Below are 72,089 nucleotides of genomic sequence, written 5' to 3' on the forward strand. Positions count from 1 at the left end.
CATAAAAAGAGGAGGTAGGTTAGGCCAGGCATTACCGTGGATGGCTGATCAGAAGCAAAGACAGCTCTGCAAACACTCTTCTGTTATCAATGCCTCTCCCCCATACACACACACACACACACACACACACACACAACACACACACACACACACACACACACACACACACACACACACACACACACACACACACACACACACACTATGCTTTTCTTCTTCCCAGAACCGCCCTCTTCCCTTCCTGCCATTCCTGGATTCAGAGCTTAGAATTCTACCACTGTAGAGTTCAAATGATCCAAGAGGAGCCTGCAGCCTGGTGTTTCATGTTTCTTCCAGCTGCCAATTGGAAATCCAACTCCTGCTCACTCCCTACCCACCTGGTCAGCGCTGGACAAACAGACAAGCATGAGGAACCTTCTCAATGAGCTAAGTGAGGAAGCCACTTCATGCTGAATGATCCCATTGCTAGCTATAGTGACAACTCTGCCCTCCCCACCCTCCCCTCCCACCCTCTATTCCGAACTGGTTTGGCTGTGTGAAGCTGGAATGTCTCAAATTTGAACCTGGCTTCAGGTTTTCCAGGGGGAGGGGCAACTACATCAGCAATTCTGTACTTAATTCACCAAGGGCAAGTGACTTTCTCTAGGGCATCTTTTGCCTCTAGCAAATTACAGCTGTGCAGAGAGAAAGTAGGATAAGGAGGGGAATTCACATGCTGAGGAGTACAGGAAAAAAGGAAAGGATGAAGGCCATACTGTGGCCTCTTCTCTCACGTATCAGTCTCCTCCACCGCAGGACTTTTGCACCTGCTGTCCTTTCCCACTTGATACATGGTGTACGTCCTCCATATGGCTAACTGGTGCTGGTGGTTCACACCTATCATCATCCTAGCAACTCAGGAGGTTGAGATCTGAGGATTACAGTTGAAAGCTGGCCCCATTAGGAAAGTTCATGAGACACTTACCTCTAATGAACTACCAGAAAACCGGAAGTGGTGTTGTGGCTCAAGTGGTAGAGGCACTTGATTTGAGCAAAAGAGCTCAGAGACAGTGCCCAGGCCCTGAGTTGAAGCCCCACAACCAACCAAAAAAGTTAACTCATGGATCGCCACTTCCAGGAAGCCATCTGAACCTGAGTAAGGGCTTTTTAATTTATACCCATCATAGCATTATTGGCACTAATGTTTGAATGAGCTTTTTACTCCTCCGCTTCTCACTAATAAATCACCTATGGGGTGTTGAATGAATTTCCATCTCTGTCTCGACATAGCTATGTCACTTGTAAGAACCACAATTCCCCAAGGGAGTGTTCTCATTTTACAAGTGGTGAAATTGGCTTGTTTGAGGTTCAAGGGCTTGCCCAAGATCACTCAGGACATAGATGCAGCAAGCAGCAAATGAGAGGGTGTGTTTAGAATTTAGATTCCTATTACCACTTTTGCCACATTCACTGTACAGGCTCTGCTCTTCAGGTCAGACATGTAGTATAACCATGCGCTGGTGTCTCTGTACTGGGTGACCAGACAGTAAGTACTGATCAGCATCTAAGGTCTGTTTGAAAAAACTTCTGAGTCGATGTAGAAAAAGAAGGAAAAGTATTACTATATTTTTAGAAAGACAAATGTGCAGAGGGCCAGTTCCCAACCTCCCTGCCTCCTTCCCTCCCTCCCTGCCTCCCTCCCTCCCTCCCTTCCTTCCTTCCTTCCTTCCTTCCTTCCTTCCTTCCTTCCTTCCTTCCTCCTTCCTTTCCTCCTTCCCTCAACCTCCTCCCTCATTACCTCCCTCTCTTCCCCTCTCTCTCTCTCTTTCTCTCTCTCTCTCTCTCATTCTTTCTTGTCCTGGGCCTAGAACTCAAAGCCTGGGCACTGTCGCTGACCTTTTATATGCTAGCATACTACCACTTGAGCCACAGCTCCACTTCTGGTTTTTCTGGTGTTTCCTTGTAGATAAAAATCTCAAAGTCATTCCTACACAGGCTGACTTCAAACCACAATCCTCAGACTTCAGCCTCCTGGGTAGCTAGGATGACATGTGTGATCATTGGTGCCCAGCCACAACTTTTCTTCTTCTTCTTCTTCTTCTTCTTCTTCTTCTTCTTCTTCTTCTTCTTCTTCTTCTTCTTCTTCTTCTTCTTCTTCTTCTTCTTCTTCTTCTTCTTCTTCTTCTTCTTCTTCTATTATTATTATTATCTTGAAGTAGTTGCACAAGGAAGTTTCATTCAGCTTGTCAATATATGAGCCCTTCCATCCTTCTCCCCCATTTCTTCCCACCCCAATTCTCCCCTCAACTTACCTGGTCAAGTATGGATAATTGAATTTAAAAAAATTCCACTGAATCCAAGGGATCTAAACTGTTGCGATTCAGCACCAGAGAATAATTAAGTCTTACAATAGCTGCATTGGAAGGAAGATCAGAGAAGGGTGGAATAACTTGCTAGAATCACACAGAAAATGGACAGAACAGCATCTTGTACTAGCCTTCACCAGGTTGTGGTTCAGGCTGGAGGAGGGCAGGATGGAAACTGAATGCATTATCCTGAGAGGGAGGGTAAGATCTCCAACAGGGATTTGTAGTGGAGGTGCTTGAGTGTCTGTGGAGGAAGTGGGGGGAATCTTTCTTTCTTGCCCTCTTGTCTGGGAGATGAGAATAGAGAAACCAGATCTGAAGAGATTAGAAAGCCCATGAATTCATGCCTGGCTTGCAGCTTTTCCCACAAAGAAGTACAGTAACAAAGAATGAATTCCCCTATCCAGAGAGAGAGGGGGATACAGAGAGAGAGATACAGAAGAGAGTGGGAGGTAGAGATTGATAGGTAGCTAGAGACAGAGAGATGTAGAGTGAGAGACAGAAAGAGATAGTGAATGAGAGAATGAGAGATTGATAGAAAGATATAGTGAGAGACAGAGAGAAAAAGCCTGGTTCTGGTGGCCCATACCTGTCTTTCTAGCTACCCATGAGGCTGAGATCTGAAGATTGAAGTTCAAACCAGCCCAAGGAGGAAAGTCCATGAGACTCTTCTCTCCAATTAACCACTCAGAAACCCAGAAGTCATGCTGTGGCTCAGGTGGTAGAACACTAGCCTTGAGCTAAAAAGCTCAAGTACAGGGTCCAGGACCATAGTTCAAGCCCCATAACCAACAACAACAAAAAAGAGATATAGAGAGTGAGGCAGAGAAAGACAGAGTAAGAGATAGAGTGAGAGATAGACCAATAGTGATACAGTGAGAGACGTGAGAGACAGAGAGACAGAAAGAGGAAAGAAAGCAAGAAAGCAAGAAAGTAGACCTTAGTTCAGGCTTTGCAATTCCCAGCAGTTAAAGGAAGATAAACTAAACACTGGAAGGCGCATGGAACAATGCATAGCTGGGAGGAAAGGAGGAGAAGGAGGATGATACCATCGTCCCAATGGCTTCCCCAAAGTTGGACCTGTTAGAGGGAGAATTGGAATCATGATGGCAGATTGATATGAGTAGAGAATCAATATGGCACATGGGACTAGAGCAGGTAACCTCATTGGTGCTCAGGAATTTGGGGCACACCAGAAGGTCCACCCCAGAGAAGATCTGCACAGCTGGGGAATGGGGAGATGTTGACTAGGGGGTACTCAATTCTATTCCCCAACTGGTCAAGGTTATTGAGCATAGAACCTGACGTTTAGTTTCTCAGCTTGTGGTTTTGAGCATGGCACCTTATCATTGAACACACCAGCCTCCTGTCCCATTTTTAAAATTAAGCAGAGGTCAGAAAGCAATGACCTTCTCCCAGATGGTGTTAGAATGAAATAAACCAGTGTTCTATGCAGAATTTAGTAGCTGTGTTGGGCGAAATACTCTAGAGACATGTATTAAGCACCCATAGCGGAAACACAACCTTGAACTATGAATGGATGATCACACAGAAGGCAGGTCCCCAAGTCATAAGAATTAATAAATATAATTAGAGTAATTATAGTTAGAATAATAAGAATTAATAAATATAAACTGGGCACTGGTGGCTCACACCTGTCATCCTTGCGACTCAGGAGGCTGAGATCTGAGGATCGCAGTTCAAAGCCAGCCTGGGCAGGAAAATCCATGAGATTCTATCTCCAATTAACTACCAAAAAGCCAAAAGAAATGGCACTACTGCTCAAGGGGTAGTGTACTAGTCTTGACCAAAAGAGACCAGAAATTGCACCCAGGCCCTGAGTTCAAGCCCAACGACAACAGCAACAAAGGTGAATGGCAGGTATAGGGAGATGCTCTCTCTATTGCCTGTGCAGTGCCTTGCAGGAGTATCAATACCTCTATGTAAATGAGTCATCCAAGTAAATAAATTATCCAAATAAAGAGGAAGCTCATCACCGTCCTGGTGATTAGAGGCCATAAGGAACAGTAACATCAGCCACCCCTATCCAGCTCCCTTTGCAGGTACTGGAAGTAAGATAAAGAATCATTTTCTCAGGCTGGGCATGTGGCTTAGTGGTAGAGTGCTTGTGTAGCATGCATGAAGCCCTGGGGTTGATTCCTCAGTACCACATACAAAGAAAAAGCTGGAAGTGGCTCTGTGGCTCAAGTGGTAAAGCACTTGCCTTGAGTAAAAGAAACTCAGGGACAGTGCTCAAGACGCTAGGAATGGCAAAATTAATTAATTAATTAAAATCTCTGTCCTCTCACTCATGAGTCAACAACCATGCTAACAAATTAGAATCACAAATGAAATCATTTCCACAGTAGTGAAACGCGGAGGAGACCGTGATGGGGAGCATAGACTCGAGATCTCTGGAGACAGCACAGAGCAGCCTAGAGGTGGACATGCCGATGCACAGAGAGGAAGCAGACAGGGAAATGGGGGATAGATGATGGCACTGAACCATTGCAGGAAGGTTGGGGGGACATGGAGGAGTTTCAGCGCTAGCATTTCAGAAGCTGGTATTCATGCCCTGGGCTGCTTTGGGGGGGGGTTGAGGGGAAGGAAGGGTTGGGGTATCTCCTCAGTTTCTGCTGGTGACCTGGATGGGGGTGTGATGTGCCCAGGAAGGAGAAGCTGGGGAGAGCAGTGGGAGATGCTAGAGAAGGTTTTGGGTTTGGCTTGAGACATTCCTTTGATATGTCCAACAGTGCTGTGAAGTGTGCAGCTGTCTTACGGGAGTGAGGGATAAATAGCAGGTGTCAGCTGCTCACACTCAAAAGGAGAGTGTGAAGCATGTGTGAGAACTCAGACATCAGAGAGGCTACATTCCAGAGCCAGTATGACTGCTGCATGGATGTCCTCCTCCTCCTCCTCTACCTCTCCTCCTCAGCCTTTTCTTCTCCATCCTTCTCCTCCTCCTCCTTTTCTTATCCCTCCTCCTCCTCCTCCTACTTCTTCTCCTTCTCCTCCCCCTCTCTACTTCCTTTATTTCTTCCTCTTCCTCCTTCTCCTTCTTCTCTTCTCCCTCTTCCCCCTCCTCCCTCTATTCCCGCTCCTCCTCCTCCTTCTCCTCCTCCATGTCCTCCTCCTCCTCTTCCTCCTCCTCCTCCTCCTCCTCCTCCTTCTCCTCCTCCTCCTCCTCCTCCTTTCCTCCTCCTCCTTCTCCTCCTCCTCCTCCTCTCCTCCTCCTCCTCCTCTCCTCCTCCTCCTCCTCCTTCTTCTTCTTCTTCTTCTTCTTCTTCTTCTTCTTCTTCTTCTTCTTCTTCTTCTTCTTCTTCTTCTTCTTCTTCTTCTTCTTCTTCTTCTTCTTCTTCTCCTTTTCTTCTCTTTCTCCTCCTCCTCGTACTCTTCCCCCTCCTCCTGCTCATCCTCTTCTTCTCAACCTTCTCTTTTTCTCTTCTCCCTTCCTCTAATTCTCCTTCCTCCTCCTCCTCTTCTTCTTCCTCCCTCCTCCTCCTTCTCTCCTTCTCCTCTCTTCCTTCATTTTTCCTTCTTTGTTCTCTCCACCACCACCTCCTGCACCCTTCTCCTCCTGCTCCTCCTGCTCCTCCTCCTCCTGCTCCTCCTGCTCCTCCTCCACCTCCTCCTCCTCCACCTCCTCCTCCTCCTCCTCCTCCTCCTCCTCCTCCTCCTCCTCCTCTTATACTTCTTCTTCTTCTTCTTCTTCTTCTTCTTCTTCTTCTTCTTCTTCTTCTTCTTCTTCTTCTTCTTCTTCTTCTTCTTCCTACTTCTTCTTCTTCTTCTCCTCCTTCTCCTCCTTCTCCTTCTACTTTTCTTCTCCTTCATCTCCTCCTCCTCCTCCTCTTCCGACTCCTCCTCTTCCTCCTCCCTCTCTTCCTGTTTTGGTATACAAGTAATGGAGCTTGAACTCTGGCCAAATAATGCTGTCCCTGAAGGGAACCCTTCTGCATTGTGGGTGGGAGTGTAAACTTGTTCAACCACTTCGGAAAACAGTATGGAGGTTCCTCAAAAGACTCCACATAGAGCTCCCCTATGACCCAGCAATCCCACTTTTGGGCATTTACCCAAATATTCACAAACAAGACCACACTAAAGCTACCAGCACAACTATGTTTATTGCAGCATTATTTACCATATGGAACCAACCCAGATGCCCCTCCGTAGATGAATGGATCAAGAAAATGTGGTATATATACACAATGGAATTCTATGCCTCCATCAGAAAGAATGACATTGCCCCATTTGTTAGGAAATGGAAAGACTTGGAAAAAAATATGTTAAATGAAGTAAGCCAGGCCCAAAGAAACTTAGGTCTCATGGTTTCCCTTATTTGCAATCACTAGTATATGTCTGAGACAAGCAGAAACTCTCTGATAAGTTGATGTTAGAAATATGAACCCTAAGATATGTATTCAAATGTTTTTTTTTTCTTTCAGGTGATTGTTTCTAACACATTTATAAGATTATTTCTTTGTTGCTTTGTATGTGCCTCCCCCTTGGTATACCCGTACTTTCACTGTATTTGAGGTTTATATAATTTGTGGAGAGGAAGGGAAAAAACAAATCGTTTAAATAGGGATACAGGTGGATCCATTGCAACAATGAGATGTACAAGTCATTATGTGGAAAATCAAACTTTACAACTTTGGTAGGGGGGAGGAGGATTTGGTGGGAGGTCGGAGGATGGGAAGGGATGGGAAGGGGAAACAAAGGAGGAGGCTAAAAGCATTTTAGCTTGATTAGAAATGTACTAATTATCTTGCCCTTGTAATTGTAACCCCTCTGTACAGTATTTTCACAATAATAAAAAAAAGAATGCTGTCCCTTAGCTTTTTTACTAAAGGCTGAAACTCTATAACTTGAGCCACAGCACCACTTCCACCTTTTTGCTATTATTTGGTAATAAGAGTCTCAAAGACTTTTTTGGTTGGACTGACTTTGAGTCAGAATCCTGAGGTCTCCGCCTACTGAAGAACTAGGATTACAGGCATGAGCCACCAGTTTCCCCACCAGATTTCTTCTATTTGTTCCTTCTCACCATCCGAGGATTTGCCATTGTCACATGACCCAACATGGCTGCTGGAGCTCCAGCCATCAAATCCATTCACACAGAATGCATACAGGCATGTCTTCTCTGCCATTACTTTGCTTTAAGACTTACAACCTCCCCCCTCCCCTTGGACCTGTCACCGTTCCATCTGTCCAGTTGCTTGCTACTTGAACACTTCTGACCATCATAATGGAAGTCAAATATTTCCTTGAAGTAAGGAATGCCACGGGCTGGCCTGATGGCAAAATGATCTTTGAACATGCTCATTGGTGCCCTGGAGAAAAGCTCACCAAGTGGATCTGAAGGTAATTGCTTTTTGCCTCTGCCTTGCAAAGGGCTGACTCAGATACAATGCTTCTCTCACTTGCAAGTTTAATTTAACTCCTTTAGCTCCATTAAGGTCCCTGGAACCCTCCTTTTGCTGGTGCCAAACACATCTCCAGGCCAGGCATTTCTGGCTGGATTTAAACTTGTCCTTCATCTTAGGATTCTGCAAGGCTCTTGAGGATAGTTGGAGGTATGAGGCAAAAGGCCTCTCACCCTTCCTTGGGGTCCTTTCTCTGGGAGCAGGTAGGGAAGCTCAAATAGCCACCAGTGTCAGCCGGGCCTTGTCCAATGAATGCACAGGTAAATATTTGTGTGGCCAGGGAGCTGTTTATGCAGTGAGTTGGGGCTTCAAATAAACACAACCACTTTTTGTTCACATCCTACCTGTTTTGAATGCACACTTCTCCATCATTCTACTCAGACTCTCTCAGGATTACTGTGAACATCCCTATTTCTAGACCCCTAAAATCTCTGCTTCTCTCTCTCTCTCCTCTCCTTCATTCCTTCTGTGATACAGAAAAAAACCTATGTCACTAGCATATCACCAGAAGAAATCAGTTTGTTTAAAAAATATATAACGGGTAGGTACTGGTGTCTCACACCTGTCATCCTAGCTACTCAAGGGGCTGAGATTTGAAGATCATGGTACAAAAGCAGCCCAGGTGGGAAAATCTGCGAAAATCTTATCTCCAATGAACTACCAGAAAAACAGAATTAGAGCTGTGGCTCAGAGTGGTAGAGTGCTAGACTTGGGAAGAAAAGCTTAGAGACAGCATCCAGGCCCTGAGTTCAAGCCCATGGCTGGCAAATAATAATAATATATTTAGTTTCATTTAATTTAAAGGTCAGAGAATCTCTTCAAATTAGATGGGCTTTGGTTTGTTTGATTGTTTATGCCAGTCCTGGGACTTGAACTCAGGGCCTCGAAACTGTCCCTGAGAGTCTTTTTCTCAAGACTAACACTCTACCAGCTGAGTCACAGCCCCACTTCCGGCCTTTTCAATTTATGTGGTACTGAGGAATTGAACCTAGGGCCTTGTGCATGCTAGGCAAGCACTCTACCACTGAGCCACATTCCCAGCCCACATTAGATGTTTTCGTGAGGACATATTAAGAGCCATGAGAGGAGGTAGATGCCCTCAAGGTCATGTGAGGAGAGTATAAACCACAGAGAATTCTTGAGACCTTGTTCTGCTACTCCATACAGGGTCAGCTTATACTCAAAGATGTGAAAATTCTTATCGCCTGTCCTTTAGCATGTAACAGCTCCAATTCTCCTCAATGCTTTCAGAAACACAGCCAGTGACATGACAACTCCACAAAGGAACACAAATTCCAGGGGAAGTGGGTTTCAACCTTGCCTCCATTATGTGAAAGTTCAGCAACACTGGGGGAGGGCATCTGCTACTTTGAGTCTTAGGTTTCCTCATCATCAGCATTTTGACACAAGGACAATAAACTTCCTCAGAAGGCTGTCCTGAGATTTAAGCAAATGAATATTGGAAGAAATGACACTAACGATAGTATAAGGTTCAAACCATAATATGCTTTGTATGTAGTTTCAGGCATAGCACTTAGCAGCTTACAACGTCCTCATCAGTGAAAACAATTAAAATATCTATCCCAAATGATCTCATACTGTCCTTTTGAATTCACCAGTGAGGGAGACTTCACTAACTTCCAGGCTTTTACCCCCTCACCAGTTAATACTAATTCATTCATAAATCCTGCACAACTTGGCCCAAATAGTCTCTCAACAATCTTATGAAAGAATCAGGCACTGGTGGCTCATGCCTGTAATCCCAGCTACTCAGGAGACCAAGATCTGAGGATTGAAATTCAAAGCCTCCCAAGCAGGAAAGTCTGTGAGACTTCCCTCCAATGAACCACCAGAAAAAGGAAGCACTAGCCTTGAGCAAAAAAGCTCAGGGACATCTCCCAGGCTCTGAGTTCAAGCCCCACAACTGACAAAAGCAAAAAAAAAAAAAGAATCATGAAAGAAACGATGGAGATGTAGCTCAGTAATAGAGCACTTGCTTCATAAGTTCACGGCCTTGCGTTCCATTTCGAGCAACACACACACCCAAAACACACACAAAAACACACAAACAGAATATCATAGATATGAGTCTTATGAAGAGGTAACCATCATTCAGTAAGTTTGTTATTGTTTTGAAGAAAAATGATTAACACTGAGTATATATATCATCAGTAAAAATGGTTGTTATTAATGGTTGTTATTTTTATATAGTGTGTGAGTTTGAACTTCAAAGTAATCACAACAGTATATAACAGTATATATTGCTTGTTAGCAAAATGAAGATTGGAAAAGGAATAGACGAGACTCGATTCTTCACAGGTTAGGACTTTTTATTGCCTGCGAAGGGCACAGACCTTCCTGTGGGTATGGAGGTTGTGTGAGGAGGTAGGATTGGAGCTGGGTTTTTATGGTATCTGACCAAGGAGGCAAAGGTTAATGCAAAATCCACTAGGGCTAGGGATGTGGGGGGTGGTTGACTGGGCCCACTATAGGAAGTTTACAGCTGGGCTTAGGTGGATTGCCCTGCCTGCGTGTCAAACATGTCCACACATACCTGGGGTTTGCCGGGCATCTGTATGCACTGGGAACAATAGGGTGGGGAGAAATCCTTCATTGCTAATATAATTATATATTATTAATTGATTATATATTACTCTATATACTCTATATACAGTATACATATAGTATACTGCTTGTAGTAAATATACATATAGTATATACATACTGTATATAGTGTATGTGTTGTGCATAGACTATATAGCTTATTAATATATAGCATTATACTATATATAATGTATTATATATGTAATAATAGATAATAAAATATTATACTGTATGTCATATTATACATACAATACCATATGTAACATAGTATGATAGTATATTATACTATATGTAATACTCCATGCACCATATATACTATATATTAAACATACTATATATTATATGTTAGTTTACTACATATAATATTAAGCTAATTGCATCTATATACCGTATATCTACATACTGTATATAAACTATATACTATAGTACATACAAGATGTACTATGTATTTTGCATAAATACTATATAGTATATTATATATCATGTATGTCACATATAGTATATCTTATAATGATATATATTGTATATATCATATATAATCTACAACTTATATATACACTTATATGTATATAGTTATAAATACATATTAGATATGTGTGTATTACTATACTGTATACTATACTATACGGTATACTATGAATACACTAATATATAGGATACATTATATAAAATATATATTATATATAATTATGTAATTAACTTATATATTATATGTATTACCCATTTTACAATACTAATGCCAATTGGACACAAGAAACTCCCATTGTCAAGAATACTTCATGTACATTTCATGACAGGGATTGGAGGAGTGGCTCAGTAGTAGAGCTATAGCCAATGAGCCAAAGCATCAGGGACAGAGGTCAAGGCCTGGTCTCAAAAGAAAAGTTTCATGGTGACCCAGTGAGATAGGCATCGTTTAATTTCCTCCCCATTTTTAAAGTTTTACAAAATGACCCTGAAGTTGCTGTACACAAGAGTTTCAAGTCAACATGTCAGTGGTGTGCCCAGGGCACCACCACCTCCATTGCTTTCCCTGACTCTGTTCTGATTGAGTCCATGCTGTAACTTGCCCAATCCCTACACCTTGTATGTGGGGGACCCTTGTACAAGGCAGTCTGAGCCCAGGACACATGCCCCCAGCACCAGGTTGTCTCCACAGGCAGCAATCAAGAGCCCAGTCATGAGTATCCTTCACCCCATCACAATCTGGTCCTCAGCAAATCGTTTCCAAAGTGAAGTGCCCACAGCCAGAACCTGGAGCATCTTTATATCTCAGCACCTGCTACCATTGTCACTGAGCTGCCAGGACTCCAGCTGAAATCATGGAGGACGTTCAGATTTCAGATTCTGCTGCACAAGGTTGCAGGGAACCAAGGCTGCTTGGTTAGCACGTCAACAGTAGGACAGTGTAGAACAATATTTTAATGCAAATGCAATGGGCTGGAACAGCATTATTTTACTCCAGGAGCCTTAACTAGGTTAGCATGACCTCCGCAGGGACCAGAATTCTAACAACACATTTAGAATAGAAAGGTTTATGGAGATTCCTATGCTAATAAGCCACGTTTTACTGGAACGATCATGTTCAGCACCGAGGCAATTTGCCAGCTTCAGCCAGGCCATTATAGGGCCAGGTGACTTAGAGAGGAACTAGAGAGGTCATAGGAAGGCCTTAGCATCCCAAAGGTAATAGGAGAAAGAGGGTACAAGTGGTGGGACCCTGAAGAAAGAGAATGTGGGCACATAGCTTTCTGCTTTGCAACCTGTAGAATGCTGCAGCCATTAAAACCTTCTTTTTCAGAGTTAGTAAGATCAACACACCTGTGGGATTTGAAAACAGAGTAAATAGAGAGGGAAAAATGAGAAAATGCCTATGGCCACAGTAGACTTTTCCCTCACACTTTGTCTTTGCTCTTGATTTGGTGACTGTTGGGGTTGAAAGAAAAAGATGACAACCTGAACTCTTCAACATCAGTACCAGTATCTGTTTTAGAATTAAAAGAATTATCCAAAGCTGAGCTGGGTAGAGATAGAACTAGGTGCAAAAAATGTTTCCAAAAAGAAAAAAACCCAGAAAACCAATCAGATCTAGAGCTGGGTGTTCGTGGCTCACACCTGTAATCCTACCTACTCAGGAGGCTGAGATCTGAAGATCGTGATTCAAAGCCAGCCTGGGCAGGGAAGTCTGGAACTCTTATCTCCAATGAACCAGCAAAATGCCAGAAGTAGAGATGTGGCTCTGGTGGTAGAGCACCAGCCTTGAGGGAAAGAAAGCTAAGGGTCAGAGTAACCCCAAGCCCTGATTTGAAGCCCCAGTATTGGTGCAAAAACAAACTCAAAAACACACAACAAAAAATCAGATATAATTTTATTTGGTTCATCCATGCATGTGTCTGTAAGAGTCAACAGCAATCAAAGAATAGAATTTTTAAAAATGAAGATAAATCACAGTGCTCCTTGGCCTATTCTATGCCACCTGAAGATTTTATGTTATTTATTTTTTTGGTCAGTCATGGGGCTTTGAACTGAGGCCTAAGCACTGTCCCTGAGCTAATTTGCTCAAGGCTATTGTTCTACTACTTTGAGCCACAGAACTACTTCCTGTTTTCTAGTGGTTCATTGGAGATTAGAATCTCACAAACGTTCCTGCCTGGTGTGTCTTGGAACCACGACCTTCAATTTCTCAATCTCCTGAGTAGCTAAGATTATGGGCATTAGGTACTGTGCCAGCTCAGACTTGGTTTTTGGTTTTGCTTTGGAGTTTTTTTTCTGAATGGTTTTCCAAAGACACCTTGACAACTCCCTAGAAATACTGCATCATAACCATAACCATAAAGTGAGACAGAGGAGAAGTGTCTGTCATTCCTAACAAGTTGTCCAGATGATTCCATGCGTGAGACCCTGCCGTGGATCTTCTCCTCTGACATAATCACAGAGAGATAGCAGGATGCTCTCAAAGGACACCTTGTCCAATATCACACATCTCATGTAAAACCAAGAGCCGGGATTCCAGGCACATAGCACGTGTCTCAGCTGACATTGGCCCCAAACAACATTACAATAATTAATATTCACCTAGCACCTAATGTGTGCCAGGAACTTTTACATATATTATCTTGTTTCAGTCAAAGGTTAATGTTATTGAAGATTTGTTTTTAATTCAGCATTTTGGTTTGTGATCCACTGACAGAATTAGTTGACAACATTAGGCTGTAATCAGATTGCACAATTCTGCTCTCATTCTAGCTGGGATGTGGAAAGGAAATGAATTGCCTTCACCTGCGATTGACCTTCTGTGTATCTAGAACCCTCATCTGAGTGGGAGAGAAATGTACTAAGTGATCCATCAGTTTAAATTCATCCTTTTGGTTTGTATGTGTGTACCGGTCTTGGGACTTGAACCTGGGGCCAGAGCAATATCCCTGAGCTTCTTTTGCTCAAGGCTAGCATTCTACAACTCTGAGCCATAACTCCTCTTCTAGCATTTTCTGAGTAGTTTACTGGAGATGAGTCTCACGGACTTTCCTGCCAAGACTGGCTTTGAACCATGATCCTCATAGCTCAGCCTCCTGAATAGCATGCATGAGCCCATGGTCCTGGGCTAATTGTTTTAATTTTTTTTCAGATTGCTTCTTATTGCTTCTTCCCCAAGATGAATTCTGAATATGAGGAAATGGGGAGATGGTTAAAAGTAATTGGTTCGTGGTCGTTTTGAAGATGGCCAGGAACCAGGGATCATGTCTGTTCTACTTCAAAGACCACCATGATCCTTCTCCTTCCATGTACTGCATTAAACCTCTCAAGCTGGGAACTGGTGTCTCATGCCTGTAATCCTAGCTATTCAGGAGGCTGAGATCTGAGGATCATGGTTCAAAGCTAGCCTGGGCAAGAAGGTCTGTAAGACTCATCTCCAATGAACCACCAGAAAACCAGAAGTGCCACTGTGGCTAAAAGTGGTAGAGCACTATAGCCTTGAGCTGAAGAGGTCAGGGACAGCACTCAGGCTGAGTGTTGAGATTAAGCCCCATGGCAGACAAAATAAATAAATAAATAAACAAACAAACAAATAAAACAGAAAACCTTTCTCTTTGGTTTATCATGTGCCCAAAGCTGGCAGCAAGCAAATCTATTCCCATAGATGTCCTAATTTGCCTAACCACTCTCTTGCTTCCTGTGTTAAAGCTAAAACAAAAATTAGGACCTGCTTTCTTTGTTTTGTTCTCTGCACACTGCCACCTCCCCACCCCGTCTTGCTAACACTTGGCCTGTCTGGCAGGACTTGGCTTAGACAAAGCTGGCCTTGACATTCTAAACAGGCAGCCTAAGGCACAGAGGTTTTGTGGGGTGTTCCTTGCCTCCTTCCTTCCATTCTCTAAGCAACAGTCAAAAACCTTAAATCATCCAAAGTAAAGCCTAAAATTAGGACAAGATCTTTGATTAGGACATGATCTTTGAAAATGATTACCTTATTATACACAAAGCAGCTACTTTAGGATGTTCAAAAGGAGTTTTACTTTGTAAGATTAGCAAACCAGAACATATCACTTGCATTTCACAGGGGAGACACAGAGGCACATAGCATCACAGGATTAGAGAACTGGCCTAGATGCCAGTTGCCAGCTACTCAGGAAGCTGAGATTTGAGGATCTCAGTTTGAAGCCAGCCTGTGCAGACAAATTTAAGAGACTCTTATTTTCCTTTATCCACCAAAAATAATTAAAGCCAGAAGTGTATGTATAGCTTAAGTGGTAAAAAGCATCAGCCTTGAGTGGAAAAGCCAAGTAGAATGCAAGGTCTTAAATTCAGCACCAGTACTGGCAAAGAGAGGGAAGAAAGAAGGAAGAAAAGGAGAGCAAGCAAGCAAAGGAAGGAAGAAAGGAAGGGAGGGAGGGAGGGAGAGAGAACAGAAGGAGAAAGGGAAAAAAGAAAGGAAGAAATGAGAGTGGGAAGAAATGAGAGTGGGAAGAAAAGGAAGAAAAAGAAGGAAAGAAAAAAGAATAAAGGAAAGAAAAGAAAGAAAGAAAAAGAAAGAAGGAAAGCAAGAAAGAAGGGAGGGAGGGAGGCAAGGAGGGAGGGAGGGAGGGAAGGAAGGAGAAGAGGAGAGGGGAGGATGGACAGAAAGAGAGAGGGTGGAGGTAGGGAAAGAAGGACGGAAATAAAGAAGAAAGCATATGGACAAGCAAAGCAAGGATGGAATAAAGGAAGCAAAGATAGGAGAGGGGAGAAAAGGGGAAGAAATACAGAGCAGGGAGGGAAGGAAGGAGGCATGGAGAGAGGAAAGGAAAGACAAAAAGAAAGATAAAGAAGGGAAGAAGGAAGGGAAAGTAGAAGGAAGAAAGGAAGAAAGAAAAGAAAAGAGGCAGGGAGAAGGGATTCCTTCTCTTCTTCCGAAGAGAAAAGAAAAAACAAAGAAAGAAAGGAAGGAAAGAAGAAAGGAAGGAAGGAAGGAAGAAAGAAAGAAAGAAAGAAAGAAAGAAAGAAAGAAAGAAAGAAAGAAAGAAAGAAAGAAAGAAAGAAAGAAAGAGGGGCTGGGAAGGTGGCTCAGTGGTAGAGTGCTTGCCTTGCATGCCTGAAGCCCTGGGTTCGATTCCTCAGCACCATATAAGCAAAATGAAAAAAGCCGGAAGTGGAGCTATGGCTCGAGTGGTAGAGTGCTAGCCTTGAGCTGAATTGCTGAGGGACATCGCCCAGGCCCAGAGTTCAGACCCCACGACTGGAACCCCCCAAAAAAAATGAAAGAAGAAAGAAAGAAAGAAAGAAAAAAGAAAGAAAGAAAGAAACGTAGGAAGGGAGAGGGAGAGAGAGAGAGAGAGAGAGAGAGAGAGAGAGAGAGAGAGAGAGAGAGAGAGAGAGAGAGAGAGAAAGAAAGAAAGAAAGAAAGAAAGAAAGAAAGAAAGAAAGAAAGAAAGAAAGAAGGAAAGAAAGAAGGAAAGGAAGGAAAAAAGGATGCCCACTCAAAGGTTTTTATGAAAGCTAAATGAGTTCTTACACTTCAAGCATTTAGATCAATACCAGGTACACAGTAAGCTCTATGGGAATATTGATGTGTTTATTTTATCCCCCTTGGCATATAAGGATGACACAAAACCAATCCTTGTTAATGCTTCTGCACTCTGTCATTTTCTTTTCATTAGTTGGAGATTTTCAGAGCATTTTCTTGGAAATAATGATATTGCTGAGATGCATAGCTGAGTTTATCGTCATTGAAATAATTAAGATAAATGAGGGCATGAGAGTAGACAAAAAACAACTTTATCACAAAATAATCACAGCTTCAAACAGTACTTACAAAGACAGACACAGGGACAGACACACACACACACACACACACACACACACACACAAACACAGAGAGAGACAGCGAGAGAGAGAGAGAGAGAGAGAGAGAGAGACAGAGAGAGAGACAGAGAGAGAGACAAAGAGAGAGACAGAGAGAGAGAGAGAGAGAGAGAGAGAGAGAGAGAGAGAGAGAGAGAGAGAGAGAGAGAGAGAGAGAGAGAGAGAGAGAGAGAGAGAGAGAGAGAGAGAGACTAATAGATCCAGGCAGTGGTGGCACACCTGTAATCCTAGCTATTCAGGAAGCTGAGATCTGAGGATTGAGGTTTAAAGCCAGCCTGGCAGGAAAGTCTGTGAGACTCTTTATCTCCAATGAACCATCAAAGAGCCAGAAGTGGAGCTATGATTCAAGTGGCAAGGTGCTAGTCTTGAGCAAGGAAGCCTTGAACAAAGAAGCTCTGGAACAGCACTCAGGCCCAGACAGAGTTCAAGCCTATAACTGGTATATGCATGCAAACCCCTCCACCCTGACACACAAATAATGGAAGAATGAAGATCCTCAACATCCTCAAAGTGTCTTCTTAATTTCAACCAGCTTTAAGTATCACCACAGCCCAGAGAGGTTAATAGATAGCAACAGGCCTCATAGGGTATTCACACCAGCCCCTAGTATGGATCTTTGCATTTTATCTCTGCCCCCTGCCCCTGGCCCGTTCCTGGATCTCTGACCCTGATAACCAGCATTATACTTCCAAGTTAACCTTTTTTTTTCTTGTTTTTAGTTTCCATATATGAGGTACTCATCTTTCTGCATCTGAGTTACTTTACTTAGCATGAGGATTTCCACTTCCTGCAAAGGATAGTCTTTCCCTATTTTTCATGACAAATATTCCATTCTACATAAACACCACAATGATTTTGTTTGTTCATCTTCCTATAGGTACCAAAGCTGATTCTATATCTGAGCTACTATGAAGAGCATCTCCATAAACATGGATGTGCAGTTGACTCTTATAAGCTGACTTTCTTCTTTCCTTTGCATGGATATCTGAGAATGGATTGTACCCTCACCCCTTATTTTTAGGTACAGATCTAAGGCACCCATTATCACCTCTTTCTTAAGCCAAATTCTCCACCCTAACACTCATCTGAAATAGATCTGATTGTGTGTGTGTGTGTGTGTGTGTGCGCGCATGAGTGTACACATGCCAATCCTAGAGTTGGAACTCAAGACCTGGGCACTGCCCTTTAACTTTTTGGCTCAAACTTGATGCTCTACTTCTTAAGCCACAGCTCCACTTCTGGCTTTTTACTGGTTTATTAGAGATAAGAGTCTCACAGATTTCCTGTCCAGTCTGGCTTCAAACTTTCAAATCTCAGCCTCCATTGTAACCAGGATTATGAGAGTGGAGCCTTCATGTCTTGGAAGACCAGATATCTTGATGCCCATGTTTCTGATTCTTATCTTGCTTTCTCTCTCTACCACACGCGTGTGCGTGCACGCACACACACACAAACACACACACAGAGTCTCTCTCAGTCTCTTTCTCTCTTTAATTGGTATAGGGCTCAGGGGGAAATGTTACTAGTATCTACTGATTGCTCCCAACAAATAATATCTGTTGCTATCTGTCATCACCAATATGTCAGTATTTTATGCAGATGTTGCTCCAAGCAGAACTGCCAGACGTTTGCATCTTCCTTGGGTCCTAGTACACAAATGAGGTGGCTCTAATACCTCTGGGGCAAGGATTGGTATGCAATACCAATCAGCCTACAACACTGGGAAGTCAAGAATGAAACAGACCATGGTCCTGAACACTTGGTAAGCTTGGCTCTCAGAATGAGCCAAACACAAAGCTCCTTTCAGACATTTGCTCAGGGTCCTCTTTGATGCATAACTTATTATCATTGGGAACCAAAGCTTGAGGAGTCACTTTCTTAATGTCCCTGGCTATATAGGTTTCACCTTGGGTGTCCCCACAAGGTTTGGGTGAGATGAGATGCAGGATTCCATAAAGGTGATGATATGTGCAGTCTATTTTGGCTCCACAAATCTCCTGGAGCCTGGTGTCTGGGCTGAGGGTGATGTGGCTATTTCTGTCAGAGCACAGGAGATTCAGTGGCTGAAGCTTCCATGTCCCTACTTCTGACTGCATCGTGATTGCTGTGTCACTGAGTGTGGGGGCGGGGCACTGTGACATCACAGCTTTTTTCCAAAGCCTGACACTATAAGTGACTCATATTGAGAGCACAGGCTATGGCAGTCGGCCTGACTTAGTACAGCAGACTTCTTGAGTCACCCATTAGTTGTGTGATGAAGGCAATTAGATACCAGGAGAACTGGAAGTGATCTTCACTGTCCCCTCCCCCCTTATGAGTCTGAAAGTCCTGGCTGTAGTATTCAGGAGAGAGGGCCTGAAGGCAGTGTGGGGGCATCTCCAAGGAGCTTTGAACTAATATTCTCCCGAGGCAAGATGTATCACAATGCTTTACATCACAGTAATAGCATACTTAGGCACATTTTAACTCACTTCCCAAGATGCCTGGAGGGAAGGGGCAATGGATTGGACTATGGCTTTTTGAGTCACCAAGGATCAATATTTTTGTCCGATCTTGTTAGAAATGAAGGATGGGGCTAGGTGCTGATGGCTCATGCCTGCAACCTAGCTGCTCAAGAGGCTGAGATCTGAGTATTATGGTTTGAAACCAGCCTGGGCAGGAAAGTCCAGAGACTCTTCCCATCAGCAGAAACTAGGAGTGGAGGTAGGGCTCAAGTGGTAGAGGGCTAGCCTTGAGCAACAAAACCAAGTGAGAGTGTAAGGCCTGAGTTCAAGTTTCCAGTTCCAGCATGAAAAGGAACGAAAGTAGAAAGAGGGAGAAAGGGAGGAAGGAAGACAAGAAAGAAGAAGAGGATAAGAAAGAGGTGGAGAAAGGGAGAGAAAGAAGGAGAGGAAGGAAGGGAGGGAGGGAGGGGGTGAGAGAGAGGAAGGGAGAAAAAAGATATGTGATGGCTTTATTAGGTTTTTATTTTTATTATTTTTATTTTTTATGTCATTTTATAGTTATGTATTAATATATTTTATATTATTTATATTATTTTATTATTATGTTTGATTGCTATTATTTTCTCATAGGAGAATATCAAGAGCAAGAAGAAAACGATGAAGAAAAACATTGCTCTTTTTATGCATCTCTCCCCATTTTATCAAGGTAGAAATCTTCTCCAAACCCAGAAAACATTCCCTCAGCTCTCAATGGTCAGGACAGAACTGCATATGCATCACTGGACCAATCACTGGCAGATTGCAACAACTTTAATTAACCTACTGTGAGTCATGTCTTGGAGCTGGAATCACTGTTCTCGGGACCAGGAACATGTCCATAAGAAAAGAAGGAATGACCATTAACGGCAGGCGATCAGCGATGTCTGTCCCTTGCTGAACGTTTGCAAAATTTGGTATTATTTTTGTGCCAGTACTGGGCCTTGCACTCAAGATCTTACACTTTGACAGCTTTTTCACACAAGGCCAGTGCTCTGGCTTTTGGCAGGTTCTTTGGAGATAAGGGTCTTGAGGATTCGTTTTCCCAGACTGGCTTCAAACCACAATCCACAGATTTCAAGCCTCCTAAGTAGCCAGGATTACAGGCCTGAGCTAATGATACTTGGATGCAAAGTACTTTGCTATATGGAATCAGACATGTTTTTCCTTCGCCTTCTTGTCTTGGGGCTCAAACCCAGGGCTTTGTACATGCTAGACAAGTGCTCTGAAACTCTGCTACAGTCCTAGTCCTCCAGGGGTTTTTGAGATAAGGTCTTTGTCTGTAGCTCAGGGTAGCCTTGAACTTACTGTGCTACCCAGAGTGGCCTCAACCTCCCCAAGTGCTAGACTTTCAAGTTTGCAATGTGAATTACCATGCCAACCAGACACTATCTCTTAATGATAATGTCTCCATAGTCACCCGTTCCAGCTCTGCAATGATGACTTATTCAGAATAAACACAACAGGCTTCCATACACGAACATAAAACACATCTGAAGTGGAACATTGGGTGAAGTCTTTTCTGCTTAATGTAGTGCAAAGCTCCAGAGTCAGCCTGTGTGGGTTCAATGCCCTGCTCTACTATTTACTGGTTAAGTGACTCGGAAAATGTCTTTAGCCTCTCTGAATCAACATGGCTTTTTGGACAACAAAGATAACAGTGCTTACCTCTCAGGGATCTTTGTGAAAATGTATTAAATTCATTTGCATAAAACACTTAGAAAAATGACTTTGGATTGGTGGACATTTACGTGTCTATTGTTATAATGTGACCATTTAAAAAGTGTTTTGTTGCTTTCTTCCAGCAGCATTCTATGCTTCTGTATCTCTGTTGGAAAGAAGAAATAAGATGCTTGGCAGTGGTATCTCACATCCGTAATCCTAGATCTGTAGCCAGATCCCAGGAGACTGAAATCTGAGGATCACAAGTTCAAAGCTACCCTGGGAAGACAAAAAAAAAAAAAAAAAAAAGTCAAGGGACTCTAATCTTCAATTAACCAGCAAAAGCTAGAAGTGGAAGTGGAACAAAAAGTCAAAGAAGAACCCATGGCCCAGAGTTCAAGTCCCAATACCAGAACAAAAATAATTTACGTAGAAATAGAGACTTAAATCAGGTCCACTACCCTGGGACTCACTAGTTGATCGGAATGTGTGTCTGCCCTTCCTGTTCTTCATTTGGAAAACTAACCCAGTGTTTGAGTACCTGGGTAAAAGAGAACAGGGCGAGGGTGTAGAGAGCTGCGAGAGGCCGCACCTGGAAGATGGCGCCGGCTTCCGCCCTCAGCCTTCCCGATGGCGATTGCTCTCGAGGTAAACAACTCCTTATATGGCTAAGGCAAAGAATCTGGCTTGCTTCCGCGCACCTGAACCTATTGGTGGTTCCCACGTGGCATATCAGGTTTGGCTACCCAGCGGGTACTTAAGGCTGTGGGGAATTCTCCCCGGGGTTGGGGTCAGAAGATTACTCAAAGGTCCTGAATAAACTGCAGAGAGAAGAGTCCGGTGTCGCGTCTTCCTTGCTGGTCGAGGCGGTAGCGACAAGAGGGTGACAAGCATGCACAGAAAGAGGCAGGACAGAGATGGAAAAGAGTAGAGGGAAAGTTAACCAACCCTAGGCTCTGGGTCAGTCACCTGTGTAGCCAGAGGCTTGACCCAGCTTTGGATAACTCTCGATCTCTTTCCAGTCCTGAATATAACATATAATTTTAAATCACTTTGTATCATCAAACCACATAAGCAAGGAGGCCTTTTGCCATTTTACATGCAAAATGAGCAAAATAAACAATGTACCCCATGCCATCATGAACTTTAGACTGTAACCCAAATATAAAATATGGAAGGGAGGGATTTGGTCCCTGAAGACTGCCACTCTAGCATCCTTTAATCCAAGCTCTATTACTGGCTGCTTTATTATTTATTAGAGAGATCTCCTGTATGTGTTTCTTCAGTCAGCAGATATTCATTGAGAACTATCTCTATGCCAGACTTTCAGGCTTACACACTGAAGACATGATCACAAACAAGATAAACCCAGGTCCTTCCAGTCAGGAAAAGGAGAAAGAAAAAATTGAATGTAATGAGGTAGTTTTGGAGTTTCAATTCTTTATAAGTATGACAATAGTTGAGGCCTATGAACCATGGATTGGAAATGTCTGATGCATATTCAATCAGATAAGCAGAGTGAGTGTCCTACCACACAGCACACTGACTGCAAGCTAGGGCAACTTATTATGTATTTATATGATTCGATTTCCTATTTAAATTATTTCTGTAAACTTTTAAATTGGTAACTATGAACACAATTATACCTATGCCCAGAGATGGAACCAAATGTAAAACTCATTATAGCTAGCAAGCTAGATAGTTATTCAGCTAAGGAGTTAGATGGATGATAGATAGATAGATAGATAGATAGATAGATAGATAGATAGATAGATAGATAGATAGATAGATAGATAAAGAGATGATAGAAACCTAAATATTTTCAATTGAATAACAATGAAAAGTATAAAAATATAGTATGTAAGCGCCCAGGCTCAGAGTTCAGCACCACAAGCAGACCAAAAAAAAAAAAAAAAAAGAAAAGAAAAGAAAGAAAGAAATCAGAAAATGTGTCAAAATAAGAAACAAAAACAGTCAAGAGGTCAAATACAGAAATTGCAGAAATAAAATTAGTAGACAAGGGATTGAGAGACAGTCTACATTACTTAAGGATTTCAAGGAAAACATGACTTTCAGTAAGGAACACAAGATATAGTAAAAAATAAATTAAAATAAACTAAGCATTAAAAATACAGTGCCTGGTGGGCACTGTATTAATTTGTTTGTTTTTACTATCCAATTTGGGTAGGGGAAGGACTATTGGAGATCACTTAAATAGGAATTCGGGCTGACTCATGATGAAAATGAACTTTACAATGTGAGGGTGGGGAATGGGAGGAGATAGGGAGGTGGGGAGGGAAGTGATGGTAGGGGGAAAACAAAGGGGAGATAACAATGCTCACTACAAAATGTACTCACTACCCTAATCATGTAACTGTAACCCATCTTTACAAACATATATATATATATATATATATATATATATATATATATATATATATATATATATATATATACACATCCATATTGGAAGAATTCATTGGATGGGCATAAAAAAGCCGAACAGATACAGCATAAGGTAAGTGAAATGAAGAAATCACAACAATACTCTCTCAAGTGAAGTGAGAATAAAGCTTCTAAGAACTGAAGGTCTCTAGTAAGTACTTTCAAGCAAATAGAATTTCTATTCTGTGGGGATCTTATGGTGGATAAAAATATATGAACAAATAAAAATCCAAATCCAAATTATGTTCCCTCATATCCCAGTAACTAAAAACCTTCTGAGTAGGATATGTACTTGTTTGCTTTTTAAAACAACTCTGTGGTATGTGTGTATAATTCATTAGTTCTTGCACACTGGCTTTAGGAACACTTCCAATGCCCAACTAGCTTATCCTCTACTTTTACATATCTTTGTTGTTGTTGTTCTTCTCATCATGTGGCTGGAACTCAGGACTTGGGTCTATCTCTGAACTTTTGATGCTTAAGGCAAATGGTCCACCACAGCTCCACTCCAGCTTTCAGATGATTAATTGGAGATAAGTGTCTCAGGGACTTTCTGCCCCACTGGCTTTGAAACACCAAACTCAGATTTCAGCTTCTAGGGTAACTAGGACTATAGGCATGATCCACTGGCACAGAGCTTTATAACTTCCTTTCAAGAAAAAAAAACCCAGATTTTCCAAATAAGAGAAAACATAGTAATGTTGTCTTCGAGTCTGGATCACTTTATTAAACATAAAGATTGCCAGTTCATTCCATTGCCCTGAAAATGTTGTAAATTCATTCTCTACATATGTTAATAAACATCAAGATAATTACAGAGTAAAATTAGTTCCAATACTGTAAAGTTATATAAGCTTTGAAAACCATACACTTTACAACAACACACTAAACAGAAGGAAAAGAGATCTATTATCTCATAAGGGTCTCCTTCAGTATACATATCAGCATTTTTTCACCTACTTATGACTGCTAAGTACCTACAAGAAATGATAACTGGACTAGAGTGAATAATACAAAATTCAGATGGGACAACAGATACTAAATATGGTTAATCCAAGCATACAATCATAGATGTATATACCAGTCATATATATGTATATATATATATATATATGTATATATGATCTATGTCATATAGATCATATATATCATATACATAGATAGATGTATGCCTGATATTTACTGTTTTTATAATACATGTGAACATTAAATTTCAAAAAATACCATAAGGACTACACTTATTTCAAGGTAATTCCTGATTTTCTTTTTATAAATACAGACACACTAAGAAGAGTATTAAGAGAATATTTGACTTTTCTCAATGATATCCCCATGTGTTCAGAGTGTGAGCTGAGATTCAGGGTGATGAAAAAACAGGAAAACTAGAAACACAAGGGTAAAAAGAACTCTCAAATGAGTATGACACAAAGGAAGAAAGTATAACACCTTTGGCAGATTGGAGATAAGACTTACTGGGAAGCTCTGGAATTAATTATCACAGAGCTAATAGAAGATAATGATATAAATTACAGAAATATCTTCTCAGTGTGAAAATGTCAGCCTAATAACACTCTAACTTGATAAGAAAAGCCAAACAAAGAAAGAAGGATTATGTGTGAAAGTTTATTAAGATAAACAATCTAAAATACTTTCAAAAAGAGTAACTGTGGTTGGCCATTAAAGGACTTTCAAACTAAGTGGAAATTATGCTCTAGGAAAAGTTCCTGACTGTTTGCTTGGCCAAAGGTGGATGCTCTAGATATTTCATAGGACAAGTGAAGAATTGCTAGAGACTGGGTCTCACCAGTAAAACCAGGTTGGCCTTGAGCTTTGGAACTTGGTGTATCTGCCTCCAGTAGGCTAGGCTCACAGGTGTGAACTATCAACATTGATCTCTCATCCCCATCCCCCATGGTTAGGCTGTGTTCTGATCTAGGTTTGTTCTTAGAAAAGCATGTTCGGTAGATGGGAAAGAGTTCCTCAATGTCCTTCATCACCTGATGTATGTTGGTACTTCCCCAGCAGGATTATTGTTTAGGGAATCAATGATAATATTTGTACCAATCCAACTGAAGGAAGTGACCATCTATCTTCTCAAGATATATGTGTGTGTATGTGTGTGTATATATAGAGAGAGACACACACACATATATGTACACATATATAAAAACTTAACTGGTTTTGTATATAGATACATATGTATACACAAATATGTACATACACACATGCAGATACGCACACAAATATACATAGATATATGCATAGATCTATGTATATTTGTATAGGCAAGTGTTTCTCCCAGTCTTTCCTTTTACTTTCTTTGTACTTTGTGGGGCTGTGGGCAGGCTGGCTTTCTTGGGAATAATTTTGTTTTTCAGAGACAAGGTCTCACCAGGAAGACCAGGTTTTACTTAAAGCCATAAAAACCAGTGTGTCTGCCTCCTGGAGGCGGGTCCTCCAGGTGTGGACCATCAAGAGTGATCTCCTACCCCCCAGGTTAGGTTCTGATCTGGGCTTTGATCCTTCCACTGAGGTGGAAAGGAGATTGGGTAGATGGGGAAAATTTCCTGAATGGCCTTCATTACCTCATGTGTGTTGGTACATCCCTAGTCAAGTAATTATTTAGGGAATTGCTGATCACGTTTGTATCAATCCAACTGAAGGCATTGGCCATTTGTCTTATTGATATCCATACATCTATATGTATCTATATATTTATCTATGAATCTATTTAGAGAGGAAAAGACTTTTCCTAGCCTTTCCTTCTTCTTTCTTAATTTTTGGTGATGTTTTGGCCAGCCTGGGATTTTTGGTACCATTTTATTGGCTTGCTCTTTTTCAGAGATATTGTCTCACTTGGAAGGCAGCTATGCTCACCACTATACCACCAATGTGCCCGACATGGTCTCACTTGGAAGACAGATTTTACTTAAGCTTTAGAATGCGCTGTCTCTGCCTCCTGTGGACTGACTCATAGGTGTGCATCATCAACAATGACTCCCTACTGCTACTGCCCATGGTGAGGGTGTGTTTGGATCTGAGTTTATTGCTTCTGGTATGGTGATCAGCAGGTTGAGCAGCTGGGAGGGACTTCCTTCTGAGCCAGGTTTGGACAGCCTATCTGATTTTGTTTCCTGTGTTTTGATTTGATGCACTGGAGTATGAAGTAGAGGGAGCTGGGTATGGCTCATCCACCCAATCTCTAGCATTCTCTGGAAATGAAAGAGACGGTGGGATTTGTAGGGCCAGAGCTGTTGGAGCCTCTCCCTCTTTATGTAAATAATGTGGTGTGGACAAATATGGTTGCCTTAGGTTTGTCAAGCCCCTGGAATTAGTGTCAGTCCATACCTGTGCTGGCCTTGTCTGGCCTTGGGGATGAAACTTCCTGCCTCCAAGACCACCTCCACTGACACCAGCACCCACATCACTACCAGCACCACTTCCTCTCCCTATACCTCCTGCTCCACGCTGAGCAGCACTGCCCACTGCACTTGCTAGGTGGGCGAGGATGTGGCCACTCCCGTTGCTCCTGGCCAGGTTGGGCTGGAGCTTGCCTCCTGGGACATGACGTGTGCACTAGCGGTCATGACCCGCGAGCTTGGGCAGGGCCAGGAGGCTTTTCTGGAGGTTGGTTTAGGAGCATTGCGCCCATTGGCCTAGGCTCTTCTTGGCTTGGACAGGCGCTCAGTGTTTGCATATGCTACTCTTGTTCTTGGAGAAGCTGCAGGTACAGCTCTTGCCAGGACTCACCCTCTGCTGGTTTTTCATCCTTGAATGTTTTGCCACAGACGATTTGCCACAGCCTGTCTGTACCACTGTATGCCACGGTCCTCGGGTGAGTGTTCCCTTGAGGATAGTGCAGAGAAGAGGTAGAAGAGTGGGAAATGGGTGCTAGGAGAATTCAGGGAGGCCTGGGAATGGATGGAGTGCTCTGTTGCAGGAGCCCCCGGACATGCTGGGGGCACCAGGCAGCGCGAGAGTTTCGCTTTATTGGTCTGGAGTACAGAGGCATCTTCAGGGACTTTCTGACAAAAGGCAAGGCCGTCTCTTTCCCTCCCTCTCCCTGTCCCCCTTTGCCTTCTGCTCCCCTTCCCCCTTCCCTTTCCTCTCTCTTTCCCCCTTCCTCAACACCTTCTCCTTCCCCTTCCCCTTTTCCCACTTCCCAGGGCACAGAGGCTCTGGGCCCAGGTGAAGGGAAGGAGGACATCCTTTTCTTGTCAGGCAGCCCACCCAAATAGGCCTGCAACCCAGGGAAATTGGAGGTTTCAGTGCTGAACTGCACCATTGACACCCTGGCTTCTTGTGTGGAATTGACGAAACTGGCTGAATTGGTGGCTGAGGCTAGAGCCAGCTGTCCCTCCTAGTTTTCCTGGACCTTGCTTGCCTTTGGGACTGAGCTGTGCACGGAATCCAAGGGTCTTCTGGGGCCGCTGTAGCCATTCCTTTTCAGGCCTCCTTGAGCCAAGGCAGTAGCACGAATCCTGCCCCTGGTCCTCTCTCTCCTTGGCAGCAGCTGGGTCTGGTTGAGGGCATCCTCGAAAGACTGTGGAGGTGCATGGAATTCATGCTGTTGTTGGGATTTTCTCTGGTGATTGCCACCGCACAGCTTCACTGCCTGCATCTCTGGGTTGCCAGAGGTCTGTTTGACCTTAGAAGGCAGCCGGCCTGAACCTCTCTTCCCCTCTATAGAGGATCGGCACCCCTCTTTTGGTCTGGCCCCACCCTGTCCCTGGGGTTCCCAAGGGAGACCCTCTTGTGGGAACCCTGGTGGGTCTTGAGACTGTGGAACTGGAAGGCAAGCGTTGCCAGGCATGTCCCAGGTACCAGTGTGCCCAGGGTCCTGCGAGACTCCAGAGCTGTCCACAGCCCAACGATGAGGCCTGCTGCTGCCCCCAGAAGACTCTGGGACCATTCCGGGATGCTTCTCCAGCCTGCTCCTGGGACAGGGGTTGGCAGACCGCTTGCCAGGTCCCTGGAACTCACACAGCTCCCCAGGCCATGGGGGCTCTGGCCCAGAGTTGCGGTCTCCCCTCTCGAGTGCCGTTTCATCCCCCCAACCCCAAACCACACTAGACTCTTTCAACTTGTCCTCTGGCTCCACCCTGACTCTGACAGCCCAAGAGCCTCCTTTCTGGGTTCTTGAGTGCCATCCTGTTCAGGGACCTGGTGTAGAAGCGCTGAAAGAAGTGCTGTGTTGCAGCCCAGGAGAGCCAAGGTCTCCCAGCGTGTGTCCAGCTTCTTTGCCATACTGCCTACCAGCGGGTGCTTCCTAAAACCCTTCACTATCTCTCTGACACCCATGGCACCAAGGATTTCTGCTGTGATGGGCAAGACTGACAGCAGACTCAAGGATTTTCGGAGCTCCTCTGAGTGTGTGCTAGAGGCCAGGTGCCCTTGGAGCAGCTGCATGGCTTCCCACAACCACTTGGTGGTTTGCGTCCCCATGCTACCCCTGGCCACGTCTACAGAGATGCGGGAACCACACACCTGGACTACTCGATCTAGGGGTTCATTCGCCCTGCTCTGAGAGAACAGATCCACATTTGACATCTTCAGCAGGTCTTCCTGCTCCCTGTCACCATCCTCCACCTCCCTTTGCCCCTCCCCCTGCCCAAGATCATACTTCCTGGACTCTAGACCTCCATCCTGGTTAGGGACCTGGCTCATAGCCTCGGATTTGTGGCTCAGCACAGCCAAGGTCTTCCAGTGTTTGTCCAGTTCCTTGGCCAAACCAGCCACCTGTGGGTGCTTCCTAAATCTCTTCACTACCCTTCTGACACCCGTGGTGGCAAGGATTTCTGCCTTCATGTGAATGACTGAGAGCAGCCTCAAGGAATTAAGAAGCTCATCCGTGTCTGTGCTGGAGGCTAGGTGCTCCTGGAGCTACTGCACAACTCTGCACACAGACTCGGCCGTCTGCATCCCAATGCCACCCACAACCAAGTCTACAGAGATACTGGGTCCACTCACATGGGTTCCTGGATGCTGAGGGTCACTCGCCCTACTCTGAGAGAAGGGATCTACATTAGAGGACTTCAACATGTCCTCTGGCTCCCGCTCCCTCATCCTCTTCCACCCCTCCTCTCCCAGATCATCCTTCCTGGGCTCTTGACCGCCATCCTGCTCAGGAACCTGGCTCAGAGCCTCTGATTTGTGCCTCAGCACAGACAAGGACTTCCAGCACTTGGACAGTTCCTTGGCCAAACTGTCCACCTGCTGGTACTTCCTAAAACCCTTCACTGTCTCTCTGACACCCGTGGTGGCAAGGATTTCTGCCGTGATGGCCATGACTGAGAGCAGCCTCAAGGATTTGTATAGCTCATCTGCATTTGTGCTGGAGGCCAGGCGCTCCTGAATCTGCCTCATGGGTCTGCACTCCCACTGGGTTGCCTCCATCCTTTTGCCAACCCCGTCTATGTCTAAAGAGATGTCCAGGCCACTCACCTGGGTTCCTGAATGACATGGGTCACTCACTGTGCTCTGGGCACTCTTCTTCTCATCAGTTGCTGTGAGGCACGTAAGCTTCCTCCTGGTCCTCTCGGCAGCTGTGTCCAGAGTGACCCGGTCCACCAGCTGCCTGCCTTATATAGACCTCTTATTGCCCCACCTCTTCCCACAATAACTCCTCTAAGCCCCTCCCTGGCTCTGGCTCACGCCTGTCACACCATTACATCCTAGCAGGGAGTCTCCCAAGATGCACCTTGCCTGACCTCCTACAAGTCCCCTCCCTACAACTCCCAAGGCCAAGTTTCGGCTCTGCCCTTCTTGTCTGGTACTCCTGCATCAAGAGATCCCCCACTATTCTTCTGACCTGGGGAACCAGGAGATGGTTCAACTGGCGCCCTCCACTAACACTCCCTGTCTCTCCATCTTGTTTACAGGATCCTCTCTATTTGGCCCTGTATTTTCCACCTTTAAAGATAACTCATAACACTAGGCACACCTTCGGCCCCTCCGCTCTCTGCGGAGGACCCTGGAAGTAGCAGCCCCGGCTATTCTTTCAGCCCAGGCGTGTGGAAAGCAGTCAGAACGGAGTTACATCTAGCCTGTCCAATATTTCAGGATCCACAGGGACAGCAGTATCATGAACCCTTAGATTTTAATGTCATAAAATCTTTAGCTGAGTCTGTGCGGACATACGGAATCATGGCGTGCTTTACTGTAGCCCAGGTGGAAGCCCTAAACAGACACTGCATGACACCCGGTGATTGGAGTGGGCTCGCACGAGCTTGTTTGAGCCCAGGTCAGTATTTAGATAGGAAGGCCTTTTTGATTGAATTTGCTAGTGAAGAGGCTGCAGCCAATCAGGTTGCGGGAAACCCAGCTTGGGACAGAGATATGCTGCTTGGACAGGGGAGATTCGCCAATCAGCAGATAGGCTACCCGGTTCAAGTTTATGAATAAATCAATAAAATAGGCATAAAGGCATGGAAGGCCTTACCAAATAAAGGCGAGGTGAGTGGCAATCTCACCAAAATCCTGCAGGGCTCTATGGAGCCATTTTCGGACTTTGTTGCTCGTATGGTCGAGGCTGCTGGCAGAATTTTTGGTGACCCAGACGTAGCCATGCCATTAATTAAACAGCTTGTTTACGAGCAGTGCACTAAGGAATGCAGAGCCGCCATAACCCCATATAAGAATAGGGGACTAGAAGCATGGATGAGAGTTTGCAGAGAGCTGGGCGGACCACTAACTAATGCTGGATTAGCTGCTGCTGTGGTGCAATTAACCCAGAAGAATGGGGCTGGGAAGGTGGCTCAGTGGAGAAGCACTTGCTTTGCATGCCTGAGGCCCTGGGTTCAATTCCTCAACACCACATAAGCAAAAAGAAAAAAGCCAGAAGTGGCACTGTGGCTCAAGTGGTAGAGCGCTAGCCTTGAGCTGAAGAGCTGAGGGACAGTGCCCAGGCCCAGAGTTCAGGCCCAGGAAAAAACCTATTCAAAAAACGCTGTAAATTTGTCTAAACAGTTGTCTAGTTATCTTTTATGTAATTGAACTAGGGAGTTCGATAGCCTGATGGAACAGCTCAGGCTTGCCATCGTCATGGTGAACTCGACCCGAGTGGATGCCGGATTGGCGGAGGGGTTATCTTTGTGGATCTCCACTGCTATGAATCATCTTACGGAGGGGCGGGTTTGGGAGCCCTGACAGGCCTCCTGGTGTTAGCCTCCTTGGTATGTCTGTGGTGCATTTGCCAAATTAGAGGTTCTCAGCATCGCAGTGCAGCCATGATTTTCCAAGCCTTTACAGCCATTGGAGCAGGTCAGTTCCCCCAAGCGTGGCTTGTCACCCTAAAACAATGAACACAGATTGCAAAGCCAAAGTACTGCAGTTGAGAGGCATGAGTTTTGCCCTCGAGGAGAGCATGTTTGATTGCACACGGGTTTGATTCGCCTTTTCCCGTCCTTGTGAATAATGAATCAATGGACAGGCTGAGTCATCCCTAGAGAAGGCGCCCTCTGGGAGAAGGCTTGTATGAAGTCCTTGCATTGCACAACAGGGATCAGACCTCTGTTCTCATCTGTGTTCTTTAAACAAAAAAGGGGGAACTGTAGAGAGATGTGTGCAGCCGCACCTGGAAGATGGTGCCGGCTTCCACCCTCTGCCTTCAGATGGCGAGTGCTCTCTGTGGTAAACAACTCCTTATATGGCTAAGGCAAAGAATCTGGCTTGCTTCCACGTACCTGAACCTATTGGTGGTTCCCTCGTGGCGTATCAGGGTTGGCTACCCAGCAGTACTTAAGGCGGTGGGGAATTCTTCCCGGGGTTGGGGTCAGAAGATTACTCAAAGGTCCTGAATAAACTGCAGAGAGAAGAGTTCGGTGTCGCGTCTTCCTTGGTGGTCAAGGCGGTAGCAACACATCAGAAAGAATGACATTGCCCCATTTGTTAGGAAATGGAAAGGCTTGGAAAAAATTATATTAAGTGAAGTAAGCCAGGCCCAAAAAACATACGTCCCATGGTTTCCCTTATTTGCAATATCTAGTATATGTCTGAGTCAAGCAGAAAAGGTCAGATAAGGTGATGTTAGGGAAATGAACCCTAAGATATGTATTCAAATGTTTTTTTTCTTTCTTTAAGGTGATTGTTTCTAACACATTTTTAAGATTATTTCTTTGTTGCTATGTATGTCCCTCCCCAATGGTATAACCCCTGCTTTCACTGTATTTGATGTCGGTATAATTTGTGGAAGGGAAGGGGAAAAACGAGTCATTTAAATAGAGATAGAGGAGGACCCATTGCAACAATGAGATGTACAAGTCATTATGTCGAAAACAAACTTTACAACTTTGGTGCGGGGTGGAGAGGGAATCTTGGGTGGGGGCACGGGGCGGGGTGAGGAGGATGGGAAGGGATGAGAAGGGGAAACAAAAGAGGAGGCTACAATGCTTGATAAGAAATGTATTTTTTATCTTGCCCATGTAATTGTAACCACTCTGTATAATATTTTCACAATTAAAAAAAAGCTTGTTCAGAATCGTAGTATTAGCATCTTCTTTGTCTTTCTTTAAGGTGACATAAATACAAATATTGCATCTTGTAAGTTTATAAAAATGGGATTATACTTCCTAGATTTTTCAGTGGTATATTGAACTTCAACATTATGTTTCTCAGGTTCACCTGAATTAATGCATATGTTTGTAGTTCATTTATCTGAACTTTTCTGCTTGTCTCAGACATATATTAGTTATTGCAAATAAGGGAAACCATAGGACTTATGTTTCTTTGGGCCTGGCTTACTTCAATTAATAAAATTTCTATGCCTCCATCAGAAAGAATGACATTGCCCAACTTGTTAAAAAATGGAAATCTTGTAATTAATCTTATAAATATTAAAAATATATTTTCTCACTGGGTGGCTCACACTAGTAAACTTAGCTCCTCATGCTGAGATCTGAGGATAGTGGTTTGAAGCCAACCAGGGCAGATATAGTCTATGACATTCTCATCTCCAATAAATTACTCAGAAAAATTTGGAAGTAGAACTATGGCTCAAATGGTAGAGCCCTGGCCTTGAGCAAAAAAAGGCTCAGAGACAGTGCCCAGACACTGAGTTCAATCCCCAGGATCAGAACAAAACAGAGTATGTTTTCTCTTAATACATACGATGGTTTTCTTGCACATGTTTCATCTTTATATATTTTTCTTATTCTTTTCTTTTTTGGGGTGGCTGGGGGACTGGTCCTGCATCTTTTACTCTGCCTAGGCATAGTCCCTGAGCTTCTTTTACTCAACGTGAGTATGCTACCACTTGAGCCACAGACCCACTCTGGCTTTTTTTGAGTAGTTTAGTGAAGCTAAGAGTCACATGAACTTTCCTGCCTGTGCTGGCTTTGAACCAGGATCCTCAGATTTCACCCTCCTGAGTAGCTAGGATTATGGTTGTAAGCCATTGGTGCCTAGCTTTCTTATTATTTTCATAAACATAAGTTCCTAGTAATAGATGGATTAGTTAGTCTCTTTCTTTATATTTTTGGTCTCTTTCTTGTTCGCTTAATATTTCTTTCTCTGTGGTAATTATGATTTTCATATATCCTAAGATTTACTAAGGGTTCTCTTTCTTTTGAACACACAAATATTCACTCAGAATTATTTGATTAAAGCTACATTTTGAAGTAAGAGTTGAACTTTACTTTTCTTCTACAGCATCCCAGTGCCATTTGTTAAGCAGATCCTTATCCTTACCCCAATACTAACTTTCTTCTTACTATGGAAGGGGTTCCTTATGGGCAGATGTCTTTCTCCAGGTGCTGTATTTGTTGCCAAACCTTTCTGACATTTTACATTATATGTATATTATATGTCATTTTCTGGTATTCTGCAATATTTTTCGGTATATTTTAGGTTTTTCTGTTTTATTCAGAACCACTATAACATTTTGTCTCCTATACAACCATCCTTCAGTGTCTATGGGGATTGGTTCCAGGACCCATGACGAAACTGGTGTCTGATCATGTCTCTCCCATATAATAGTCCTATATTACATATAACCTGTGACACTCTCCTGAATACTTTAAGTCATCTCTGGACCTTGGCATCCTCTCTTATGATACAGGTTCTTTGGTATGAGGGTTGGAGATAATCTGACTGCCTCACTTCCAGGAGAAACATAAAAATATAGCCACCAATGAATCTCAGTTTCAGCCAGGTCTTGGCTGCCATGCCTTAGTGCCCTATTTGTAAAATGAAATTCTGGAGCAATAGCTACTGCACAGAGACTCCACAGGAGATGAAACATCATAGATGTTGAAGAGAGTAACAGAGGGAGGGAGTTTGACTAAAGCAAATTCTATGCATATATGGAAAGACCACAAAGAAACCCCTTTGTACAGTTAGGTGCAAAGAGAAGAAAGTTGTCTGTGAAGTATTGGAAAACTCTGTGGCTCTTCCTCTTCCTGACAATCCCAGAACAAAAGACAGATTACCCAGAGGAGAACATGAATTTATTCAGTAAAATTTGCCTGACACCAGAGCCATCTGAAGACACAGAGTATATGCTGAGATATGATGAGGAATGGAAGAAATGTGTCTGGAAGAGAAGGGCCTGACTTAATGATAACAGATGGACAGAGAAGCTCAGCAATGTCTACCTAGGTGCTCCAGCCCCAATCCTAGGATTTTCTTTTCTTTTCCCATGATTCCTATCTTTTATTCAATCTCTGTCAACAAATATGGTTTTATTTAATAATTTAAAAATTATCTTTAAATAGTTGTATATAGGGGGTTTCAATTCAACATGTCAATTTATATAAACAGTGCATCTTGACAGTGTCAACCCTTTTGGTCAATCAGTCTTGAATCTTTTACCACCAAAATATATCCTGAATGTTAGTTATTTTTCTATCTATCTTCAGGACTACTCCCTGAACAAATAATTACCATCAGTTGCCTGCGCTACAGTATCTCACTGCTTTTTCTACTTCCATCCCTGTCACACACAGCTAAGGATATCTCTCACAAATAGTAATTTGTTACTTCTGGGCTCCAAAAATCTCTAGCAGGCTAAGCACTTATGGTTCACGCCTATAATCCTAGCTACTCAGGAGGCTGAGATCTGAAGATCTTGGTTCACAGCCAGCCCAGGCAGGAAAGTCTGTGAGACACTTATCTTCAATTAAACACCAGAAAACCACAAGTGGTGCCATGGCTCAAGTGGTAAAGTATTCGCCTTGAGCTGAAGAGCTCAGAAACAGCACCCATGCCCAGAGTTCCAGCCCCAAGAGTGACCTCTTATACCATATCTTCTTTCACTCAGTTATACAAGCTTTCTGTCAGCTCTTCGGGCTAGTTCTTCAACCTAGAGCTCTGCATCGTTTCTTCTACCTTTGGTGCTGCCTCTGTCATCTCATCTACTCATTCATTTGCTGCTTTATGTAATATCTTCTTGGCTAGTTTTCCTTGATAAGCTCAAACTACATTAAATCACCAGCCACATGACAGTATTACTATCTGATTTTTCATCTTCCATTTTACTTTACCTGATATTTCTTCATTTATTTTATTTTATTTTTCTTGCTAGTACTTGGTTTTGAACTCAGGGTTACAATTCTCACTTGGCTTTTATGTTGAAGGCTGGTACTCTACTCAAGCCATATCTCCACTTTAATGGTTTTGATTGTTGACTGGAGATAAGAATCTCACAGACTTTTCTGCACAGCCTGGTTTTGAACATCAATAGTCAAATCTTACCTCCTGAGCAGTTAGCATAAGCCACTGATGCCCTGCTAAATTTTAAAATATTAAGTTTTAAAAATGCTCTCTCTTGGGCCTGGGCAGGAAAGCCTGCCCAGGCAGGAAAGGCCATGAGTATCCAATTAATCACAGAAAACCTCCAACAACAACAAACTAATGGAAGTGGAGCTGTGGTACAAGTGGTAGAACACTAGCTTTGAGCAAAAAAGCTCAGGAGCAGTGTCCAGGTTCTAAGCTCAAGCTCTAGGACTAGCATCCCCTTCCCCCCACCGAAAAAAAGTTCTCTTTTAGTCTTCAAGAGAATATAAGCTCAATTAGAATAAGGCATTGGGGGCTTGTAGAGTGCTTGCCTAACAGGCATAAAACCCTGGGTTCGATTCCTCAGTACCACATAAACGAGAAAAAAAAAAACTGGAAGTGGCACTGGCTCTAGTGGTAGAGTGCTAGCCTTGAGCAAAAAAAGCTCAGGGACAGTGATCAGCCCTGAGTTCAAGCCCCAGGACTGACAAAAACAAAAACAAAACAGGGACTTGGTCTGTCTTGTCCACTACTGAATATATATAACACTTTGAACAGTGCCTGGCACAGTAGATACTAAAACAAAATTATTGAGTGAAGATTAGAACCACCTTGAGAAGCACTTAAATTAACATCAGTATTGTAAATTAATATCATATTTTAGCTCACATTTTCCAGGAGCCAAATAATAATGTGCCTAGGAGAAATATTAAAATATTATTCTTCCTGGTAAAACACAGCGAATACATATGTCCATGGTACCTACTAAAAGATATGATCCTTTTTTTCCTTAGGATAAAAGAATGAATGTACATTTGTCTTCCAGATTGAAATGATAATTATTAATTAGAAAAGATCATTTTTTTCTTTAAAATGACCTCAGCTTATTTTCTTTGCAGATTTGTCCTTTGTACTTTCTTGGTAGAATCTTTCTGGCAGGTCAGAAGCTCCAACAGGAAAAGTATATATGGTGGATGAAAGCAGTGAGGCTGTCCTAGGGATTCTGTACAGTACTGAATTACCCTCAGGGCTTCCAGGATGCTCTTGGCTTGGGCTTTCTTTAAGGAAAGAACCTTTACAACACTGGAGACAGAACTCAAGTCAGAATATGCAGGAAACTGAGTTAGGGTAGGAAAAAAAAACAAAATTACACACCTATCCTCCACCCAAGTTCTGAAGCTTTATGAATAAAAAGAAAGTATTGCTGTTGGTATTAAATACATCATGCAAAGGAGAATAATATACTGTCTACTACTGTTACTTAGCAGCATTAAAAATCAATTGCATACAAATTGAGTGAAGCCACAACTCATTTAGAAAAACTAATTCTGAAAAACTTTGATACATTTACTTGTCTATCAAGAAATAAAGCTTTAATTCATAAGATTAGGAAATTCCTCACTAACTTTCAGGGAGGTAGGTAGGCCCATGGACTGTCAGAAAAGATCAAAACCTGAATTTTTCCCAGGGCTAACAATTTTTTAAGTGGCAGCCACCAAAGGAAATGCTTCCTTAAAAAAATTACTGAGATATATTTTCCATGCAGTATTATACACAAATCTTAAGTGAAAAACATTTAAGGGAAAACTCACCACTTTTTTATCTTAAATATTATAAAACAAGTTTGGTTCTATCTTAAATACCACTTGTCCACTGTTGACATGAACTTCAAGCCTTTGCCTAAACCGGATATCTCTGATTTGAAAAGAGAAAGTACTGGGGAAAACGACTGGCTCACCTCTCATGTGAGAGTGATTGATCTTTAATGAAGTCCATGGCATCCTTCAACACGGGATATTTCTCTTTTACTGTAGGCAATGGTCTGGCTTCTTCCATGGATCTGAAAGAGAATAGCCAAATTCGCCTTTGGGTGAAGGGTGTAAGCCAGGTGGGTGTGGAAGGTGAGGAGAGCTCCACAGCAGTGGGCATTTCTGCAGAGGGAGGCCCACTAGTTGGTGGCAGCTTTGATGGGACCTCCCAGTCAAGACTCTTGTCTCCGACAGTTGAGGGGCCTGCTTCTGTGGAAGATGCTGAGGCTTGGAAATGCTCTTCTACCACAGAGCTTGACTTCTGGTGCCTGTCTAGTGGCTGGAGATGATCGGTTTCATTGATAATCACCAATTTGTCAAAGGTTTCTTCTGAACTTTTGTCCATGGGCAAAAATTTTAGTAATGGAAGACTTTTCTGAATACATTCTTTTGCTAAGTGCAAAAAAATAAAATGATAAAAAAAAATTAAACTAAGGAATTACTTTCAGAGAAAAAAAGAATCTATTTACACTTGATCTTCATGAATTCTGCATCTACTGATAGAATACAATCAAACTTTAATTATATGAATCAAGATCATGTTGAAACTTTTTTGCCCATGTAATTGTAACCCCTCTGTAGAGTATTTTCACAATAAAAAAATTTAAAAAAGCTTTATTATAGTGAACATTTCAAATATTTATGAAGAATAGTAAAAAGTCTATTCTATATACCCACTGTCTCAATAATTATCAACTCAATTAATCTTGTTTCCCCTACTCCCAAGGTCTGATGATTTCCATGCAAAGCCCAAGCATTACATTTTTTTTCCTGTAAAAGTTTCAGCCTAGCTCTCTACAAAAATACATTTTCAAAGATATTTTAAAAAATTAATACAATTCTTTCATAATTCTTTGAGCTGCATACATGAATCTGAAGCCTCTTAAAAGAAGCAATTAGAAAGATGTTCCAATTGGAGCATGTTGGTAAAGAATTAATTCTTTTTGACATTTTCCCATTTTTGGTATATCCTTGAATGCAACCTTAAGCATCTTTCTTTATCACTTTTCCTATGTCAAAACAGACTCAACAAGAATTACCAAGAAGGCAGGCATAAGTTCTCTCAGTTCTGAACAAAACAAAAACAAAACACCTGATGGACCAGTAACCATGGCTGGTATTTGCATACTCACCTTGGCTCTCTTGGTTCACCTCTACAGCTTCTGAATTGAGTTTTTCTTCAGCCTCATTCCCTAGGTTCATCAGAGACTTTTGATTCATCTCTAACTGGGGAACGAGAAGATTTGAACCACATAATTAAGCTGTTCTGATAGAGCAGCAGGGCAGCACAGAAAACTACTGCAGAAACACCCAGTGTTGAAATTATAGAAGACTTCATAACTATTGCCCAGCTACTTAGGATGTGGGCTAAACTTGTTTTCTTCATCCTTTGAAGCTGTTCACAAAACTACTTTTGAAGACCTATCTACAAAACTACCTCCTACAGCTCATGTGGAAGGAATTTATATATATGACTTTATTATTTCACAAAATTTAAAATACTGGTGCTGAAGGAGATTTTCTCTAAATCCTACCAGTAAAGACAAAGCAGCTGAGGTCTAGAGAAATGGAAGCCTTACTACAGTCATATATCTAGTTTGCTTCAAAAATTGTTCTAATTTTTTTGTCTGTATGTGGAGTTCTGAGGCTTGAAATTAAGGTCTGAATGCTGTCCCTTAGCTTTTTTTTTGGGGGGGGGGTCCCGTTGTGGGGCCTGTACTCTGGGCCTGGGCGTTGTCCCCTCAGCTCTTCAGCTGAAGGCTAGCGCTCTACCACTTGAGCCACAGTGCCACTTCTGGCTTTTTTATTTTTTGCTTATGTGGTGCTGAGGAATCGAACCCAGGGCTTTAGGCATGCAAGGCAAGTGCTCTACCACTGAGCCACCTTCCCAGCCCTCCCTTACCCTTTTTATTCAAGGCTAGTGCTCTATCATTTGAGCCATAGCTCCACTTCTGGATGTTTAGTGTTTAATTGAAGATAAGAATCTCATCAACTTTTTTTTTTTTTTTTTTTTGCCTGGACTGGTTTCAAATCATGATCCTCAGATCTGAGCTTTCTGAGTACAGGATTACAGGTATGCGCCACTGGCACCCAGTTTGTTCTTAAATTTTGAACTCTGTTCTACCCTGATGAGGGGACAACTCTAGGTGATGCTGAGACTTCAGGCAGAGGAGGGTACTATGAGAACAGATTGAGGCAATGATCACAGCATGGTCCACAATGCTGACAGCCAGGCAGAAGGCACAAGAGAGGCCAAGGTCTCAAACAGAAAGCCAGTATCTTGTGTGTTGGCAGTCTATTCTATGCTCACCAGAGCATTATCTATAGCATGCCTTGTCAATAGCCAAAAAGTTTTCACCTAAACTATGTGGCTGAGTTTCTTAGAAACTCTTTTCTTTCAAATCTTACCACATGGTTTCTCTGTTAGCACACTTTTTTGAATCTTGTTCTACCATTTTTTATATTGAGTACTCTACCACTGATTTAACTCATCCAGCTGATTCTCCTCCTTCCATCTGATGATGATGCCTTTTGATTTCTCCTAAGAGATTTTGTTTACTTTAGTTTCTAACTATCCAGTATAATTTGGGCAATAACCATGGTCTAGTCAGACCAAGGCTGTGTGTTTGTAAACTCATACTTTTAATAAAAATAACTATTAAAAATAAATTAAAGTCACCCTCTGTCTTCATATGTCTCTGACACATCAGTCACTTAGATTATTCACCACGTTCTCTAGCTAGATGTCTCAGATAACAGGTCCAAAGCTGAATTTCTTTCCTAATTCATAAATCAAAGATTGCTTTTTCCTATCCTGATCAATGCTTCTCCTTCCTACCAAGTAATCCATCAAAAATTGAACTATCCTAAATTCCTCCTTCTTATTCACTACTCAAATCCTTCACAAGCCCTATGATTATTTCATCTCAGTTGCAAAAGCTATTCTTTTTTAGTTACTATAATTAAGTCTTTTGCTTTCAATTTCTTTTTTTTCCTTTTCTATCAGTACTGAGCCTCTCAAAAGATTTTGCTCAAGGCTGGCACTTTACCATTTGAGCCACACCTCTACTTCTGGCTTTTTGTTGATTAAATGGAAACAAAGGTCTCCCAAATGTGTCTGTCTAGAACTGGCTTTGAACCCCATTCCTTGGATCTCAACCACCTGAATAGCTAGGATTACAGACATGAACCACTGGTACCACCTGGCTTTTGCTTTCAATTTTGTTATCTTTTCTCTGCCCATTTGCTTATATTTTTTTCTCAATTACTATCCAGGGTTAAAGATGCGTACAAATATACACCATGTGAGTTCAAGTCCCATACTGGCAAAAAAATATAAAGAATATAAAGAATATCAGTAATGTTTAACTACTGTGATACCTAAGAATCAAAAACAATTCTCCTGATTTCAGTGTTAAGCATTTCTATGTATTTGTATAATTATATCACTCATTTATATATAACATGAAAATTTGTCTTGTATTAAAACATATAAGAATTATCATACTTAAGCATATTTACACTTTTCTTTTTTTCTTTTATCAAATCTATGGAAAGATGACCTTGCTGATACATGTGGCTTTATTTCTTCCACTTTTTTTGTTGCAATGTAATATTACTCATATCATATGTTAATATACAATTCCTTTCTTTTTTTTTTTTTTTGTTGGTCATGGGGCTTGAACTCTAGGCCTGAGTGCTGTCACTGAGCTCTTCAGCTCAAAGCTAGTGCTCTACCACTTGAGCTACAGGCCACTTCTGGTTTTCTGGTCATTTATTGGAGATAAAAGTTTCACAGGCTTTCCTGCCTGGGCTGGCTTTGAAATGTGATCCTCAGATCTCAGCCTCCTGAGGAGCTAGGATTACAGGCATGAGCCACCTGTGCCCCACTCCAATTCCTTTTCTTTTCCCCACCAACAGACATTTAGTTCTTCCAGGTTGCACTGTCACAACCAATGTTGCAGTTATTTTTCAAATATGTCACAGATCTTTTACCTTACTGACACTATCAACGGCTGCCAGTATCTTCCATATATGAGGAATTGCCCACAGTGGTATTACTTTGGGTTTACTGAAAGATATGAAAGGGGTTTGAACCCCTTTAATGTTTACTCTAAACATTTTTAACACTAAGTTATGATTTCAAGGATTCTAAATTACTTTAAGCCTATTCATTACACTGAAATTTTTTTTTTTTTTTTGGTTCGGTTGTGGGGTCTGAACTCTGGGCCTGGACGCTGTCTCTCAGCTCTTCAGCTCAAGGCTAGCGCTCTACCATTTGAGACACACTGCCACTTCCGGCTTTTTTCTTTTTGCTTATGTGGTGCTGAGGAATCGAACCCAGGGCCTCATGCATGCAAGGCAAGTACTCTACCACTGAGCCACCTTCCCAGCCCCTGAAATTTATTTTTTTTCAAATTCGTAAGATCTGGGAATGTGGTTTAGTGGTAGATTGCTTGCCTAGCATACACAAAGCCCTGGGTTCAATTCCTCAGTACCACATAATCAGAAAAAGCTGGAAATGGTGCTGTGGCTAAAGTGGTAGAGTGCTACCCTTGAGCAAGAGAAGATCAGGGACAATCCCCAGGCCTTAAGTTCAAGCCTCAGGAATGGAAAAAAAATCATAACATAATACTCTTGGGAAAAAGATTTCTTACCTTAATTCTAATACCATAGTGGGAAAACCTAAATTAAATGAAAATCACATGAGAAGGAAAATCTTACTATCCATATTCGAATCCCTTCTGCCAGGGAATACACCTGTGCAAACTCTTCACTCAGAGCTATCTTGACCCCACTATTTACTAGGGAAAGGAGAGAAGAAGAAATTACATTCAGTTAACACAATTCACTAATGCAGCATTGCACACAAAATATTCTTTGAATTTCCTGAAACAAAGAAAAAGTTTTCCTGACACACAGACAAGGATGATAAAAGCCTTGGGGGAAAAGCACTAATTAAGTGACAAATATTTGATTGGGTTCCCTATGTTACTTCAGACTAACCTGTTTCAAATAAATATTTCTAAAATGGAATTACTATTTAAAGTGGATAAACTCTGAAATTTAAAATAAAAATACTAAAAGTAAGTTTATTACTAAAATTGAATTTTATAATAGAAAATAATTCATGGTATGTTAAATAAAAAATAAATTTTGAAACAGTATAAACAAAATGATCTCAGCCTGGCACCTGTGGCTCATGTCTGTAATCCTAGCAACTCAGTAGGTTGAGATCTGAGGATCACAGTTAGAAATTAGCCTGCGTAGGAAAGTCCATTAGACTCTCACCTCCAATAAAATACTCAGAAAAGTCTAGAAGTGGAACTGTAACTTAAGTGGCGGTCGGCTAGCCTTGAGCAGAAGAAGCCAGCACCCAGGTCCTGAGTTCAAGCACCAAGATGGGCATTAAAAAAACAAAAACAAAAAAAAACTCACTCTAAAAGAGTAAAATATTAGGGCACAGTGGCTCACACATGTAATCATAGCTACTTCAGGCAGCTGAAATCTGAGGATTGTGGTTAAAAGCCAGACTGGGCAGGAAAGTCCTGTCGGACTTTTTTTTTTTTTTGGTCAGTCATAAGGTTTCAACTCTGGGCATGAATGCTGTTCCTAAGCTTAAGGCTAAGCACTCTACCACTTGAGCCACAGCGCCACTTTGGTTTTCTGGTGGTTTATTGGAGATAAAGAGTCTCAGGGACATTCCTCAGCCTCCTGAGTAACTAGGATAACAGGTATGAGCCACTGGTGCCTGGCCCTGTGAGACTCTTATCTCCAATTAACTATTAGAAAACTGGAAGTGGCACTGTGGTTCAAAGTGGTAGAAAACTAGCCTTGAATTCACTCAGAGACAATACCCAGGCCCTGAGTTCAAGCCCCATGACTGACAAAAGTAAAACAGTAAAATAATTTATAATATATGTAATATGTAACATGATAGATTATATATATGAATACATCTAGATAAAAGACTAGTGGAGTATTTAGAAAAATTTTGAGAGGTGCTCTTCACATGGGGTGAATAGAGTTGATAATTACTTTAAGCTTTTCTTTGTTTCTACTTGAATGAGTGTATTTTTATAACTAGTTATCCCCCCCAAAAATATATTTATGGCAGCACTGGGGTTTAAACTCTGAGCCCCATGCTTGCTAGGCAGGTTCTCTACCACCTGAGCTACTGTGCTAGCCCTTTTTGCATGGGTTATTTTGGTGATAGGGTTTGCTTTCTATCTGGGCCATCCTGGACCAATCCTCCTATTTGTGCTTCTCCGTTTTGCTAGAATGACAGGCACCCAGCCACTGGTTGAGTGTTGAGAACATTTTTTGCCTGGATCAGCCAAGTAGCTAGGATTAGAGGCTTGAGCTATCATTCTCAGCCCAAAATAAGTTTTGTAAGAAAGTTTTAAGAAGGGCTGGGAATATGACAATGGTAGAGTGCTTGCTTAGCATGCATGAAGCCCTGGGTTCAATTCCTCAGTATCACATGAACAGAAAAAACCAGAAGTGGTGCTGTGGCTCAAGTGGTAGAGTGCTTGCCTTGAGCTGAAGAGCACAGGGACAGTGCCTAAAACCAGAGTTCAAGCCCCACAGCTGATTAAAAGAAAAAGATCTTGTGAGTATTTCTTTGATGCAGTATCTGTATTGTAAAGGCATTCACAGAAAGAGCACAGATAAAATATATGCCTTTCAAACAGCAAAGGGGTTGAGGATGTAGCTCAGTGGCAGAGTGCTTGCCTAGTTTGTGAAGTCCTGGTTTCAATCCCCAACACTGAAATTAAAAAAAAAAGGACAAGTATTTATGTATGATATTTCTAATTCTTATTCTTTTTGTATCACTACTGTGGCTTGAACTCTGGCCCTAACTCTCTAGCTTTTCTCTTTGCTCACAGATGTAGTTCTACCACTTGAACCACAACTCCAGATCTGATTATTGTTTAGAGGGGAGTGGGCAGTAGGGTTGGCTAACTGGAGATGAGTCTCAAGGTTTTTGCTGTGTAGACTGGCTTCAAACTGCAATCCTCAGATCTCAGCCTCCTAAATAGCTAGGATTATAAGCATCAGCTACTGGTGTTCTTTTCTTTTTAGACCAGTCCTGGGCCTGGGGTTTGAACTTAAGGGTCTGAGCACTGTCCTTCAGCTTATATACTTAAGGCCTACCACTTGAACTACAGCCCTACTTCTGGGTTTTTTTTTTTTTTTGGTAATTAATTGGAGATACGAGTCCCATGGACTTTTCTGCCAGGGCTGACATCAAACAGAGATCCTCAGATCTCAGCCTCCTGAGTACTAGGATTATAGGCGTGAGCCTCTGGTGCCAGACTAGTTTCCATTTCTTTTTCTTTTCTTTTTGGTTGGTTATGAGACTTGAACTCTGGGCCTGGGTGCTGTCCCTCAGCTCATCAGTTCAAGGCTAGTGCTCTTACCACTTGAGCCACAGTACCACTTCTGGTTTTCTGATTGGTTTATCGTCAGTAAGAGTCTCATGGACTTTCCTGCCTGGGCTGGCTTTGAACTGTGGTCCTCAGATCTCAGCCTTCTAAGTAGCTAGGAGTATAGGCCTGAGCCACTAGCGCCCAGCCTAGTTTCCATTTCTGATCGTGTGATTCTCTATTGCAAACACATATGTGTTTAAATTTTCCCCCACAAGGCAAGTCAACTGTTTTCAACTTTTAGTCTACAAGTTTTTCATCTTTCTGATGAAAAAGATAATCCAGCTTTCTAACTATAACTTAATTACTATATATGTTTATACACACACACATTTTTATTTTCCTTCAAAAAAACATGTGGAGGAAGTGACACCGTGGCTCAAGTGGTAGAGTGCTAGCTTTGAGCTGAAGAGCTGAGGGACAGCCCCCAGGCCCAGAGTTCAGGCCTCATGTCTGGCAAAAGAAAAAAAAAGAAAAGAAAAGAAAAAAAAAGCTGAATCTTAGAGCCCAAGAACACTCCGCCAATTCCAGTCAGTCTCATGATTTAAGGAAAAAAAAAAAAAACAAAACCATGTGGAAGCCAAGTGGTAGTGGCTCATGCTTATAATCTTAGCTATTCAGGAGGCTGTAAACTAATGATCATTGTTTGAAGGCAGCCCAGATGGAAAAGTCTGTATCTGATAAACTACTCAGAAAAAGCCTGAAGGGGTGTTGTGGCTCAAGTGATAGAATACTAGCCTTTAGCAAAGGAAGCTCAAGGATGGTGCCCAGGTCCTGAATTCCAGCCCCTGGACTGGCATAAACAAAACAAACAACAACAACAAAAAACAACATGTGGATTACTTCACCTACCCTACACTGCTCAAGGGAGATATACCCCACAATGTTCATGGTAGATATACTTTTCCACATGACATTTGTTTCTATTCATGTCTCAATGTAGTTTTGTGTGGCTCTTTTTCTTTTCTTTTCTTTCTTTTTTTTTGTACTGGGGATAAAATACAGGATGTCCACTTGCCAGATAAACACTTTGCCGCTGAGCTATACTCCAGCCCTTGAGTGGATTTTTAAAGGAGATAAGAATTAAGAAGAAGTCACCAAGATGTTTTACAACTAGGAAATATAACCTGCAATGTGAGATTAAAGGAGTGGTACAGATTATAGAACCATAAAGGCAATTTTAACAGGAACAAGAGCAAGAACCACCTACTCTGAAAAGGTATTTATGCTTGCTTATTTCTTCTGAACTTAGAAGAACGTGTCCTGCAAAAGTGCTCTGAAAATCCATACCTTATCTTTAGATAGGGCTTGAAATGCTTTTCCCTTCAATGTACATGAGTATACAGGGAGACATTTTTTTTGTAGGTTCTACTAGGCTGCAGGTTACGTACACACACATGCAGCCCCCCACACACGTGTGTGTGTGTGTGTGTGTGTGTGTGTGTGTGTGTGTGTGTGTGTGTGTATGTATTCATTTCACAAAGATGCTAAACTGGGGGACAAAAAGAAAGTTGTGAGAACCAGGCTAACCCCAAAGAAAGCCTCCTGGGATATGCCATAAAGAAGCTGCAAGTCCAAAGGTAATAGTTAATACCTACATCTTCTTCCTTCTACATGTTATTAGCATATTCAATAACATTGTAGGTTCTAATCAGAATTTCTTATATTTTTAGGGGTAATCAATACTAACCTAATTTTACAGAGGACAATGTCAAAGTGCAGAAAGGTTTTTTGGTTAACCTACAGCTGAACAACCTGAGTTTCTGAGGTTGCATTACATCCCACATTAATTTTTCTTTCAATTCAACTACTTAGCAGTTTCCCATGAGAATTCTGAATAAGGATAAAGCATCTACTAATTCTTAAAGTCAAGGCTATTTACTGAACACTACAATCTACTAACCATCAACTGGCCCTCAATCTCTTCACCACCAAGTAAAACTAACAAGAAGAACGTATAGTAATCTGTTCATTTTTTAAAAAAATCTTCACTTAAGTTAGGCCTTCTTTTTGTTTTAGAAGTTTTTTGGGGGAGTTCCAGTCATGGGGCCTGAACTCTAAGCCTGGGTACTGTCCCTCAGCTCTTCAGCTCAAGGCTAGCACTCTACCACTTGAGCCACAGCACCACTTTCTGGCTTTTTATCTTTTTGCTTATGTGGTGCTGAGGAATTGAACCCAGGGCCTCATGCATGCAAGGCAAGTGCTCTACCACTGAGCCACCTTCCCAGCCCAAGTTAGGCCTTCTTAAACCTTAGCAAAGAGTCCTCAGATCAAACATATTCCCTGTAATATAAGTTACCATATTTTTGCAGCTGCTCACATAAATCTGGAGTGTCATACACCAGAGCAGCAAAGGTGGCATTCACAGCTTGATCAATTGTGAAAGCAGCAACTATATCTGTCTTTGGGGCCTGTTTTCTACATGCCTCTATTAATCCGTTGAACAGTTCTGAATTTGGCCCACAGAAATTCTAAGCAGGATCTGACTGGGCAAACTGGGCAAAATCAAGGAGAAAATGCTGGTAAGGATTGTCAGGGATTTTCTTAATCTGGGAACAGGAAAAAAAAATCACGTATAAAAAAATCTGCTGAGTACCTACTAAGTCAAAATGGAAGCATAAAGTATAGTGCTTGTTCTATTTTAGAGAGAACAGACAAACATATGGGTTTTTAAAAAGGTATATAAATAAAACAAGAACATTAAAACTAGCAGTACCATAAAACAAAACATTGGCTGGTGCCAAATGTCTAGAGGGGATACCCAATGATAAGTATTCAAAGGAGAAAATTCCAGGCAGGTTAAAGTAATCAAGAAAAGCCTCCTGGAGGACAGGGCTAAGGGCTATATCCTGGAGGATGAGCAGTTGTGACTCTAAGAAACACAACTATTAGGCATCGGGGGACCGGCCATTGGGGGTGGCGTGGGGTGGAGGGGAGAGAAGGGGGCAGAGGGGGGGCCCATGAGTCATGGGGACAGGGGCAGCGGGGCCTGCAGGGGGGAGGGGAGAGGCTTTGCGCTCTGCAGCTGTGTGCTGCACTACAGCCTCCCATCCTTCATCTCAGAGCTCTCCCCACATCTGCCCGCTCTGCCCACACAGCCCCAGCCCCACTCTTCAGGGCGATGCGTCCTCCCTCCCTCCCTCCCTTCCCACCCTACCACTCCCATGCTCGCTTCCCTCCTCTACCTGGCCTTGGATCCCTATAGAAACCATGGCAACAGTGGTGCTAAGCTCTCCTGGATGTGGGACACAGGTCTATGGCCGGGGCGCAGGGGCCAGGATGAAGCCCGCCCTGCCCCTTGCCTACTCAAGGGTGGCCAGCAGCCCTGGGGCCCGGCCCTGTGTGCACGTGGCGCAGGGCGAGCTGCCCAGCTGTGCTCTGTGCCAGGGTCCTGCGGATGCCTTGATTTCCCCTGGAAGGCAGATCGACTTTAGAGGAAGAGCAATAGGATGTGGAAGACTCTATGGCATCACTGGCAGGGAAGAATAGCACAGCTGAAAACCCTGCAGGTGCTTTGGAGCGGCCCAAAGGGGAAGCACAAGACCAACACCAGAGAGACACCAGAGGAGGGAGCGGAGGCGGGACAGAAGAGGAGACAGAAGCGGAAACTGATGGGGAAACTGAAGGAGAGATGGAAGGGCAGATGGAAGGGGAGACCGAAGGGGAGACCAAAGGAGAGGCCAAAGGTGAAACGGAAGAGAGAACTGAAGGCCAAATGGAAAGAGAGATGGAAGGGGAGATGATCCAAGGAGTGATGGAATTTTGGGGGCAGAGGAAGACAAACGGGTATTTTATGCCTATATGGAGGAAAAGCCAGCCAGATATTCTGAGTCGCCCTACCCAGAAGTCATTTCTGAGGAAATGTCTGGAAAAGCGAGACCCCAATCCTTCGTGAGACTTCCCAAGAGCTGGAGCTCTCACCACGGCCCATGAGCCCACTGTCGAGAGGTGCTGAGTTCAAGTTGTCCAGCTAGATGGTCGACCCTTTGAGTACAGTAAGCAGCGGGGTGAGTAGGCCTGAGCTGGACCTGTGTCCCATTACGGTGCTCCGTGCCACAAGGGGCTCTTCAGCCCATTCACAAAATGTGCACTCACTCCCTGTGGGGGATTCCTCAGCACACTTGGGTCTCACTGTCCAGGCTCCCAACCCCAGGCCATCTGCTGAGCACCCGGGTTCCAATGTCCACAGCAGCGTTCAGTGAGGAAGCCACACTGGGGAGGGGAACACACGTGCACTTTGAGACACTTGAAATGTAGGTGGAGAGAAGGGGAACAGAAATGTTTGCTTTTTTCGTTTTCAGTTGGTCTGGAAGTTGAACTCGGGGCCTCACACTTGCTTTGCAGACACTCTGCTTACTTGAACACTAAGTACTTTTTGCTTTGGTTACTTATGAGTTAGGATCTGACTCTGTGTGTGTGTTGGTCACGGGCTTGAACCCTGGGCCTGAGCACTATCTCTCGGCTCTTCAGCTCTAGGGGAGCACTCTACCACTTGAGCTACAGCACCACCTCCGGTTTTCTGGTGGTTCTTTGGGGATAAGAGTCTCATGGACTTTCCTGCCAGGGCTGGCTGTCAACTATGATCCTCAGATCTCAGCCTCCTGAGTAGCTAGGATGACAGGCATGAGCCACGAGCGCCCAGCTAACATTTTTTTTTTTAATGCTGGGAGTGGCCTGGACCACTATCATCCTATTTATTCTTTCTGTTTTTCCAGGTATCTGGGATGACAGGTTCTTGCCACAACACACAGTTATTGGCTGAGACAGGATTTCACTAACTTTTTTGCATGAGTTGGCTTTGAACTTTGTTCCTCCTGATCACCAACCACACTCCCCCAACCCCCTCCCCCCCAGTAGCAGGTTGGATTACTGGTACGAGCCACCAGCACCTGGCTTCAAAGTTGCCGTTTACCATTTTCTATTACATAAAGATGATCTTGGGGGGAAAAAGAAACACAACTACTAGCAGAGCTACGAGTCAGCAAGAGAGGGACCTGGCCTTATGTCTCAGCTGGGGAGTGATGTGTACTAGAATCAGATAGGTAAGGTGAAAGGAGACAGCAGTGAGCCTTGACTGTCACATTGAGGGGATTAGATTTCACGCTGTGGGCAATGGGGAGCCATTAATTGAGCTTGGCATTGTAATGACAAGATAATGTAATGATTTAAATAAAAACAAAAACAAAAAACAAAAAGACTTGGGAGTACCAATGTAATAATGCAAGCACAAGATGAAAGTCTAAATAAAGGTGAAGGAAAGCAGAAATGAAGAGTAAAGTTGAGGAGGAAGGGACAAAGAAGGGCTTGCAGTTGACTAGAAAGGAAGGGCACAAGCAGCACAGGGATGAAGGATAGATAGAGAGCAGTGATTGAAGGACAGGTCTGGGCAAACAATGACCATGACCGAAATGAACTGAGAAGACATTATGGTTTTACCCTTTGGAAGTAATGGGATTCAGAATGATTGAAAGGGAAACACTTAATGGGAAGATACATAACAGGCCCTGGGAGAACCAGAGCTGGTAACTAATATTTTGGAATTATTCCCACAAATGGGACAGAAAAGAGAGAAGAGAGGACAAAGTCTGAGATTGTGAGAAAGGGAAAGATGCCTGAATAAAGCTTATGCCTTAGAGAAGGAGGAATAAGTTAGTATAAAAAGGCAGAATAGTGAGATGTAAGAAAAGCATGTGGACTGTCATAGGACCAAAAGAAGAAAATCTAGCAGAATTAGATTCACCACAGAGACTAGTAGAGGAAGAATCATTGGAGGAAGAATACTTGGGAGGAGAGAAGAAAAAGAAGAGAAAGGAAGAAAAAAAGAGGAATCAAATAGCAGAGTAAGAAAAGAGAGGGATAAGAAGTAGAAACAAAGAGCTACCTTGTTTTGTTTCTAAAATATTACACACCTACTACAGCTGAATGGAGACCAAAAGAGATGACACAAATTATTAAAGTGTGGCTCAGTAGACATTTGCATACTTGATGACACCATTAAGAGATGTTTACTGCAAAAAGTTATATTTCACGAAAGAGGCATTCATTACATACTTTTGAACACCATGGAACACTAGTGCCTTGAGTTAACACAGTAGCTAGCAGCTTAATGGAGGTGATAACACTAACATTTACAACTTAAAATAATAAGTATTAATAAACAACTTTCACCCAGACAGTTGACAGACAAATAAATAGCTCCTTCTCATTCTGATGTTGGTGAGTGGGCCAGATTGCTTCTAATTCCAACCCTGGACAAATCTGATGCCTGAAGACAGCTTTCCACAATGGGGACTTCAGTACTGAAGCCATTTTTGCCTGTGGTACTGCCAGGTTACTGCCTAACTCTAAAGAGAAAGTGGCTTATGAGAGTTCTATTATTAGCTCATTACCTTGAAATTCTTTGAAAGAAACTGATTGATTAAGGCTTGGAGAAAATGTATTCACACTTTTCATAAAGGAATTGTGACATCTCATAAATATACATTAAAGATTAACCTTAAACTGAAATGTTACTGTCTTTATCGACTTCAGCTACAATTTCTGGTTTATTAAACTGAAACTGAATGTTTCAGTTCTGAGGCCTACCAAAAAGCTTTCTAAGAATTATGGGAAAATATCACAATTTTTAAATGTCATTTTATATAAACAAATAATTATTCTGAATAATATTCTGAAAATAAAGTACAGGTAGAAATCAATAAAATGTCAGTAGTTATCATTTACTATTAAGATTAAAGTTTATTTTACTTTTCTTTTGGGTTTTCTCTGCTTTTCTATTGATTAGTTACTATTTTTTATGATATTGGGGCTTGAACTCAGGGTCTCTAACTCTTGTTTGGCTTTCTCACTCACAACTGATGTTCTATCTCTTGGGCCATGCTGGTATGTACTGGGGCTTAAACACAGGGCCTGCACTCTACCACTTGGGCCACATCCTACTTCTAGCTTTTCATTGGTCAATGGGGGATAAGAGTCTTATGGTATTTTCATCCTCAGCTGGCTTCAAACGTTGATCCTCAGGTGCCAGCCACTAGTATGCACACTGTTTGTTTGTTTGTTTTTGGTTGATTGTGGGACCTGACCTCTGGGCCTGGGCCTGTCCCTCAGCTCTTCAGCTCAAGGCTAGCTCTCTACCACTTGAGCCACAGCACCATTTCTGGCTTTTTCTGCTTATGTGGTGCTGAAGAATCGAAACCAGGGCCTCTGCATGCAAGGCAAGCACTCTACCACTGAGCCATCTTCCCAACCACCATTCTTGTTTTTTTGCTGGTTATTTAGAAATAAAGATTCTCTTGGGTTGGTCTATTCAAGATGTCTTCAAATCATGATTCTCATATGTCAACCTCCTGAGTAGCTAGGGTTATATGTGTGGGTCACTGGTACCAGCCAATGTCATTATTTTTTGGTCCAAAATTAGAACTTGAACTTGGTAGATCTTAAGTGAGGGACAGCACCCAGGCCCAGAGTTCAGGCCGCAGAACTGACCTTCCCCCCAAACAAAAACAAAAACACCTCTATCTTTAAGATACACAGGAAGACAAATTCAGCTATCCAACCCAAATGTAACAAGACATGGTTGAGGATGTGGAGTTAACCAGACATTTGACTTCTACTTTACTATTCATTTTCTAATCTATTTCTGACCCAGTGGTTTCTTCATCTCTTAAACTGAGAACATATGAATATTTAAGACTCCATTAAGGAACAAATTGATATTAGCCCCTGGCACTAAGTGCAATATAAGTGCCTGCTACTACTTTAATGAAAACTGAGGTAAAGATTAAGGGGATTTGGGAGGAGACTCTGGCCAAAGGATGCAAAGCAGCATTTATGGAGGATGGGCAGCTAATGTTCTATGTGAGAACTAGCAGTGAATATACTGTTCTGCATTTTGGTAAATGAGTGTATACTACCTACTTTAGCCACACACACATACACACAGACAGACACACACACACAAACACACACACACACACACACACACACACACACACACACAAGGTAACTATATGAGATGAGGAGAATGCTGATTTATGAATGCTAATTTATAAATGTTAACTATAAATACATACAACAGGAATTTTTTTTTAACAGATTGAAGACTAACGTATAGTTAGTGGAAAAAGAAAATCAAAATGGGTCTTTTGGATGTGGCTGTGACACTTAGCCACCATTGCGACAGTCAAACACTGCCAAACCTCCTTGCCTTCCAGACAACCTGATGGCAATTATCTGTGGTGTTATTTCCAAGGCAGGCAGCTTCTGTTGCCTCACTGGGGAGTTTTAGATGTATGGAGAGAAGACATGATAGACTGTCTCCAAACACATAGTAAAGTTGGGGCAGGGGCCTAAGGAAGGGGGATGATTGGGGAAGGTTGGAAATGAGAGAAATAGAACTTGAACTTGGTATCTAACACTTTCATCCACTGGCTGGCATCTAACATTAAGTCATACATCCAATACTCCAAAATACTCCAATATCATGTTTTTGTGTTTTTGCTGGTCCTAAGGCTTAAACTCGGGACTTGGGCATGGTCCCTGGGCTTTTTTGCCCAAGTCTAGCACTCTACTACTTGAGCCAAAGCTCTACAAATGCCTTTTTTGAGTGCTTCATTAGCGATAAGTCTCATAGACTTTCATGCCCAGACTAGCTTTGAACCTCAATCCTTAGATCTCAGCCTCTTAAGTAGCTAGGATTAAGGTATGAGCCACCTGTGACCAGCCTAAGTCACTTTTTTTCTTTTTTGTTGGTCATGGGGCTTGAACTCTGGGCCTGAGCACTGTCCCTCGGCTCTTCAGCTCAAGGTTAGTGCTCTACCACTTGAGCCACAGTGCCACTTTGGTTTTCTGGTGGTTTATTGGAGATAAGAGTTTCATGGCTTTTCTTGCTTTGAACTGTGATCCTCAGATCTCACCCCCCTGAGTAGCTAGGATTACAGGTGTGAGCCACTAGTGCCCAGCCAAAGTCACTTTTTAATAGATAGGTTTTCAGTTACTAAGGGCATGATTACTACTGAGATGCTTCATAACCTTCCTCATAGCCCTTTAACCACATAAGTTTTGTTTGTCTTTAGAAAGTGACTATTTAGGATGAATGATATTTGTTTTTTACAATCAGAACAATATTAAAAAATCATATAGATATAAAATACTTCAAAAAGATTTATTCTACGAATCTATCCCCTAGTACAAATGATACGAAGTTGATTAATATATTTTAGGATCATATATATATTCACATATGTATTTATGTTCATATCAATTTCACTTCACAATTAAATTACTGTATTTCTACCTTCTAGTTGGAGTATACTTAAATCTCTAAAAATGACTATGCTGCTACTAAAAACAGCAACTTCCCAATTGTCCTCCATAGATAGAGGGCATCCACAATATACTTTGTGATAGGGCCAAAGCCTGAGTCAAGAAACTTCCCAATGGTGCCCAGTGGGCAAACTGTTTTGAATTGGTTTAAAGAAAACTAAAAAGAAACATTATTAATACCTTGCTCTATTGTGATGTGGAGACCACCTATGAGAGAAAGTTTCTACCTTGCTCTTCAACACAGTTGTAATGAGAAAGGAAGGGCCAAGAATGTGAACTTATGGTGCACAGACTTGAGTGCCATGCACTGGGAGGCAAGGCGGCCCATTAGTCGAGAGACAAGGATATGCAAGTCTAACCCCCAAGACATGGCAACATCAGGTAGGCCGTAGGCAGTGACTGTGAATTTGTAGCCGCACTCATTATTATTGCTGTCAGGATGAAAGAGGAACTGAAGCAGAGGACCATCCTTAAAGGTCACTTTCTAGAGACAAACAAAAGTCATTTGGTCAACAAAATGGAAGGAAGCAAAAACTCAGCAGTAAACATGTTCTTTGTGACTCAAAAAACCTTAAAAGCGGTATCTGTTTCTACAAGTTCAAAATTATTAAGGGAGAAATGTACAGAGATGATACCAAAACACAAAACTACATTTAGAAAGCAGAATTAGTAGAAAACTGCTGCTCAACTTTCTAAAACTCTAGTGACTATCTGCTCAACCAGTGATCACTGGCTCAGTTCTTTGTTCTCAACCAAGGAGAGAGAAGGAAACAGCCTGAAGCAGGCTCCAGCTCAGAGATTAAAGAGATCTGTCAGCCCAGGCTCCTAGCTTTCAAAATGGTTTAAGTCTATCTCTTCGAGCCACTGGCTTTTCTGAATTCAGATTAACAGCTCTTTAATTTATTCTGGACAACACTGGGTATTAGCAAATTTCCTATGAAGAGCCAGATAGTTAAATATTTAGCTTTTGTGGGCTACATAATCTCTACTGCAACTGTTCCCCTCTTCAAGTAGAGTATCAAAGCAACTGTTAGAAATATAGGTGTGGTTACATTCTAGAAATGTGCCAGTATTAAGGGTTATACTTAGAGCTTTGAGTCTTTTTCAGTTATTTTACTCATGGCTATCACTCTACCATTCAAGCCATGCCTCCACTCCTGGCTTTTTGCTGGTTGAGATAGGGCACTCTTAGATTTGTCTACCTAGGCTAGATTCAAACCTTATTCCTGAGATATCAACCTGCTGAGTAGCTAGGATTTTGAACATTATGAACATGAGCTACCAGAGACTATCTAGTTCTTCTTTTTCCAAACACCATACTTTTATTGCTCTAAAGTTGGAAAAAGGAAAAGAATCAATATAGAAGTACTTATTTACCTTGTTTTGGGAATATGAGTCACCTTAGGCCACTTATAAGTTACAACTTTTGTGTCGTACAGTGTCTTCCCATCTCTAGAGTATGTAAATTCCAGATAATCATCCCTGTGAAGACATAATTTCTATTATATTCTTTCTCTTGTTTTTGATCCACTATTGCTTGGAAGAAAAAACATGTGAGTCTTACTGCTTTTCAGTTTCACACCTCTCATCAAATTCCACTTCACAGTTAACACTGGGTTAACAAAGACAGATAATTCATGGCAGTTATTTTCATAGTTATGGGCATATTCCTTGGTCCATGTATGTAGTACAACAGGCTGTTCCTGCTGCCAGGTCTCAACATCCAGCTAGGCAGACAAATGAGTAAGAGAAAATTCCAGTTATTACTACACAACCGTCTCAATAGACTATCAGTGCTGTAGATCACAGGCTTTGACAGCCCTGATGAAATTTCACACAGGCTAATCTGATTTTCCTGTCTACACAGAGATCAATAGACATCTATCACTCAGCAGAAGTGCATTGGGATTATACTTTAGGGACTCATGCTTTTATCTTTTAGCAGTGACAGAACTATTTTTAAAAATAACTACTGGTATGAATTCCACTGGAGAAAAACACTGAATTAAAAATTTAAAGAGCTCACATTTTTACTTAGGACCTTGGCATGTCTAAGACCACTCTCTTTTCCTTTAAAAAAACGGAAATAGGCACCAATAGCTCATGATTCTAATCCTAGTTACCCAGGAGGCTGAGATCTGAGGATTGCAGTTTGAAGTCAGCTTTGTCAGGAAAGTCTTATCTCTAATTGAAAACCAGAAGTGGCTCAAGTAGTAGAATGCTAGTCTTGAGCAAAAGGAGCTGAGGGATAGTGCCCAGGTCTAGAGTTCATGCCCCAATACTGGCAAAAAAAAGATTAGGATTGGATGCTTTGGCTCAAGTGGTAGAGCACTGGCTTTGAGCTGAAGAGCTCAAGGACAGTGCCCAGGCTCAGTTTAAGCCCCACAATCAACAAAAAATTCAGGGTTGGAGGCATGGTTTAGTTGGTTGGTAGAGCACTACCCAATGAGCCAAAGCAACAGGTACTAAGTTTGAGTTCCAGTTTTACATCAAAAAACAAAATAAGAAAATAAAAAGGGTCTGCTAAATGTATATGCCCTTTCTACTACCATTAGGGAGTTTTGAAACTCAAAGAAACTATGAACAAATGTTATACAATAAAAATTAAGTATGGAAGATAATTCTTTTAAATACTAAATCTTCTTATTTGTCTTTAAATGTACATTTTCTCTTTTTGACTTCATTTTTGTGTGTGTGTGCCTGTCATGGAGATTGAACTCAGGGTCTTGGTGCTGTCCCTGGGCTTTTTCATTCAAGACTAGTACTCCACCAATTGAGCCACAGCTGTGGCTCAGTCCTCCTTCAGGGTCATTGCAGAGCTTCTTCAACAGCTTCTTCAACTTTCTCAAAAGAGTACAGTGTGAAATGTCCAAAGAACAGAAGTCTAGGAGAAAGATGACGTAAAAGAGGATGAAGTACTCAGTATTCACTGCACATGCTGGTATTTCCACCAGTCCCCTCCCTGCTTATTGCAAATAGCCACTTCTCCTTACCAGTTGACGAGCTACCATGGAAAACACTGAATTATAGTGTTTCTACTACAGTTGTCCACTATACTGTGAAAAAAGGGATTCCAAAATCACTCTCATGGTTGCCAGAAACTATCCTACATCTATCAAAACATAAAGTAGTTAATATTTTATATGGTACATCATTTACTACATTATTAACAAGAGCAAAGCTAGGGAGGGCTACCTCAGCGCCTGAGATACTGGCTGTGTGAACTTGAACTTGAGAAACCACTATCAAGTGTCTCCAGGTGGCCCCTGAGGTTCAGGGCTGGTCTCATTCTGTGCAGATAGGAAGTGGGAAGGCATCTTTACTATTACAGGTTTGTCATGACTTTGTGAAAGAAATCAACTTAGAGGATAATTACTCTTTGCTCGCTAGAATGAGTTGGGGGCAGTGCCAAGGTGTCTTGGGATATCTTCTGTTAACTTCTTTTAAACTTCGGGTATCTTTTGTTAACTTCTGTTAGCCTAATATGCTTTTCACCAGGTTTTAGGCTTTATCTTAGGCATCTTTGTATGGACATAGTATGTGCTCAGTGCTGATTTACTGAGGAAATAAAAAGGCCAATGACAGAAGCTGGGTGCTGGTAGCCTGTGGTTGTAATCCAGCTTTACAAGAGGCTGAGAACGAGGGGATTTCAGTAGCTGAACAAATGCATCATTATTGGTATGTCTAACAAATCAATGCTGCTGTCATTGTTTTACACAACATGTCCTACTTCCTAAGAAGTTAGTTTGAAGACAGCCTGGCCAGAAAAGTCAGCAAGACTCCATCTCTAATTAATCGGCAAAAAGTCAGGCTAGAGGTGCTGCTCAACTGGTAGTTTCAGCTGAGTAAGCAAGCTGAGCAAGAGCAAGGTTCCAATCTTGGCTACCATTTAAAAAAAAACAAAACACAACAACAACAACAACAAAAGAGATGAAAATAAAAACAAGAAGGAAGTTTTAGTAATCCTCACCAGTCAGAGATTTTGAAATGCTACTTTGAATCTGTACACTAAAATTTTAATTCCACCATCTTTTTAAAGTTTGCATCATCCCATGGAGTCTCTTTAAATAAAAGATCACAGCAATAAAAAAAAAAAAGGCTGACTACCAAAGCAGGGAGAAGGGAACAGCAGATCACAGAAAGGGATAGCGGATCACAAGACCATTAAGCATCATCCAAATGAACAATGTCAATCTAATCTCTGAAAGGGAAAAGTAGTGAAAATTTCAGTAGTTGATGTAACTGATAGTTAAGTTTAAGGTGAGTTTTTGTCTTTGTTGCTTTTCAATGAAGTGGAGATATCACTCGAAATTATATCTGTGATCCCAGCACTCAGAAGGCTGAGGAATGTGTTCAGTAGTGAACTTTCTCTTTCAATTTCATTGAAGAGTTGGAGGAGTATTGGTGTGAGCTCTGCTTTGAAGGCCTAGTAGAATTCCACTGTAAAACCATATGGTCCTGGACTTTTCTTAGCTGGAAGGTCTCTTATTGCTGTTTCTATTTCAACGCTTGATATGGGCCTGTTAAGCTGGTTTAATTCATCTTGGTTTAGTTTTGGCATGTCAATATTTGCTAGGAAAAGGTCCATTTCTGTCAAGTTCTCAAACTTATTAGCATAAAGATTTGAGAAGTATTCCCTTTTAATGTTTTGAATCTTGGTTGTTTCCGTGGGGATGTTTCCATTCTCGTCTCTGAGTTTATTTGTTTGGATGTGTTCTCTTCTTTTTCTGATAAGATTTGCTAAGGGTCTGTCAATTTTGTGATTTTTTTCGAAGAACTAACTCTTTGTTTTGTTGATTCTTTCTATAGTTTTTTTTGGATTCTAATTTATTTAATTCTGATTTAATTTTAATTATTTCTTTCCATCTACTGAATTGGGGTTTATCTTGCTGCTCTTTTTTCAAGGAGGTTTAGATGTGTCATTAAATTGTTGGTTTCAGATCTCTCTAATTTGTTGATGTAGGCGCTCAAAGCTATAAACTTGCCTCTGAGTACTGCTTTTGCTGTGTCCCAGAGGAGCTGGTAATTTGTGTGTTCATTTTTGTTGAATAACCCTCATCCCAAAACCAGGCAGGGACTCATCAAAGAAAAAGAACTATACACCCATTTCTTTGATGAACATTGATGCAAAACTTCTCAACAAAATATTGGCCAGCTGACTTCAACAATTCATCCAAAAAATCATACACCATGATCAAACAGGATTCATTTCAGGGATGCAAAGCTGGTTTAATATACGCAAATCAATTAATATTATTCATCACATCAACAGGAGCAAGAAAAAGAACCACATGGTTATCTCAATAGATGCACAAAAAGCATTCGACAAGATCCAACACCTCTTTATGATGAAGGTTTTGGAAAAATTAGGAATCCATGGAACATTCCTCAATACAATAAAGGCTGTATATGACAAATCTACAGCCAGCATTATACTTAATGGTGAAAAACTAAAGCCATTTCCTCTTAACTCAGGAATAAGACAAGAATGTCCACTCTCTCCACTTCTCTTCAATCTAGTATTAGAACGCCTAGCTACAGCAATAAGATGCAGACATAAAGGGGATCCAAATAGGGAAAGAAGAAATACAACTCTCGCTCTTTGCAGAGGACATGATCTTGTATTTAAAGAATTCCACAGACTGCACTCCCAAATTACTAAAGCTGATTCAAAACTTTGGCAAAATACCAGGGTATAAAATTAACCCCCCAAAATCAATGGCCTTTCTATATGCCAACAATAAGAAAAGTGTGGCTGAAATTAGGAAAGCAACTCCATTTGTAATAGCCCCACAAAAAATAAAATATCTAGGAATTAACTTAACCAAAGAAGTGAAGGACCTCTATCATGAAAACTTTAAAATCTTGAAAAAGGAAATGAACACAGAACTTAAAAAATGGCAAAACCTCCCATGCTCCTGGATTGGAAAGATTAACATCGTGAAAATGGCAATACTTCCCAAGGCTATCTACAAACTCAACGCGATACCTATCAAAATTCCAACCTCATTCTTCAAGGAAATAGAAGAGGCAATCCAAAAATTCATATGGAACAATAAAAGAGCCCGAATAGCAAAAACGCTCCTCAACGGAAAGAACACTGCTGGAGGAATATCAATACCAAATTTCAAACTCTACTATAAAGCCATAGTAATCAAAACAGCTTGGTATTGGCATAAGAACAGACCTCAGGACCAATGGAATAGAATTGAAAACCCAGAAATGAACCTACAGACCTAGAGCCATCTAATGTTCAATAAGGGAGCTAAAACAATAGAATGGAACAAAGACAGCCTCTTCAGTAAATGGTGCTGGCAAAATTGATTAACTACTTGTAGAAATCTAAAGCTAGATCCTTATCTATCACCCTGCACCAGAATCAACTCCAAATGGATCAAAGACCTCGAAGTCAAAGTAGACACTCTGAAAACATTACAGGATGGAATAGGAGAAATCTTAACTCTCCTTGGCTCAGGCTGAAATTTTCTGAATAGAGACCCGGAAACACAACAAATCAAAGAAAGTTTGGACAAATGGGATTGCATATGGTTGCAGAGCTTCTGCATGGCAAAGGACATAGCTAGCAAGATCAATAGAAAGCATACGGATTGGGAGAGGATCTTTACTATCCATACAATGGACAAGGGTCTCATATCTAAAATATACTTGGAAGTCAAAAAATTAAATCCCCCAACAACAAATCCTCAACGAAACAACTGCCCAATAAACAAGTGGGCAAAAGACTTAAAGAAAAACTTCTCTGAAGAAGAAACAAGGATGGCCAATAGACACATGAAGAAATGCTCAACCTCCCTAGCAATAAAAGAAATGCAAATCAAAACAACATTGAGATACCACCTCACTCCAGTTAGAATGGCAAAAATCAAGAACTCTAACAACAACAGATGCTGGAGGGGATGTGGACAGAAGGGAACCTTACTTCATTGTTGGTGGGAATGTAAACTTGTTCACCTACTTTGGAAAGCAGTATGGAGGTTCCTCAAAAGACTCCACATAGAACTCCCCTATGACTCAGCAATCACACTTTTGGGCATTTACCCAAATGTTTACAAACAAGACCACACTAAATCTACCAGCACAACTATGTTTATTGCAGCATTATTTACCATAGCTAAGATCTGGAACCAACCCAGATGCCCCTCAGTAGATGAATGGATCAAGAAAATGTGGTATATATACACAATGGAATTCTATGCCTCCATCAGAAAGAATGACATTACCCCATTTTTTAGGAAATGGAAAGACTTGGAAAAAATTATCTTAAGCGAAGTAAGCCAGGCCCAAAGAAGCATAGGCCCTATGGTTTCCCTTATTTTCAATTTCTAGTATATGTCTGAGTCAAGCAGAAAAGGTCAGATAATGTGATGTTAGGAAAATGAACCCTTAGATATGTATTTTAATATTTTTTTCTTTCATGAATGTGTTTCTAACGCATTTATACGATTATTTCTTTGTTGCTTTGTATGTCCCTCCCCCACAGTATAACTCCTGCTTTCACTATATTTGATGCCAGTATAACTTGTGGAGGAGAGGGGGAAAAACAAGTCGTTTAAGGATACAGGTGGACCTGTTGCAACAATGAGAAATACAAGTTGTCATGTCCATAACGAGCTTTACAATGTCTGTGCGGGGGGGGGGGGGGAAGAGAAGGATTGGGACTGGGGGAGAGGGGGGAGGCTGGGATGGATGTGAAGGATAAACAAAGGAGGAGTCTGCAATGCTTGGTAAGAAATGTACGCATTATCCAGCCCATGTAATTGTAACCCCTCTGTACAGTATGTTCACAAATAAAATAAATTAAATTAAAAAAAAGAAGGCTGAGGAAGAACTGAGAATTTCAAGGGCAGCCTGGGTAGACAGCAAGTTCAAGGCCAGCATGGGCTACACAGTGAAAACTTATCTAAAAAGAAGTGGTGATTCCTGTAGTCCTAGCTACTTGGGAGGACTACAGTTTAAGGTCAGCCTAGACAAGAAGTTTGAGAGAACTCATCTTGAGGGACCTCATTTCAACCAATAAAAATCTGAACATATGATTATATAGTTGTAGTTCCAGATATTTGGGGAATACAAATAGGAAAATTGCAGTCCAAGTTGGCCCAGACATAAATGTAATACTCTATTTGAAAAATAATTTAAGTAAACGAAGGGGGTGTGGCTGAGTTATACCTGCTTAGCTAGCAAAGCCCTGAATTCAAATACCAGTACTGCGAAGGAGTAAAAGAGAAAGGGAGAGGGGAAGGGAAAAGGAAAAGGGGAAAAGAAAAGGGAGGGGGAAAAGAAAAGGGAAAAATTGACCAAATGAGTCAACTCTTACCCTTCCCTTTCCTTTAGTTTACAATGGGTCCATGAATTAAGGCTTCTGATCTGCCAAAGCTTAAGTGGATTGATCCAGAACTCTAAGCATTTTGTCATAATTGCTGAGACCAAATTTGGCAGAAGTGAATAGTCAATTTCTCACCATCTGTTGGATTTCATACAATTTTCTTTCGATTTACAGGAAACAAGTATCAATATTTTCAGTGACTTATAAAAGTTATAGCTTTTAAAAGCTCAAGACTTTCTTTTGAGGGTGATGATTAACAGAGATGGCAGACTCCCCTCACATGCAATAATATCAAGTATGAGTGCTGTCTGATTGCAAAGAGAATGACTACCCAGTAGAATAACCAAATTCTAAATAAAAACACTTTTGCTAATGGCTCATAACTGTAATCCTAGCTACTCAGCAGGCTGAGATCTGAGGATCAAAGTTTGAAGCCAGCCCAGGCAGGAAAGTCCATGAAGACTCTATCTGTAGCTAAGAAGCAAAAAGCTAGAAGTAGAACTATGGCTCAAGGGGCAGAGTGCTTATGTTGAGCAAAAAAGCTAAGGAAAGTGCCTAGGCCCTAAGTTCAAGTACTAGCACCTTCTCCCCCACTGCTCTGAGAAAAGAAAAAAAGGCTAAGCATGGTGGCTCATGCATGCAATCCTAGCTACTCAGGAGGCTGAGTTTTATGCCAACTTGACTCTCATCTCCAATTAACCAGCAAAAGGGCTGGAAGGGGTGCTGTGGCTCAAGTAGAGCACTAGCCTTAGGCAATAAAGCTCAGCCATAGCTCTCAGGCCCTAGGTTCTACACCCAGAAATGGCACAAAAAAGACAAAAATAAGCTGAACAAGGTGGTGACACAGGCTTGTAATTTCAGCACTTGAGAGGCTGAAGCAAGAGAGGCTGAAGCAAGAGAGTCACGAGTTCAGGGCATGCCTCAGCTACATAGTGAGATATTGTCTCAACAAAACAAAAACTTCCAAATAACAAAAACAAAAGCAGAAATAACTATGGATCTGAACTGAAATAAGCCATATACATACTTGATGCATGAGTGATAACTATCTGGTTTCATGGATTGTATATTGATACTCACATTTTTTCTATAAGGTACAGAGCAAGATCTTTAGCTCCAGAGTTGTGCTCTTCAGTTGCAAATAGCACCGGGAGAGCAGACTACCTTGCACAGACCAGAACAGAGAAAAGACCACAGAGCCAACTTCCCCTGGTGCCTCACTGAGCATCAACAGCTCACACTACAAAGAAACAGACAAACAGGAAATGTCCAAATAATGTGTTCCCAGAACTTGGGCAGGAACTATCTCTATAGAAGCAGCTGTCACTGGCAAAGCAAAAACAAAAACTTATGTGTATGGGGCAAAATAAGGAAAGACCATTCAATCCAGAAGTGAACTAAGAAAAATGGTGTTAAGAAAACTTCCCTATTGCTCTGCATTTTTGTGGAACATACAAATGTTTTTTTTTTTTTGCTCCGCAAGACAACTTCTGCACCCCAAGAATCCTACCCTATTGTTCATCTCTTTCTTGTAATGAATCTTCTGTCTCTGGGCCCTTCTCCTGAGTTTTCAATCAAATCTCCCATTAGCAGGGTTGAGGGAGAATTGAAAAGAAGGTGTGAGTCTGATCAAGGTACATTGCATGAGTTTTGTTTTGTTTTGTTTTTGTCAGTGGTGAGCCCTGCACTCTGGGCCTGGGCGCTGTCCCTCAACTCTTCAGCTCAAGGCTAGCGCTCTACTGCTTGAGCCACAGCGCCACTTCTGGCTTTTTCTGCTTATGTGGTGCTGAGGAATCAAACCCAGGGTCTCATGCATTCAAGGCAAGCACTCTAACACTGAACCACCTTCCCAGCCCCTACATTGTATGAGTACATGCACATGTCAAACTAAATCTACCCTGTACAACAAATTGATAATAATATATGGAAAAAATAAAGATAATCCATCATTGAAGGACAACAAGAGGAAAATCACATTTTCTAAAAATTCATTTGAAAATGAAAATATAAATTCAAACATCAAAAATTGTTATGCTACAAGTGCTAGCCTTGAGATGAAGAGCTGAGGGACAGTGGCCAGGCCCAGAGTTAGGCCCCACGACAGGACCAAAAAAACAAAAACAAAAAAAATTTTTATGCTACAGTCATGTAACCTCTTTACTAGACTTAAACAACAACAACAACAACAAAAACAGAATTGCTAGTGATATCACTGATATTGTGTGACTGGGGGCAGTGATCTCACTAAATGTTAGCTCTTCATTTTTGGAAAAGTATGTCTAGTTTCAGGCTAAAGACCAGTGTCAAGGTATTTGAAGAACTAGCAGCTACATATTGTTTTATATGGTAAAAATATATCACTAAAAAGAACAAAAGCCTTTATTTGTTCTTTTTGTGCCAGTTCTGGAGTGTGAGCTAAAACCTGAGTGGTGTCCCTCAGCTTTTTTGCTTGAGGCTACTACTGCTCGACTACTTGAACCACAGCTCTACTTCTGGCTTTTCTGGGAGGTGGGGGGAGAGGAGGTGGTTAACTGGAGATAAAAAATCCTATATTCTTTCCTCCTCAGACTGGCTTGGATCTCAGCTATCTGATTAGATGTAAGCTAGCACCTGGTGAAACCTTTTTTTTTTTAATTTTAATTTTTGCCAGTCCTGGGGCTTGACAGAGCCTGGGCACTGTCCCAGAGCTTCTTTTGCTCATCGCTAGCACTCTACCACTTGAGCCACTGTGCCATTTCTAGATTTTTCTATATATATGGTAATGAGGAATCAAATCCCAGGCTTCATGGAAGCTAGGCAAGCACTCTACCACAAAGCCACATTCCCAGTCCAACCTTTAATTTTTTAAAGTGTAATTTACAAAGGATTGAAATTAGACTACTGTGTGGAATCTTTATATAAGGAAGAAGTTTTTAAAGGAGAATTGACTAAATGACTATAGAATTTAGAATTTGTAAATGGAAGAAGTAGCCTTGTAGCTTGTAATCTTCCTACCATTGAAAATGCTTAGAGATTTCTGTTGAAGATGAACATGTATAATAATGAGCCCAAACTTTAGAAATGTCCATTCAATTTGTGTCTGATTTTTTGTGTGCCTGAAAAAAACTTGTGCCTGTATATTGGAAGTGAAGATGGGATTTTCCCACTTTCATATTTTATTTTAAAAACCTGCTTGAAAATAATCCATGATCCTTCTGTGACTCTTTGTCATCTTTGTTCTTTGGACTCTCTGAATGGGCATGTAGCCTCCAGAGGGAAATTCTGGCACATAAGAATTATGAAGTTGGAGCTGGGAAGGTGGCTTGTGGTAGAGTACTTGCCTTGCATGCATGAAGCCTTGGGTTTGATTTCTCAGCACCACATAAGCAGAAAAGCCAGAAGTGGGCTGAGGCTCAAGTGATAGAGCACTAGTCTACAGCTGAAGTGCTGAGAGACAACACCCAGGCCCAGAGTTCAGGCCCTACGAATGGCATAAAAAAAAGAATTATAAAGTAGCCTGGCTTCAGTGGCTCAGGCTTATAATCCTAGATACTCAGGAGGCTGTGATCTGAGGATCACAGTTCAAAGCCAGCCTGGGCAGAAAAGTCTATGATTCTTATCTCCAATAAATCACCAGAAAACTAGAAGTGGCACTGTGGCTCAAGTGGTAGTGCTCGCCATGAGCTGAAGAGCACAGGGACAGTGCCCAAGCCCAGAGTTCAAGCCCCAAGAAGAACATATAAAAAAAGAAGAACTATGAAGTAACAGGTGCTGGTGGCTCACACCTATAAAACTACCTACTCAGGAGGCTGAGACCTGAAGATCACAGTTCAAAGTCAGCCTAGGCAGAAAAGTCCATGAGACTCTTATCTCCAATAAACCACCAGAAAACTGGAAATGGCACTGTGGCTCACATGGTAGAGCGCTAGCCTTGAGTTGAAATGCTGAGGGACAGTGCCCAGGCCTAGAGTTCAAGCCCCACAACCAACAAAACAAAACAAAACAAAAAACTATGAAATATGCTAATATTAGCATTGTCTGTAATTAATTCTTTTAAACTAGAATCAAACCATATACCTCTCCAAGTAAAACAGATAATTATGGTATGTCATAAAGAGACTGTTGTGGTATACCAGTGAATAAAATGACAACACATGAATGAACCTCAAAAATATTGTTAAGCAAAACAAATATTTCACAGAAGATTGTATGCTATAAAGGTAAAAGACAGGCAATACCAACATGTTGTACAGGGATGACTAGAAAGAAAAACAAGGAACCTGTGAACACGCACTTAAGAATGATATGACAGAGAGTTGTTTTCACTTATTGTCCATCCATATTTATTCTTTTGTAGTGAACCACATTTTGAAATGGTCCCTTCATGCTGTGGTTTTGCTTTTCCTTCAATCCCATTCTACTTGCTCTATTGGATCACTCCCCAGTTACCACCTGGAGAGCAAAGCCTCTCCACTGAACCTCAGGCTCTGCAATCTCTGGCCCTCTTTAAGTTCTTTCTCTTTTCTCTGCCGGAATTTCTTCCTGATACTCCTTCCTACTTTCCTGGATACCTTCCTTGTAGATTTTTCTCAAGATGCCCATGAGTGATGTGAGGCAGTCCCCAATCATGACTTCCTGTTCGTTTCTGGTTACAAATCTTTAGCCATAATGTCTATCTTGAGAGTGCAACTAGGTCTTACCACCTGAAGGACACTAAAACCATGAATACCACATGTTCAAAATCTACCCATTATCATCCCCTTTTTAGTCACCTGTTCCTTCCCATTTCATCACAGGCCCATTGTAGGTGTACCTCCCTCCATTTGAAATGTCTTTAACTTCCTCTTTGCTTGTTTAAGCCTATTCAAAGTAATGCCCTGAGCTCAGCACTTCTTTTCTAAAATGCTTTTCCCTACATGCCTTCCCTCTCCCTAGACCTGTGTTCATCTTTGACAGCCTGATGTATGGTCAAAACTATCTAATCACACATTTGTTTGGGCTTCTCTACCATTGTATCCTCTGTACCTAATGTGAGACCTCACACTCAACAGGCATTGGGTAGACATTGTTGAACTAACAGACATGAGAAAAATCCCAGGCTAAGTGTACTTTAGACTATTTTTACTTTTTTTTTTCTCCTAATGTAACTCTGTCTATCTCCCTCCCTATAACCATAAATGCTTGCTTTTACAAGAAGCTAATTCAGCGGCTGCAATAATCTCTGGCCTTCCATGGTTTCCCTTATTTGCAATATCTAGTATAGGTATGAGTCAAGCGGAAAAGGTCAGATAATGTGATGTTAGGAAAATGAACCCTTAAATATGTATTTTAATGTTTTCGTTTCTTTCATGCATGTGTTTCTAACGCATTTATAAGATTATTTCTTTGTTGCTTTGTATGTCCCTCCCCCACAGTGTAACCCCCGCTTTCACTATATTTGATGTCAGTATAACATGTGGAGGAGATGGGGACAAACAAGTCGTTTAAGGATTCAGGTGGACCTGTTGCAACAATGAGAAGTACAAAATGTCATGTCAAAACCAGCTTTACAATGTCGGTGGGGGGGGAGGGGGGTATAATTGGGTGGGGGGAGGGGGGAGGCTGGGAAGGGAGGTGAAGGGTAAACAAAGGAGGAGGCTGCAATGCTTGGTAAGAAATGTATGCATTATCCTGCCCATGTAATTGTAGCCCCTCTGTACAGTATGTTCTCAAATAAAATAAAATTAAATTAAAAAAAAATAATAATCTCTGGCCTAGAAGGTTTAATGGTACATACAATTTCCTCTGTATCACAGATGAGAGAAAGGGAAGAAAGGACAAGTACTTGATGTGCCATTGGTAAGGGATTGTGGGAAATTCTTTTGGACAGTCAGTGGGATCAGAGTTGGATGACCCAGTTGAAGAGCCAGGTTTCAGTTTTGTTCCAGCGTCTTGAGCTCCTGCTTTGATCAAGTAATGAGAACCCTGAAGTTTTCTCCCAGTGGCTTTGACTGAGAATGGTAAGAGCTTGAAGAGGTTTTAGAGGTTGAAGAATATGCAGGATTGAGATGTGCTACAAGAGAAAGAGAAAGTATAGAAAATGGCAGAAATAACAATGGAGATTAGAATGATCTGTGGTGAACTGGAAAGACAGCACATATCAATGATCTTGTAGTGAGAATTTTAAGGAAGTCACAGAGATGGGCAGAATAGTCTAGACATATGAGAGAAAACTGATGTGATGGCAAAAATAATACTAAAAAACGTTCAGACTGTAGCCAGGTAGGGTAGCTCATGATATAATCACAGCTCTAGTTCAAGGAACACCCAGAAAAAAAATCACTGTATCTTACCTCAAATGATATCTGGGGTGGTGTACCGGCTTGCCACTATAATTACTTGGGAGACCAGGACCAGGAGGATCTCAGTCTAGACCATGCAAAAACTGAGACACTATCCTCAAAATGGCAGGAGCAAAATGGGCTTGGAGTCACAGCTCAGGTGGTAGAGCACTTGTTTAGCAGGAATGAGGCATTGAATTCAAACCCAGTACTACCAACCCCACCCACCCTCCAAAAATTCCCCACAGTAGCTGTCTAATCTCACTCTTAAAGAATCATGAGGTAAAGAATGGAGAGGAAAACAGGAGGTACCTCTTGAGCAGCCACAGAAAGGAGGGTAATCATGACAGCTACGACTTCACCAATGTTCATGCCAACAAGGTCACTTTTCTCAGGTAAAAGTAGAAGGCCACCTGGGTCTTTTTCGCTGAAAAGACATAAACTCATTACACCTGTTTGTTGGAAGGGAATTTTCCTGGTAAGGTTCCAATAAAGAACCCAGAGAGATGTCAGCATCAGTCCTATGAAATAGAGGGGTTTGGGTCAGGAAGACAACTGGTAGTTACAACTAGGACTATGCCACTGTCTGTCCATATGTCCTTCCAAAAGCACAGGCACATAAACTACCTTGATATCAGTGTTAACTATATCTGATATCATGACTGGTAACTTGACAATCCAGGCTAACAATCCTTGTATCTTCAAATGCATAAGAAGGAAAACAAAAACCCTCACCACTGCTTTCTGAAAAGAGATAAAAACAAAGGACACAGGGTTGATCTACTAATAATCACTAGTGTTATTCAAGAAGCCATGTGCCCTCTATTTTTTTTTGTGTAGGACGAAATAAAAATTATTCAATCAGCTATCTGGTAAATGCAAAGAATTGGGACAATATTCCATTTGCTAACAGAGTGCTTGTAAATACTTAAAGCAGCCTTGTACTCCAGTACTTATTCTGAGTAACATGACAGTATCTAAAAACTGAGCAATAAAAAAAACTGGAGAAACCTAACTTGGTATTATTGTTTTACAGGCATATTTTGAAGTATTGATGAATAAAATGGTCATATACTTACTCCAAAATAATACTGGAGAGGAGGGAGAAGCGTAGGTGAGGTATATTATAAATGAAACAAGATAAGCTTATTATTATTGAAGGTAAGTAATGAGTAGACTTGGAGGTGAGACAACTATCTTTTTTTTTTGTCAGTCCTGGGGCCTGAACTCTGGGCCTGGGCGCTGTCCTTCAGCTCTTCAACACAAGGCTAGCACTCTACCACTTGAGCCATGGTGCCACTTCTGGCTTTTTCTGCTTATGTGGTGCTGAGGAATTGAAACCAGGGCCTCATGCATGCAAGGAAAGCACTCTATTACTGAGCTACTTTCCCACCCCTCCCCCTCTTTCTTTTTTGTCTGTCATGGGGCTTGAACTCTGGGCCTTGGCATTGTCCCTCCGCTCTTCAGCTCAAGGCTAGTGCTCTACCACTTGAGCCATAGTACCACATCCAGTTTTCTGGTGGTTTATTGGAGATAAAAGTCTCATGGCCTTTCCTGCCTGGGCTGGCTTTGAAATGCGATCCTCAGATCTCAATCTCCTGAGTACCTAGGATTACAGGAGTGAGCCGTCAGCACTTGGACAACTTTACTTATGCATTTGTTTAAAATTTTCTCATAATTTGGTTGTAAGCAAGTCATAAAGCTGGAGACTAAACTGTGACTTGTGAGACAAAAGCTTATACAATACAGATTAGAAATGGGCACAGGGTCATGTCCTTTGATATCTATATTGCATAAAGGCTTTAGAACTTCCTGATTTTACCTCTGAAATTTTAAATTATAAGCCTACCCAATCACAATTGGTTGACTGTTATTTGAAATGAGTTCACGGCCATCCTCAAATGAAGTAGAATATGTAGTGAACGACTTAATGAAATACCCCCACAACCCTATTACAGAAATCCCATTTTTTTGCATCTAAGAGCATTTCTTAAAAGTGTACATTTTGGGGTCTGGGAAGGTGGCTCAGTGGTAGAGCGCTTGCCTTTTATGAGGCTCTGAGTTCGATTCCTCAGCACCACATAAACAGAAAAAAAAGCTGGAAGTGTGCTGTGGCTCAAGTGGTAGAGCGCTAGCCTTGAGCTGAAGGGCTGAGGAACAGAACACAGGCACAGAGTTCAGGCCCACCACTGGACCCAAAAACAACCAACAAAAAAAACACAACAAAGTGTGCATTTTACCAGGTGCTGGTGGCTCACACCTATAATCCCACTCAGTAGGCTGAGATCTGAGAATCGTGGTTCAAAGCCAGCCCAGGCAGAAAACTCTGTGAGACATCCTATCTCCAATAAGCCACCAGAAAATCAGAAGTAGTATTGTGGCTCAAGTGGTAGAGCAATAGCTTTGAGCTTAGGAGCAGTGCGAAGTACTCAGGTCCAAAGTTCAAGCCACACAACTGACACATATGTGTACACTTTGTACATATATATATATACATATATATATATATACATATACACTATACCTATTAATTTCCATACATCACAAGCAAATAACCAATTTTTGGGATTGAACTCATTGCCTCAGGGCTGTTCCCGAGCTTCTTTTCCCAAGGCTACTTCTCTACTAGTTGAGCCACATCTCTAATTCTACTTCCCACATTTGTGGTAAACATTTGGAGATAAGAGTCTTATGGAATTTTATTACGAGGCTAGTTTCAATGCAGAATCCATAGACATCAGGTTTATAGTCAAGAGCTTCCTGAGATCAGCAGCTTTAGATATTTTTATTTACATGTGTTAGGTTATTTCTGGTACTTAGGATGGGTGTGCATTGCTCTTCACACGGACTACGAGGTTTTTCATGGTGTTCATTG

Source organism: Dipodomys merriami, unplaced genomic scaffold (assembly GCF_024711535.1).
Source record: "Dipodomys merriami isolate MVZ:Mamm:240054 unplaced genomic scaffold, mDipMer1.0.p SCAF_404, whole genome shotgun sequence".
NCBI lineage: Eukaryota > Metazoa > Chordata > Mammalia > Rodentia > Heteromyidae > Dipodomys > Dipodomys merriami.